Raw genomic sequence first — 64,342 nt, forward strand, 5'->3', positions numbered from 1 at the left:
GCTCTCACCTCCCACTTTCAGGACGATAGGGAGAGGTCAGACTGCTCTTCTGCTCTTCTTCAACTGCCTTTGCCTCAAAAGAATCCACATGCCAAGGTGGCGTCATTTGGGGCGACACATTCCGCTACCCTTCAGAGTCCAAAGTCCCTGAGTCCCCAGCCTGCCTGGCAGGTGAGGAGCAGCAAGGGGCCATGTGATGGGAGCAGGGTGGAAGGGCTGGTGGTGGCCCGACGTCTGAGAGGAGAAAGCAGGGTGGGCGCACCAGCCCTCGTGGGGCCTGGAGGGTCCTGCGTGGGGCCTGGTGGTGCTCTGAGGGGAGGTGTGATGCCACAGCAGCGGCCTGTGTTGGGGTGCGGGCTGGGGAGGCAGGCAGGGGGCCAGTTCTGGGAATATTCTCACGTAGAGCCAACAGGATCTGCTGATGATTACATGCAGCTGTGAGAGAAAGAGGATGATCCCCTCCTCCCCCCAAGGTGTTTGGCTGGAGCCCTAGAAGAGGATCCCATTAACTGCGGTGGGAGGCAAGGAAAAACGGGAATGGGGGAAGGGGCTCCAGAGTTCTGCTTTGGACAAGTTAGGTTTGCCCATCAGGTGTGCTGTGATGGGGACGGAAGGTGGGCAGGTGGGCGAAGGAGTCTCCTGTCTGCAGACGCACACTTGGGAGCTGTCTTGCACTAGCGGCGCATTGAAAATGTTGATACCCCCCGAGGCAGAAGACACGGAGAGGAAAAGACCAAGGACTGCGCCCTGGGACCCCGACTCTCGCTAGGAGGTCAGGAGAGCAGCCCGGTAGACCAAGGGGCAGCCCTGAGTGGGGAGAGGCCCGGAGGGGTGGGGTATCCTGGGTACAAGGAGTATTAGCTTCTCCCTGCTTCTGGAACACATTGTCACAAACCGAGTGGCCTAAAGCAACACCCTTGTGTTCTCTTACAGCCCTGGACGTCCGAAGTCTAAAATGAGTCAGCAGAACCACGCTCCTTCTGGAGGCTCCAGAGCAGGATCTGTCTCCTGGCCTCTCCCAGCTTCCCGGGGCGCCGACCTGCCTTAGCTCGCGGCCCCTTCCTCTGTCAAAGCCAGCAGTGCGGCACCCACCCACCTCTCTCTGCTCCCGTCACTACATGTCCCTTTCTCTGGCTGGGCCCCTCCCGCCTTGTTCTTACAAGGATCCTTGCGGCCACAAGGGGCCCACCCAGAGATGAGGGCCATCTCCCCGTCTCAACATCCTTGCCTTCACCACGTCTGCAAAGTCCCCTTCACCATGTAACCTATTTGCACAAGCGGAGGAAGTGCATGAGAGAAGCGTGACCGAGGTACCTGGGCAGCTCAGTCTATTAGGCGTGTGACTCTTGATTTTGGCTCAGGATCATGAGATCGAGCCCCACGTTGGGTTCTCTGCTGTGCGTGGAGTCTGCCAGAAATTCTCTCTCCCCCTCTCCACCTGCACCTCCACAATTCGTGCATGCACGCTCTGTAAAAAAAAAAGAAGAAGAAGAAGAAGGAGCAAGCAGCCAACAGTATCAAATGCCCCAAAAGGTCGAGTAAGGTGAGTCCTGGGAACTGAGCATGGATCCGTGAGTTTGGAGTCACCTTTGACCTCGGCAAGAGCAAGAATAGACCAGCTTCTGCGGAAAAGCAGGACATTCCCAAACCATCCTCAGCACTGGACAACATCGAGCATCATCCTTCTCAAGTTCTCGGCGTATCCTCTGGTTAGCATATAATTAGATGTGATCTAACTATGCCACCGAATCCATACCGTTCCCTAACGCTAACCCCATTTGAGAAATACAAAAATGTAAAATAATACCTCTTGACCTGTCCTGTGCCAGAAGATCAAGGGATGCCATTTTTTTTTTAAGGATGATTTAATTTTGGAGCCGGCAAAAGAAATCTAGAAAGCGAAATTCAGAAGATTTGTAGGATTTCAGTGATGCTAAATAATTCTATTCCAAGAAACAATTGCCATATACCTGCCTGCAAATAATAATAAAATAGTTAACATTTACTCTGCCCCTACTATATCCCAGGCAATGTGTTATTTTTAGGCACTTGACACGGATTATTGCATTTATTCTTCACAATAATAACATTAGGGAGGTACTATTACTAGGTTCAAATTACAGATGAGAAAATAAAAACTCACAGAGGGTGAGTGGCCCGCTGACGGCCACACAGCTGGGAAGGTGAAATCATTTTTCTGACCTGGCATGCTATCTCCTGCAGTCAAATGGCAGCTGCAAGCTCGGGAAGTAGGGACAAATGGAATACAGTCCATAAACCATCAGGATTTATCGTAAACACTTGATCCTCCAAGATTTTTTTCCCAACAACATAAAGATAGATCACCTTTCCTGTTGCACTAGCTATATGTACTACCGAAAGAAATTATGTAGAGCGATAGAAATCCTCCAAATTGGCTCCTTTGGCTCTCCAGCCCCCAAATGAACCACCATCAATAGGTTGGAGTACACAGACCCAGATTTCTCCCCCCAGATGCTTGTTTCCGGACTCCATTTAACCAGATGAACTGTAATAAAGCTTTTATTTATGATCTATTTATTTTCCAAATGCTTCTTCTTGTATAAGCAGGACAACGAAGACATTATAGTGATAAAATTCTCGAAAGTTCCAGAACACCTGGTCCACTTTTGCACAATAGTCAAATTCCCATGTGTGGACCCTGCCTCTTCCCTTCTCATAAATATTCCAAATGATTTTAAGAATACCCCCCTGTGCCTCCCATGTCCCCAGATGCCTCACCCCTGTGGCCAAGTCCATGAGCAATTCTGAATTGTTCATTCAATATAAGTACATACACTCTGTGTTCATACCAAAGTTCAAAGTATAATGATCTGTATAAAAAAAAATTGTTTGCCTAACAGACTAACTAGGCGCGTTTGAAAATGGACACTCCTTTGCAACCCATCGGTTGAAATCAGTGACAGCAATCATGCCTTAAGCAAAAAGAGCTGGCCTGTTTACATACTTTTTTGGAACAAGTTATCTTTATGACACTTGGGGAAGTCCAATTAATCATTAAGAGTGGATTAAATCTCAGTTTCTGTGCCGGTTGCTATCGTGCCCCGGAGCAATATAAATAAATAAATACAGAACAACCGGCCATGCAGAAGAAAAACCCGCTGCCTCCTCTCTGATCCTAACATTGGACAAAGTAGTGTTTAACTTTCGGCTCCGTTCCTTGGGATTGAGCTGATTACGGCAGCCCGGGTACTTGGGGCAGTACCACGGGGCCTTAGTACTACCCCGGTACCATAGAGCACTACCTAGTCTATGTTCCACTCTCTCTAACTCCGAGCAGGCCCAGTCCGTTTTGGGAAAGGCCACATCCAGTGCCCAAGCTGGAAATCCTGGGCACTGGATTACTTTTATTTTTTTTATAATCAATTTATTTTTTATTGGTGTTCAATTTGCCAACATGCAGAATAACAACACCCAGTGCTCATCCCGTCTTTAGAAAGGCCCTCTGAGCAACCTATTTTCCAACAGGGGAGACAACTGAGTTCGTTACAAATACGTACAGCATGAACAAACAATTTTTGCGTGAGTTAAAAAAGTTTCGGGAAGGTTTCTTGAAATGAAGAGGTCAAAGATACCGTTTGGGTAAATATCACTGTAGAGCAGCAGAGGAAAACACCATGACATTTACTTAAGACTCTAGGATATAAAAATCAACTTTACCCTTCCTGAATGCTACAGAGGCACTGAAAAAGAATAGTTAAAGGGCGCCTGGGTGGCTCACTCTGTTAAGCATCTGACTCTTGATTGCGGCTCAGGTCACGATCTCAGGGTCGTGAGATCGAGCTCTGCATTGGGCTCTGAGCTGAGCGTGGAGCCTGCTTAAGATTCTCTCTCTCTTCCTCTCCCTCTGCCCTTTCCCATTTTCTTCTCTCTCTCTCTCACTAAAAAAATTAAAAATGAAAAAGAATAGTTAAGGGCTATGGACTCCAACATCCAGTGAGGCCACAAAGAGCTGTCAAGGCCCCTCTCTGTCCAAGGCACTTGGGTACAACGGCCAGCAAAACAAAGATCTCCTGTCTTGAACATCATAGGTAGATAGGTAGACAGACAGATGGAAGACAGATCGATCAACCCTCATGTGGCAATAAATACACAGACGAAAGGAGCCAATTACACAGTATTTAAGGTAGAGATGCCCTGAATCACAGTTCCCATCACTTGAGCAAGTTTCTTAGCTCTTCTGTTTCTTTCTGTGAACAGGGGATTATGACACTGCCCCCCTCCCGAGGCTCTCTGGACGCTGCGAGAGAGAACTCACACCAAGTGCTTAGCAAGCTCAGCTCGCACCCGCTTCCTGATGCAGACTTGCTGACAATTCCGGCCTTCTCGCACCATTTCACTATTGAACTCTTTTCCCACTTGGGAGCTTCCAACACTGATGTGCTTACCACGTGCCTTGGAATGATTCTGCACTCAAGTTAGGGGGTCAGGGTACTATGAAGTGCTAAGGCTCGTGACACTTCACTCTGGAAGCACTGAGTAGTCAGAAGGATTTTTGAAAAGATGGCAGTAGCACCTGCTGGCCTACCTCGTTCCCTGCTGCCCTGCAAAACCCTCACCTATCTTTAAGTTTCAAACTAGTTTTATATTGGCCATGTATCTATCGCTGTTTAAATCTATTCCATTTCTCTTTTTTTTAAAGATTTTATTTATTTATTCATGAAGACACACAGAGAGAGGCAGAGACACAGGCAAAGGGAGAAGCAGGCTCCCTGCAGGGAGCCCTATGCAGGACTCGATCCCAGGACCCCGGGATCACACACTGGGCCAAAGCCAGATGCTCAACCAATGAGCCACCCAGGTGTTCCTAAATCCATCACATTTCTGAGTGGTATTATAGATCCTATCTGTCCCACACAAAACCTATGCCTATGTGGTCAAAACCATGCCCCAGAGCCCCAAGGGAAGGCTGATAGCCAAGTGGGCTGAGTAGAAGGTACTAGAACATCTGTTTTCAACAGCCAAGCACTAGAATGGCCTTCCCAGTCATTCCCTTTTGTGTGGTATGCACCATCCATATACATGGCCAGGGCCCTTCTCTACTTTGAGCCACTTTGGCTGATCAAAAGCTGGTGACATGGAAGCACCAAGGAACACCACACCGCCTTAAACGCTAAAATGACGATGCTAGAGGGTTGTGAGAACCTTCAAGGAACCCGCTGGGCAGGCAGCACTGCTGAAACGAAGCCCTGACTTTCCAGATTCTTCCAGAAACTGTCAGACATGCCAGCTGCCTTGGGATAGAGGCCAGCCTACATGAGGGCTCCAAATACTGCCACTCACCCAGATCTTTTAAAGTCATTCACAGGGACGCCTGGGTGGCTCAGCGGTTAAGCGTTAAGCCTTCAGCCCATAGACTGATCCTGGAGTCCCAGGATCGAGTCCCGCATCAGCTCCTGGCATGGAGCCTGCTTCTCCCTCTGCCTGTGTCTCTGCCTCTCTCTCTCTCTCTCTCTCTCTCTCTCTCTCTGTGTGTCTCTCATGAATATATAAATAAAATCTTAAAAAAAAAAAGCCATCCACAGGCACAACTAGGCTGGCAGCCTGGCCCTGGAATGCTGCTGCCACGTGGGCCGCCTCACAGCCCTGAGGATGGCTTTTCTTCATGATCCACTCATAAATGTTTTCCTTTCCCCAGTCAGTGGGGCTGCCTGGACACTCTCGAGGGAAGATGACCTTCTGGGGTGTCCCCACCACCCCCACCTGCTCAAACAGGGCCCCTCAGAGGGACACATCTTTCACGGGCAGGCCCCCTAGTGGGTCCCGAGATGGCTGCCTCCCAAAATCACTCCCAGGAACATCTGCCAAGAGTAAGCATAACAATCTTTAGTGCAACCTCCCACCTCAGGAGCAAAGTTTAGGAAATCTGCTTTTCCTCCTGCCAGTCTCCTTCATCCATGTCCCTTTCCCCCAACCCCTCATTCTGGGCACCTCCCCTCTCACATCCGCCTCTCTCCCCTTAAGCCCCTACCTTTCCCCTCATAGTGCACCTCGGTTCCCCTCTCCAGCCTCTCCCGTTGGCCTTATATCACCTTTAACACATTTGTTTTTAATCGGTAGTTCAAATTTCTAATCACAAATTTATAACATAAATAGCAGCAGAACTTTCCAGCTGCATGCGTGTTGGAGCAATAAATGCAAAATTACCAGAGAAGGCACTAAATAGGTGGTGATTGTTCAAGCAGAAAAACTCATTTAAATGATTTAAAAGAAGTTATTAGAACACACTATTTTCCCAGTGACCTTCAAATAGTTATCTTCTCCATATAGTACACAGATTGTAATAGAAACCCCAGACACAGATCCAACCATCTAGCTAACAAATGCATTACTGCGGGTACATGAGGCTCTTTTAAAAAGTGAATTTAGTTCTTTGTATCATTGAAAATGGAGAAAAAAAGAAAAAGGCATCCACACTCTGCACAAGGATGTGAATCCAGAGAGCTATATGAAGCAAACGTGAGGAAGAGAAGGCCTGGCAGGTGGAAAGCACTTTTGTGGACAGAGAGAATTCTCTGGCGGTGGACCCAGAGAGAAACCCATCCCAAGCTGCTGGGGTTCCTCCCCTCTCCCCCGCCATCATCCAAACAAATCTATTCACAATCATCAAACAAGAAAATTCTATTAAAATTACATTGCAATTTTGGGGGAAAAAAAGTAAAAACAGAATAGAGCGATTGCCTGGGATGTTGTAACACCGTACCTTAAAATAAAAAAAAAAAAATCAGTGACCTGCAAATGATTTGAATCCCCTCTTAGCTCTCTGAACTTATATTTATGTTGCATCTAGCTGGAAACACCAACCCAACTCCTCCCGGAGACCATCAGAATTATTAGTTTCCATGAAAAAGCATGAAAACTGTGTGGAGGTTCCTCAAAGAATTAAAAATAGACCTGCCCTACGACCCAGCAATTGCACTGTTAGGGATTTACCCCAAAGATTCAGATGCAATGAAACGCCGGGACACCTGCACCCTGATGTTTCTAGCAGCCATGTCCACAATAGCCAAACTGTGGAAGGAGCCTCGGTGCCCATCGAAAGATGAATGGATCAAGAAGATGTGGTCTATGTATACAATGGAATATTCCTCAGCCATTAGAAACGACAAATACCCACCATTTGCTTCAACGTGGATGGAACTGGAGGGTATTATGCTGAGTGAAGTAAGTCAATCGGAGAAGGACAAACAGTGTATGTTCTCACTCATTTGGGGAATATGAGTAATAGTGAAGGGGAATATAAGGGAAGGGAGAAGAAATGTGTGGGAAATATCAGAAAGGGAGACAGAACATAAAGACTTCTAACTCTGGGAAATGAACTAGGGGTGGTGGAGGGGGAGGAGGGCGGGGGGTGGGGGTGAATGGGTGACGGGCACTGAGGGGGACACTTGACGGGATGAGCACTGGGTGTTATTCTGTATGTTGGTAAACTGAACACCAATAAAAATTAATTTATTAAAAAAAAAAAAGAAAAGAAAAAGCATGCACAGAGGTGCAACCGGCACAAGAGTTAGGGCCTGTGACCAGTCCCGCGGTGTGCCCCCCCAACCCCTTTCTCCCTCCCGGCTGCGGATGTTTGGGGAAGTGCGTTGCAAGGGTGCTATTCTGTATGTTGGCAAATTGAACACCAATAAAAAAATAAATTTATTATTAAAAAAAAAAAGAAATAAAGAAAGACATCCAAATACTAAAAAATAAAAAATAAAGCTCTGGGAAAGACCAAAGCTGGACTGCAGCCCACCCCCACCCCACCCTCCTTGCCCTCCGTGCCCTGCTCCTCCCCTGCTCCACTCAGCCCTGCGCCCTTTCCGCCTCCCCACTTCTCCTCTCCACTCCCACCCCCACCCGTGTCCTGGGCTCCCTGCCATTCTCACGCCCACCGGCCTCTCCAGGGCTCCCTCCTCTCCACCCCCCTGCCCCTCCACCTCCCTGCCCCTCCACCCCTCCACCCTTCAAACTCCTTTGGCACTTCCCCCACCTTGTCTGCCCTCGCACGTGCCCCCTCTGCTTCCCCCTCCTCCATCTGCCCCCAGGGTCTCTGAGCGCCCCCTGCAGGTCCCCTCCGCATGCATCCCCCTCCATCTCAGCGCCCCCTGCGGGTGCCCCTACACTCCCTCCACATCCATCCCCTAGGTCCCTGTGCACCCCGCAGGGCCCCCCCCATTTCCCCTCCATAGCCATCCTCCTCAGGTCTCAGCTCCCCCTGAGGGTACCCACCCCCTTGACCTCCCCCATCGCCCATTACCCCCTCTCCCGGGCTCCGCCCCTTGCACGTGGACCCCCAGCTCTCCCACCCCGCGCCTGCGCACTGCTGCGCTTAACCCTCGCACCCAGGCGGCTCACAGGCGACAGGCAGCGGCGGGCAGCACGCGGCGCGAGGCGGAGGCCACCAAGACCGGGTGGGCTGGGCGCCCAGGCCACGCCTCCCGGGTGAGGGGCCGCCCCAGGGACTAGACTCCAGCCCCCTGCAGAACTCAGGCCGCTCCCCCTGGGCGTGGGCGGGCGGCTGGGGCGGGTGGGAGAGGCCCGGGCTTGGTGTGGAGGGGCGCGCCGGGGAGGGACCGGAGTGGGGGGCCCCGGGCTCTGAGGGTGCGCCATCCGGGTTGCAAGGGTGCTCAGCCAAGTTTCCGTGAGCTGGAGGCCGTGGGCCCAAGGCCGCGTGGCGCAGAGGGTGCAATCTAGAGTCACGTAATGGTGGGAAGCTTGCAGAGGCCCTACCATGCTAGTCCTACCCTAGTGCATGTGCTGCAAGCCCACTCAGGCCCGAGCTTTTTAGGCCTGGCACTGTGCACTGGCCCAGACCCTGCAGGGGCGCCCCCTTGCTAGTCCTAGTGCATTTGCTGAAAAACCCCTCAGGCCCCAGCTTTTTAGGCCTGGCCATGTGCACTGGCCCAGACCCTGCAGGGGTGCCCCCTTGCTAGTCCTAGTCCTGGTGCATTTGCTGAAAACCCCCTCAGGCCCCAGCTTTTTAGGCCTGGCCATGTGCACTGGCCCAGACCCTGCTGGGGCGCCCCCTTGCTAGTCCTGGTGCATTTGCTGAAAACCCTCCTAGGCCCCAGCTTTTTAGGCCTGGCAGTGTGCACTGGCCCAGATCCTGCAGGGGCGCCCCCTTGCTAGTCCTGGTACATTTGCTGAAAACCCCCTCAGGCCCCAGCTTTTCAGGCCTGGCAGTGTACACTGGCCCAGATCCTGCAGGGGCACCCCCTTGCTAGTCCTGGTCCTGGTACATTTGCTGCAAACCCACTCAGGCCCCAGCTTTTCAGGCCTGGCAGTGTGCACTGGCCCAGACCCTGCAGGGGTGCCCCCTTGCTAGTCCTGGTCCTAGTGCATTTGCTGAAAACCCCCTCAGGCCCCAGCTTTTTAGGTCTGGCCATGTGCACTGGCCCAGACCCTGTAGGGGCGCCCCCTTGCTAGTCCTAGTGCATTTGCTGAAAACCTTCCTAAGCCCCAGCTTTTTAGGCCTGGCCATGTGCACTGGCCCAGATCCTGCAGGGGCACCCCCTTGCTAGTCCTGGTGCATTTGCTGAAAACCCCCTCAGGCCCCAGCTTTTTAGGCCTGGCCATGTGCACTGGCCCAGACCCTGCAGGGGCGCCCCCTTGCTAGTCCTAGTCCTGGTGCATTTGCTGAAAACCCCCTCAGGCCCCAGCTTTGCAAGCCTGGCCATGTGCACTGGCCCAGACCCTGCAGGGGTGCCCCCTTGCTAGTCCTAGTGCATTTGCTGAAAACCCTCTTAGGCCCCAGCTTTTTAGGCCTGGCCATGTGCACTGGCCCAGACCCTGCAGGGGCGCCCCCTTGCTAGTCCTAGTGCCTTTGTTGAAAACCCCCTCAGGCCCCAGCTTTTCAGGCCTGGCAGTGTGCACTGGCCCAGATCCTGCAGGGGTGCCTCCTTGCTAGTCCTAGTCCTGGTGCATATGCTGAAAACCCCCTCAGGCCCCAGCTTTGCAAGCCTGGCCATGTGCACTGCCCCAGACCCTGCAGGGGTGCCCCCCTGCTAGTCCTAGTGCATTTGCTGAAAATCCTCCTAAGCCCCAGCTTTTTAGGCCTGGCCATGTGCACTGGCCCAGATCCTGCAGGGGTGCCTCCTTGCTAGTCCTAGTGCATTTGCTGCAAGCCCACTCAGGCCCCAGCTTTTCAGGCCTGGCAGTGTGCACTGGCCCAGACCCTGCAGGGGTGCCCCCTTGCTAGTCCTAGTGCATTTGCTGCAAGCCCCCACTCAGGCCCCAGCTTTTCAGACCTGGCAGTGTGCACTGGCCCAGACCCTGCTGGGGCCCCACCTTGCTAAGCCTAGAATGTGTATTTCCCAAAAGCTTACTCAGGCCCAAACCTATTATTTCTAGAATCTTCTGGACTAACTCCTGCTTTTGCCTAAACTCTACTTAGCCCCAGTCCCTCCTAAGCCTAGGTCGAATCAACTTACTCCTGACTCCTAGGAGGCCAGGACCTTGTCATGCCTTAACCAAATCACACTGTGGCCTACCAAGACTGCTCTCTTCTCTCTCAAACAGGCCACGTCACAATGGCGGGGACTGAGATCTCTGTCCTTCCTGAGCAGTTTACCCAAATCAAAGAACTGGAGCTGATACCAGAAAAAATCCTGTTAGAGGAGGAAGAAGGTGGAGTGTGCAGGGGGAGGGAGCACCTGAGCCCCAGAGATGGGGCCGTGGAAGCCCAGTGCCCCTACGGGCCCCTCCAGGCCAAGGTGCTGGAGGCCGAGCAGGAGCTGCCGGTCACCACGGAGGAGAGCGAGAAGCACATTCTGACCCTGCAAACGGTACACTTCTCTGAAGATGTGGAGCAGCAGGACATGAGCTGGCTGACCCCGCAGCACCAGGAAGGGGTGCAGGTGATGGTGCAGCAGGCCAGCGGTGGGCTGCAGTCTCTGCTGTGGCTGGGTGAGGGCTCCCAGCAGTGCGTGGCCTTTAGCATCCAGGAGGAGGTGTACTCCCTGCAGAAGATAGAGGTGATGAAGCTGCACCTTCTGGAGGGCAGTGTGGCCATGGCCAATGAAGAAAGTAAGCTTGTGGTGAACCCGGCTGAAAGCACCAGATTGGTCAAGGTATGGTGGGTTTTAATAAACAGACCCTTTCCATGGAGAAAAAAAGCTCAGACTGCTTTTGTTTTTTAGTTGCCTTTTGTGATATTAGGTATGAACAAGTGGTTTAAAAATGGCCTTTGAAATAAAAATAAAGAGTAAACAGTAAAGAGCAAAGAGACTGCCCTAGGAAAATCTTGGGAGACCTCATGTTCTTTTCCAAGAGTCTAAAAAGTTATACCAGTCAGAAGGCTGCAAGGTGCATTGCGTTTTTAAAAGAACAGTGTTAAGTTTCGTTCCCAAAACCCTGGCTACTTAATAATTATGGTGTTTGGGTGCAAGAGATGATCTTCTGTGCTTCCTTCATTCTTGTCTTTCTTTATGTATTCTATGATTTCGTCAAGGCAGAGTCTTGTCGATTGTCATTAATAGTAGAGGATTTGTCTGAATACTCACTTTTATCCATTAGCTCGAGAAAGGTCAGGAGGAGGACCAGCAGCCAGCTGAAGGAAGATTCAATGCACAAGCAGGAGAGCAGCTCTTTTTTGTGGAGGCGAAGCCGGGAGATGAAGGAAGAGACGAAATTGTTCTGACCATTTCAAACTTAAACGTGGAAGAAGAAGAAGAAAAACCAGCATCCAGTCAAGGACATGTTGAAAAAGCCAATTCTACAAAAATCCAAAAAAAGGCGAAGGGTAGGCCAGTTCGTTTAGCGTTAGGCAACCATGGGTATGAGGGGGCTGCTGTTTCCCTTTAGGGGAACGAGATGATGGTTGAAATTTTACGTGGTTGACTTTTAGTTGCTTTCAAAATGCCAGAAAATGGGAGAAATTTTAAAGTAGTGTCCTGTGTTGTGAGTCAAATCTGAAAGAGTTTGTGTCTCAGACACAAGGGGTTTTAAAACAGAGGAAAAACATTCCTACAAAGTGCTGTGTAGGAACGTGGAAGGTGGGCCCCTGATCTGCCCCGGGTTTGCAGCCCCTGGGGTGGAGGGATGGTGCGAGGCTGATGGAGGCCAGAGCAAGGCCTCGGGGCCAGGAGAAGGAGTGAAGTCCAGAAGGCAGCAGAGGCATCGTCCAGGGAGGCGATGCTTAGGTGAAGCCAGGGAAGAGGACTCAGAAGCCATTAAGCCTGGGGATCACCATTCCAGGCAGCAGGAAGTGGCTGTGGGGGCAGCCCCGGCAGTGTGTGGCTTCTCAGAGAGGGTGGGCAGCTCTCTGGCATCGGGAGAGCCCCGAGGATGGGTGCATAAAGAGGGAGATGAGGCCAGGTTTGGAAGGACCGTGAAGCTCAATTAAAGTCATATTAAAATTGAGATTGCATCACAGCAGCCACAGGGTGAAGGTGACCCTCAAAAATCACTTGTTTAGCTTCTTTAGAAATCTATTCACCCCCCGCCCCATGTCCGTTTCCAGCTCATGGTACAAAGTCCCACCCGGCAACACCCAGCTGTTTCCTCCCAGCAACAGGTAGCTGGGGCTGGAAGGTGACTCAGTTTCGAAAGTCACACCACCACTGACTGCTCTTACATGTGGTTCGAGTCATTAATTTAGGTTTATGGTGTCTGGCTTCAGGTGGCTGAGTTTGCAGTCTTTGCTCTAATATATATGCGTATATATGATGCTTCTCATATATTTAAATCAGAGAGAACATACCCCCCAAACTCCCAGTTCCTAGTTCATTTTATTTTTAATCTATTCACAGTTTTGTGCAACCATCCCCACTAATTCCAGGCTCCTTTCATCCCCCAAAGAAAAGTGTACCCATGGGGCGTCTGGAGGGCTCATCTGAGTCGCCCTCAGATGCTGGTGAAGCATCTGCCTTTGGCTCAGGTCATGATCCCAGGGTCCTGGGATCAAACCCTGACTAGGGCTTCCTGCTCAGGAGAGCTTGCTACTTCCTCTCCCTCTGCTGCACCCCCTGCTTGTGCTCATTCTCTCTCTCTCTCTCTCTCAAATAAGTAAAATCTAAAAAAAAAAAAAGAGAGAGAAAGAGAAGTGTACCCACGTAGCAGTCGTTTCTGGACACTTCATCTAAATGGACTCGTACACATAAAATGTGGCCTTCACATTTCTTCACTTAGCATTTATCAGAGCTTCATGCCTTCATCCCTGAGTGGTCAGTCGTCGTGTGGATATAGCAGGTTTTGTTTATGCTCCGAGCCATCCATCACCATTTGGGCTGTTTCTACATTTTACTCAGTGTGAGTAATGCTGCTGTGAGCCTTCACGTACAAGTTTTTGTTTGCACACTTCTTTTCTCTTCTTTTGAGTGTGTGCCTAGGAATGGACTGGAACTGCCGAGTCATGTGGTCAATCTATATTTGACTTTTTGAGGAACTCACGGTTTCCCCCAGCAGCTGCACCAACTTAAACTCCCACCAGCAATGTGGGAGGGTTCCAGTGTCCCCAAGCCCTTACAGCACTTATTTCCCATTAAAAAAATATTAGAGCCATCTCGGTGGCTATAAAGAGCTATCCCATTGCGATTTTGATTTGCATTTTTTCCCTGATGCTAATAATGATGTAGGAAGGTGGTGAAAAATTAACTGCAGGATGGTATATTTTCATGTGCTTATTGGCCATTTGTAAGTCTTTGGAGAAAGGTCTGTTGAAATCCTTTGCCTGTTTTTTTTTTTTTTAATGGGTACCTGTATTCATTTCCTGGCACCGCCCCCAACAAAATGCCACAAACTGGGTGGCTTAGACAACAGGAATATGTTCTTTCACAGTCCCGAAGGCTGGAAGTCTGAGATGCTGGTGTTGCAAGGCTCTAGGAAGGAATGAATTCTGGGCTTTTTCTTAGCTTCAGGCCTTGTCACAGTCATGGCATTTTTGGCTTACAGATGTATCTCTGGTCTCTGTCTCTGTTGTCACATAAAATTCTCCCTCCCTGTGTGTCTCTACCTGTGTTTCTTCTCCTCTTCTGAGGGCACCAGTCATACCCACTCTCATCCAATATGATCATCTGAACTTAATGACATCTGCAAAGACCCTATTTGCAAGTAAGGTCCCAATTACAGATACTTACCCTTAGGATTTCAGTGTATCTCTTTGGGAATCACAATTCAACCCATAAACCTTCCATTTCAAGTTTGTTGGGTGTGGCATTGTGAAGACTGCTGGATTTTGTGAATCGTTTTTTTTACTCTGTTGAGATGATGGTGCTTTTCCACCCCTTCCTTTGGCTAATAGGGTGTGTTGCACTGATTGGTTTTCGTATGTTGAACCACCCTCCCATTCCTGGGATAAGTTCTATTTGGTCTCGGTGCACAATCTTTTTAATAAGCTCCTGAGTTTGGTTTGCTAATATTCTAGTGGAGACTTTTCCATCTATAAGGGATCTTGAAAAAAAAAAGCAAAAAAAAAAAATATATATATATAAGGGATGTTGCTTCATAGTTTTCCTTTGGCTTTAGTATCTGAGTAATACCAGCCAATTAGGCCAGAATTAGGAAGTGTCCTACTTTTTCGTGTGTGAACTTTGAAAAGAATCGATGTTAGTTCTTTAAGCATTTGGAAGAATTCTCCAGTGAAGCCTTCTGGAGCTAGGGATTTATTTGTGAGTAGTTTCTGATTCATGACTCAATCTCTTGATTTACAATAGGGCTATTCAGATTTTCTATTTCTTCTTGAGCCAGTTTTGGTAGTTTAAGTGTTTCTAGAAATTTTCCATTTCATCTGGGTCATTTGGTTTATTGGCTTGTTCCAAGTTATTCAGAGGTTTCTCTTATAAGCTCCTTCACCCTTTATAGTTGGTAGTACTGTCCCCCACTTCCCTTCCCTTCCTGATTTTGTTCATCTGACTTTTCTCTTTTGTTTCTTGGTTACAAGTCTAGGTAAAGATTTGTCAATGGTGATCTTCTAAAAGAACCACTTTTGCTTTCATTGGTTCTCTTGTTTTTCTGTTTCAATCTTATTGATGTCCACTCCAGTCTTCATGATTTCCTTCCTTCTGCTAGCTTTGTGTTTAGATTTCTCTTATTTTCCTAGTTCCTCTAGATGTAAAGTTAGGTTATTGATCTGAAATGCTTTTTCTCTTTTATTTATTTATTTTTTTTATAAATTAATTTTTATTGGTGTTCAATTTACCAACATACAGAATAACACCCAGTGGCTTTTTCTCTTTTAATGTAGCTGTTTGCAGCTAAAAATTTCCCTCTGAGCACTACTTTAGCTACACTCAGTAAGCTTTGTTGTTTCACTTTCATTCAACTCGAGTATTCCACAATGTCTTTGTGATTTCTTCTTTGACCCATTGGTCATTTGTAAGTGTGTTGTTTAATTTCCATGTATTTATGAATTTTCCAAATTCCCTTCTGTTGTTGATTCTTGATTTCATGTCATGATGGTCAGAGAGCATATTATTCATATTTTTTATTCATCAACATTTTTTTAAAAGATTTTATACTTACTTATTTGAGAAAGAGAGATGAGGAGAGCATGAACAGGGGGCAGGGAGAGGGAGAAGCAGGGAGCCCAAAGGATCATGACCTGAGCCAAAGGCAGATGCTCAACTGACTGAGCCACGAAGCTGTCCCTAATTTATCAACATTTGTTTTGTGGCCTAACACATGGTTTTTCCTGAAGAAAAACATACTCACCTGTGAAGAATGTCCATTGTGCTGTTGTTCAGTGGAATGTTCTGTAGATGTCTGTTGTATCTGTTTGGCTTATAGTATTAAGTCTTATGTTTCCTTGCTGTCTAGTTGTCCTCTCCATTGTTAAAAGTAGAGTATTGAGGGGCACCTAGGTGGCTCAGTGGTTGAGCTTCGGCCTTTGGCTCAGATCATGATCCCAGGGTCCTAGTATCAAGTCCCGCATCAGGCTCCCCATGGGAAGCCTGCTTCTTCCTCTGCCTATGTCTCTGCCTCTTTCTGTGTGTGTCCCTCATGAAGGAATAAATCGATAAATCTTCTTAAAAAAATAGTAGAGTATTGAAGTCTCCTGCTGTTACTGAAGTGCCTCTTTCTACCTTCAGTTCTGTTTGCTTCAGGTATTTTGGAGCTCTGTTATTAGGCGCGTATATGTTTATAATTGTTCTCCTTTGTGATGGATTGAGTAACCATCCTGTGTCTCTTGTAACAATTATTGTCTTACATCTGTTTTATTATCTATTACTAGAGCTGCCCCAGCTTTTCCAGGTACCATTTGCATGGAATGTCTTTCATTGGGTTACCACATTACGCTAAAAAAGAAAGAAGTGCTGAGTTACTTTGATGTATCGAAGTGGAATTTAAACATCTCAAGGAAGCTTTTTATCAACATGTGAACTCTGTATTTTCTTCCTGCAGAAGTAAAACGAACCTTCCGCTGTGATATCTGCATGTACACCTCTTCTCGAATTTCAAGTTTTAATCGTCATATGAAAATTCACACGGCTGAAAAGCCCCATATGTGCCACCTTTGCCTGAAAGCTTTCCGCACCGTCACTCTACTGCGGAATCATGTCAATACCCACACAGGTAAGCCCAGCTGAGAAGGATATTTGCCATTAAGGATGAGTGTTAAAGTTTATACATAAATGTGAGTCCACCCCTTCGCACATCAAAATAATGTGTTTGGTTTAACGACTTTAGTTTTGTCTTCAATTTTGCCTAAAAACATCAAATGTTAAAAAGATTTTTCTTGTATATGTCTAGGATACTTATGCTCTAAAGGGCCTCTTAGTTTTTTAAAGTGTTCTGAAACTGAGGCTCATTTATAGGTTATAAATTCCTAGGAAAACTTGTGGTTAAGTCTCATTTAATAGGATAAATATGGGATTTTACAGGAACCAGGCCCTACAAGTGTGGTGACTGTGATATGGCGTTTGTCACCAGTGGAGAACTTGTCCGACACAGACGTTATAAACACACTCACGAGAAACCCTTTAAATGTTCCATGTGCAAGTATGCCAGTGTCGAAGTAAGTTCACTCTTGTACTTAAAGCTTCATGGTGTTATTAAGAAGTTGACATATAAGTTAAGTTGCATCATAGAATCTCTTACAAAGTGGGTTTTACTAAAGGTATTATTGGTACAAAAATCTATGCAGGAAATAAAACTCATTCTAGTTTCTGAATTTAACATAGAAAGTTGGAGGGGCACCTGGGTGGCTCCGTCAGTTAAACATCCGACTCTGGATTTCCGCTCAGGTCATGGTCTTGGGGTCATGAGATTGAGCCCCGTGTCAGGCTCTGTGCTGGGTGTGGAGTCTGCTTAAGATCCTCCCTCCCTCTTCTCCACCACCCACATACACACTCTCCCTTCTACTTTCTCTCTCTCTAAAAAAAAAAAAAAAAAAAAAAAAAAAAGGAAAAAGAAGAAAAGAAAATTGGATTTTTTCTTTGATTATCAATTAGCGAAAGCAACACTTAAAGGTGTACAAATTATAAATAAAATCGTTTCTACTTGAGAAATAACTCTCAAGTGTGTTAAAAAGTTCTGTATGGCGTTTTATGGAATGTACTCAGTTCTACAAAATCCAAAGGCATTTGCTCTAACGTAGAACCCAGATCCAATCTGAGTTTTTGCTGCAGGTTTGGATCTTACCTCAGCAGCACCTGGTCAGATACAAAGCTTGCTTGAAGGTTCAGACAGGGCCCATTTCCTCCTTAATTACAGAAAGACCACCTTTCTTAAATGTCAATGATGTGACACGGTCATTTCAACGTTTTATTTATACCTTCAGGCAAGCTCGGCCGCGCCCCAAATAAAATGACAGCTGAATGCGACACTTAACTTTACAAAGCCACTTGTCTACAATGAACAGCTCCGTCAGCACGCATGCTGGGTCCTGAGTCCGAGCCCAGTTGGGAAAGGAATCGCACACTCCCACAAACGGAGTTAAAGGGGAGGGTTGAAGTTTAAATTCAGTCATGATGCAACCATATTTCGCAAATGAGGAAAGCTCACGGACAGGGTCAGGATTGGGTTCCAAGAATTTTTTCCCACTCTTACTATTTTTAAAAATTGTCTTCGGAGTTAAAGGTGATGGCTCTGGATAGAAACACACAGTGAAGGTTTCAAAGTACAAAGCCACCTGAGAATCCTAGGCCCCAAGAGGCCCCCATGTTGGTGCCTGGCTTGCATGTTGGAGGAGACCCTCCTCGGGGGGTGGGCAGCTGGCACACAACCTAAGGGGTGGTCGGCCTCAGCGTAGGGACCCTCTGCCACTGCCGTCATCCTTTCTGTACAGTTTCCAAGCCCTGCCCTGTTGCTGTTTTAAGAGGGGGACATAGCCTAAGCTCCCCCTAAAAAAAAAGGAAAAGGGGGGGGGTGTGTAATAAAAAAAAAGAAAAAAAAAAAAGGGGGGGGGGAAAAATTTTTTTTTTTTTGGGGGGGGGGGGTTTTTTTTTTTTTGTTTTTTTGTTTTTTTTTTTTTTTTTTTTTTTTTTTTTTGGGGGGGGGTGTTTTTGTGTGGTTAAGAATATGGTGAGTTGAGTATTATGATATTATAGAAGTTAGGGGTATAAAATGGGAAAGGAGAAAGGATTAATATGATAGGATATAAAGGAGAGAAATAGAAGATGATAAGGGGAGGAGTTGGGGGTTTTAGGGGGTGGGGAGGAGATGTATATATTAGGAATGTGGAGAGTTTTAGTTGAGGTTGGGGAGGGGTAAAGATATAGAATGGAGTTGTAGAGGATGGGAGGTTGGGGAGAATGGAGGTATTAGGGAAAGTAGGGGGTGATTAGTTAGTAAGGAAGTTGAATGGATGGAGTAGATGAGGGAAGTAATCTGTCGCCCGAGTGTGGCTGATTGCCCTGTGTTCTGCTGCAGGCAGATAAGGGCCTGCTGTAAGTGTTTACAGAAGAAGAACAAGTTCTAGAAGGTGATCAGACAGGCAGGCAGAAAATGATCAAACGAGAGGGAATATGTGGTTTGCCTTTTAATTAATTGCCTGGGATATGTAATTAATCAAATTAGACTTTGCTTCCTTTTACTTTGAAGTTTCTTCTTCTAAGGAAACCCCTAACACCTAGAACTTGTCCTTAGTTGACGGCGAGGGCCTTCCTCCATTCATGGGCCATTTAGGGTCCACAGAACTCTGAAGCACCTCTTAAGGATGCTGGTCCATTAAAGACCCGCCGTTTCAAGGCCCCGGCTTTATTTATGAGAACAGAAGTCTGGCCTCCGCGTGCTGCTGCGTGATCCCAACTTTGCACTATCGAATGTATGTTGCCTTGGAAATGAAAATCAGCGCGTGTACGGCTCCGAGCGGCTAGACCTCAATTCTCCCTTTGTAAAGGGAAGATGAGTCTGAGAGTCTCTCGAAATTACTGCTCGTTATCCACAAAGGGCCTTATACGCGCACATCAAATGAAGAACAACATCCACCGCGGAAAATAAAAAGTAATGACGGGTTCCCAGTTTTCGGTGTGTGAAATCCGCCCTGACGTTAACATCTGACCAATTTCCAGATCTTTGATCACGCTGATTAATGGAAGGCTCTTAGGACTTTTAAGTGCCGATGGCCCTCAATGCCCTTCATTTGTCCGCCAGGCGAGTAAGCTGAAGCGCCACATCCGCTCGCACACCGGGGAGCGTCCCTTCCAGTGCCTCCTGTGCAGCTACGCCAGCAAGGACACCTACAAGCTGAAGCGCCACATGAGGACGCACTCAGGTAACGCACGCCCCAGGCCCTGCGACGGCAGCACAGGCTCCCCCAGGTTCAAGCGAGTCATGCAGAAGGTTCCTCGCAGCACAGTTAAAGCTCCGATGTCGAAGCGCGTTTCTCCATCATTTCCGAGGTGGGGATTTGGCTCTGCACCTTTGCATGTACTTAGCACTGGGGGAGCCCACGTGAATGCCGGGCTGTGACCCCACGGGGAGAGGTGGAACGCTGCCACGTGTTTGCCTCTGTAGGGTTGTCGGGGTTTTAAAAGTCACCTGCTTCACGGGACCTCCAATTGCAAGGCAAGACGTAAAGCGTGCTGCTTTCGTGATGCATTTACTTTACTTTTTATTTATTTTTAGTGGCCCTGAAGCTGACATAGACACTAGCTTCAGGGGTACCACATGGTGACGGTATTGTCACATACTTGACGCGATGCTCGCCGTGATAAGTCACCTTCTGCCACCATACGAGGTGACACCTAACCACACGATTACGGTACTATTGACCACATTCCCCGTGCTGTGCTGTTCATCCCCAGGACTTATTTGTTATAAGGTGTGTGTCTTGGTTCTTTATACCAGGGAACTGGGTAGCTAACAGAGCAGTAGCCATGAGATGTTCGGGGAGCTGCCTGTTTGGACGACTGTCCACACGGCTGTACCTGCTGTCACGGTGTCTGGGCTTGATGTAGGCATCTGGCACTAATTATGGAGCTAAGTGTACAGGGAAGGCACTGAGAAAGGACCCTGGGAATAAAAGAAAAGCTTTCGGCTCTCATGACCTTTGGAGAGGATCAGGGCTGGCTGGGCGCAGCCACCGTGCAGAGGGTCACTTTTGTTCATCCGTGTCACAGGGGAGAAGCCCTACGAATGCCACGTGTGCCACGCACGCTTCACCCAGAGTGGCACCATGAAAATACACATTCTACAGAAGCACAGCGAGAATGTCCCCAAATACCAGTGTCCGCACTGTGACACCATCATCGCCAGGAAGAGTGACCTGCGTGAGTGTCTGGCTTAATGAACTTCTTTTAATTACGGTATCTGTTGTCTCTCGGGGCGGGGCACAGCCTGGAAACCTGTGGATCCCGGGGCTGGTGACCAGGAAGCAGCTGGCCTGCGGGACCAGCAACAGGAAAGGGTGGGTTTTTCCAGAGGTCCTGTGGCCCCATCTAGTGGCCAGATTGCAGAAGTGCCGTCTCGTGCCTTGTTTTCGGAGCCGCTCAGTTCTGGGTGCACCTGCTGAGCAATCACACAGGTAGTTCAGCTCCTAAAACGCGTCCACAGATACTGGTTTATTCTGTACCAGGCCCATTTTTACTGATGATGAGGGGCTTAGAGACACAGAGTGAGCTGCCTCAAGGCAAGCTAGGAGGTGCCCGGGTGCCAGGTAGTAGTTCCGACACTAAGAATCTTCTCATCAGTTATCACTGCAAACCTTCCTTAGACTCTTGCTAAAGAGTTCAGGGAGCTGAGGTTACAAAAAAAAGAAGCACCAAAACAGCCCTCCCCTTAAGGAACTCACCTGAATAAAAGAGGCCAGCCTCTGGCCTGAAATCCTTGCAGTGACATCATACGCCCTCTTAATGGCACGCCACACCACAGAGCAAGAATGGAACTAACTGTGAGTGACTCTGAAGGGCAGATTTAGGAGTTTGGGGTTTTATCCTGCCCTCCAGGAAAGCCAGGCAGGATCTAGCAGTGGCAGCAACCATGAATGAATGAGCCTCTTGGTTTGGGGGTTTCCCGGACCTCCCATGTTCCATGATCTTATATCTCTTTCCAAAGTGTGGAACGCGTGATGCTCAGAATGCAGTGGCCCAAATACAAGTCACCAATTTGCCCGGAGAAAGCCTGGTGACAAGGTGCGTCATTTTGAGAACATTTCTGAAAGAGTGAGGGTGTTTGATGAAGCCTTAACATTTTTTTTAACCTGGAATGTTCTGTCAATGTTCCTGTAGTTGCCTGCATGCCAGAAAACATAGCCCAGTGGGACCTTGTAGGACCCAAGGGCCACAGGCCTGTTGCCCAAAAAGGAAACAAGACTTTGACAACAGGACAAAGTGATGGAGGTTACACCTCACCCTGGTAGGCAGCCCACTCCGCATACCCCGTATGATGCTTTGTGAACCAGCAAGGTCTTCTTTCCTGCCACAATGGGAGAAATCAGGCTCCTCTGTGACTGAGTCAGCATGTCTAGGGTGTACCTCCTCCAGTCATCCACTGGGGTGTGGCCTTTTACACAAAGGACCACAAACCACCATGCGTTAGACTCAGTTCGGCAGGAATTATTCTAGAGCATGTCCCATCAGACCTTACGACGGGTCCTAGGTCAGTTACAACACAGGAAAAACAAACAGGGCACTGACTTCTAACAGAACATCTGGAATTTTTTTCAAGTAAAAATAGAGACGTTATAGCTCTGTTATGCAAAATCACCTTAACATCATCCTAAAGACCTGCCCACACCGTGATAAAGCTCTCAGGGCACTTCATTAAATGAACACGTTAGGTCCAATATGCAACATGCCCCACCTTCAATGCCGTCTCACTCTGTAGTGAAAGGGGATTCGGTTGAGTTGTCAGCGTGAGGTACATTTTGAGCAGCACCCAGCAGGGAATGGTTTCATTCCCTAGGAGACAGTTGGCACTATCTGGAGGCATTCTGGTTGTCACAGCTGGGGAGGAAAGGATGCTGCTGGTATCTAGTGGGTGGAAGCCAGGGATGCCGCTACACTTCTCCAGGGCACAGGACAGCCCACCCCAGAAGAAATCAGCTCCAAGTGCTAATAGTGCTGAGATGGAGAAGCCTTGACACAGAGGGCCCGGGAGAGAAATAATACCGTCTCAGCGACTAACGTTCTATCACTGGTTTTAGGTGTCCACTTGAGCAACTTGCATACTTACAAAGCCATGGAGATGAAGTGCCACTACTGTTCTTCTGTCTTCCATGAACGCTATGCCCTCATTCAGCACCAGAAAACCCATAAAAATGAGAAAAGATTCAAATGTGAACACTGCAGTTATGCCTGCAAGCAGGTACTACATTTCAGGGGGTTTGGGAGATGGAGGAAGGCAGTGGTATACGGAAGCAGGGGTGGTTGGAAGGGGATTCTCTGTCACTTTGAAAATACTGAAAAAAAGGGGCGCCCGGATGGCTCAGTGGTTGAGTGTCTGCCTTTGGCTCAGGCGTGATCCCAGAGTCCCGGGATCAAGTCCTACATTAGGCTCCCCACAGGAGCCTGCTTCTCTCTCTGCCTGTGTCTCTGCCTCTCTCTGTGTGTCTCTCATGAATAAATAGAGAAAGGAAAGGAAAGGAAAGGAAAGGAAAGGAAAGGAAAGGAAAGGAAAGGAAAGGAAAGGAAAGGAAAGGAAAGGAAAGGAAAAAGGGAAGGGAAAAGGGAGGAAAGAGAAAGGAAAAGAAAGAAAGAAAGAAAGAAAGAAAGAAAGAAAGAAAGAAAGAAAAGAAAGAAAGAGAAAGAGAAAGAAAGAAAGAAAGAAAGAAAGAAAGAAAGAAAGAAAGAGAAGAAAGAAAGAAAGTACTGATAAAAGTCATGCTTTCCTGAAAGAGTGTATTCAGAATAACCAGAAAGCAGTCTGGGGCCAATATTTCAAAGCTACGGTTCCTAAAAGTGTAGTTTACAGGGGCACCTGGGTGGCTCAGTTGATTAAGCGTCTGACTTTTGGCTTAAGCTCAGGTCATGATCTTTTTTTTTTTTTAATTTATTTATTTATGATAGTCACAGAGAGAGAGAGAGAGAGGCAGAGACAGAGGCAGAGGGAGAAGCAGGCTTCATGCACCGGGAGCCCGACATGGGATTCGATCCTGGATCTCCAGGATCGCGCCCTGGGCCAAAGGCAGGCGCCAAACCGCTGCGCCACCCAGGGATCCCTCAGGTCATGATCTTAAGAGTCCTGAGGTCGAGCCCCGTGTCAGGCTCCATACTCAGCGAGGAGTTGGCTTCAGGATTTCCCCTCTCCCTCTGCCCCTCCATCCACATGTGCATCACACTCTCTCTCTTCCTCTCTAAAATAATTAAATAAAATATTTTTTAAAAGAAAGTATGGCTTACAGACCTCTGCATGTCCTTGAAACCAGTCAGGGCCCTAAGATCAAAGTTATCTTTAGCTAATGAATTAACACCAGGGCATTATTTGCCCTTTTCACTATGTTGACATGGGCCGTGATGGTGCCAAAGCAGCAGAGGCGCCTCAGAACAAAGCAGAGCAGAGACACCAGGCAGGACTAAGCTGTGTTCTTCTCGCCATCCTGTGCTGGACCAAAGATAAAAGGCAGTTTTATTTAAGAATGTCCTTGTTGGGCAGCCCCGGTGGCGCAGCGGTTTAGCGCCGCCTGCAGCCTGGGGTGTGATCCTGGAGACCCGGGATCAAGTTCCACATCGGGCTCCCTGCATGGAGCCTGCTTCTCCCTCTGCCTGTGTCTCTGCCTGTTCTCTCTCTCCGCCTCTGAATGGAAAAAAAAAAAAAAGAAAAAGAATGTCCTTGTTGAGGCAGGAACAATTACCAGCTACATTCAGTCTTGACCCTGAATACTTGTAACGATGAAGCGCTCCACCATCTTCCGGAGCGCAGCAGTTGTCTGGAGGGAAGCTCAAGTGGCGGAGTTGGAGTTGCCAGCTCAACTAGCCACTCTTTCACTAACCACTGTTTTCACTTGAAAATGCAAGTGATGGACTCCACTGCTTCAGTCTGAGACATTTGGCAGGACTCTGTGCCTTTTTCTTGAAAATAAATACAGCGAGTCCATCACTTCGAGGAAAATGTGTTGCCGAGGATATGATTTCAGCTGTCAAGAGAAAACTAACAATTAGAAATTTGTGTAGCCACCACCATGAGTTCAACAGCTTTTAACACTTTAAGGCTTTTTTAATGAGATTGGAGTGATTTTAAGAAAGCATGTTTTTTTTTTAATAGAGCGTTATGAAATGTGTCAGCATTTAGAAGCTCTCCATAACTCAGTAAACTGATGTTTGCCAAATGACTGATCAGTCTCTTATATCACAAAATCACGTGTGGGTAAAAGATTCATGCAAAGTATCAGATCAGGGGATTTTTAATGTGATGGAATACAGAAAGAACCTTCTTCCCCCCCACCACGCCTGTCCTCTCCCCCTCCTCCCAGGACAGTGTGGCTCATACCTCCCCGGTATGAGTTCATCACGGTCCCACGGGGCACCATGCTGTCCTGGAAGGAGGGAGAGAGAGGACAGGTGTTTGGGGAAGAGGGTGCCCTTGAGAGAGAGCCTTGGAGAATCACGGTCGGTTCCGCTGCGAACAGTGATGTCGACATGAGCGTGTGTCTCCCTTGTGTGATCATAACATTTAAGTAAAACAGATAAAATTAGTACTTTTGCTTGACTTTATGTATATATATCTGCACCTGGCTTTTTCTAAATTATTAACTCACGTAAATATTAGTTACAATTTCTGGTTATTTCTTCGCTAAGAACAGTGTTATCACTTTTAAGCTTTTAAAAAGATATTAAGATGCGTCCTAATATTTATCAGGAAGCAGGAGGTGAAATGTTTAAATGCTTAATATACTTCCAGCTCCAAATAGCCACTGAATTGAAACTCTGACATTGGATTTGTTTAAAAAGTTTTTAAAGATGTATTTATTCAAAAAAAAAGATGTATTTATTCAAGAAAGAGAGAGAGCGTGAGCAGGATGAGGGGCAGCAGGAGACTCCCCACTGAGCAGGGAGCCTAATGCAGGGCTGGATCCCACGACCCCGAGATCATGACCTGAGCTGAAACCAAGAGTCGGATGTTAACCAAGCCACCCCAGTGCCCCTCTGACATTAGATTTTAAGTGTGCAGGTTCTATCTGCCCTACGTAAACTCGGGTCGTTGCAAATAGTTATAGAAGTCGGGCTGCAAATCCATGAGCTCTCTTGGAGCGACAGAGGTTTATCATTTCACTCCCCAAGGAACATTCCACCACATGCCCCGAGGGGCTGCACGACCCGCTGGTGGCCTGATGGCAGGGACGGTGCGCAAGTCTGTGTCACAGCTGGCCAGACTGCTGTCACCGTAGCAGCCCCAGGCTGACAGTGTATGTGCTGTCATTTTTCTTAATCACATACTCGTCTTTGGAGAGGGAGGAAAGGCATATAATAGAAAATGTCAAGGACTAAAAAAAAATCCCCGTAAGTAGCTAAACTGCTTGTGTTCCCTCCCAGGAACGTCATATGACCGTCCACATACGTACCCACACCGGCGAGAAACCATTTACCTGCCTCTCCTGCAATAAATGTTTCCGACAGAAGCAACTTCTAAACGTGCACTTCAAGAAATACCATGATACAAATTTCATCCCGACCGTCTACGAATGCCCCAAGTGTGACAAAGGCTTCTCCCGCTGGGTAAGCTTACTTAAGTCACAGGAAATCCTCCTCCAAGAGGTTCCTCTGCTTCACAGGCGCTGACACACTCAGGGAGTTCAAACCCAATTATAGAAACTTGCCGGGGCCGAAGATGGCATCTACCCTGCCTCAGGGAAGTGCTTATTAGTTTTTTGGAGTCACAAAGCTCTTGAAAATCTTATGAAAGTGTGGTCTCTCCTTCCGTGAAAAAAAAAAAAAAAAAAAAAAGACGACTCTACAAACAAAACCTCGCAAACAGTTTTAGGGAATTCTCATATTCCCCAGAATCTGCAAGAACCCCTGCTCTGAGTGTAACATTTTAAAACATTGTTCCTGTGAATTAGATTTAGGCTGCTTCACAGAGAGAATGCAATTTTCGGAACATCTCAGAGATGTTCTTAGAACAGCGTTGTTGGAACTCTGCTAAGAAATACGTTTAGTCTTCTGTGTTATTTTTTTTTTTTTTAGGCGCCGTATTAGTTCTCTACTGCTATATAACAAAACGACCTCAAAACGTAGTAACTTAAACATTTATTAGCACACATTTTTTTTCTCGGGCAAGAATTTGGGAGGGACTTAGCTGAGTGAGTCTGGCCCGCTGTCTCACGAGGTTACAGTCCACATGTTGTCCACTGGGGGCTGCATCACCCCAGGCCTGGTGGGGGTGGGGGCTCCAGTCCCAAGATGACGCCCCCTCCCATGGCTGTTGGCCATATTCTCACCACATAGACTTCTCTGTTGGGCTGCTCCAGTGTCCTCATGAGCCAGAGCAAGTGAGACAGAGCGAGGGGGAAGCCGCTGTGCCTTTTGTCACCTGGTTTTAAAAGTGACCCCTTACTTCTATTCATTACGAACGAATCACTAGGTCCAGCCAACATTCAAGAGGCTGGGGATCGAGGTTCCTTTTTAAAGGAAGCGTGTGGAAGAACTTGTAGAAAAACCACCACAGATGATGAGCCAGGTCCCTAGACGATGTCCATGCTCCCCAGACGATGTCCATGCTCCTTGCTGGCTTTATGCAAGTTTTGAATTATCTGAAAGTGACACTTTTTCTGGGGGGAACGCTTTATCTTTCCTCTTTGTGGTTTTTCCGGGTCGCGTAGTGGGGTCATCCTGGAGCATCAATACTCTGAAGTTCACCATCTCAAATACAAGCAGTGGCAACACTCCAGACACGGTCGTGTTCCTACTGAGTTAACATTGCAAAGAGTCAACATGGCCAAGAACCTGCCCTTGGGTGTGAAGAGCCAGAAAACGGAGAAAAAGAATGAATCCACCTCAGAGAATCCCTCGGAACATCCAATCAGTAGTTTTGAAACTTTTTCCTGCGTTCACGAAAGTGTGTTTCGACTTGCATCTAGAATACAGGCATACCTTGGAAATACTTGCACCTTAGTTCTACCGTAAAGCACATGTTGCAATAAAGTGAGTCAGAGGAACGTTTTGGTTTCTCAGTGCATGTAAAAGTTACGTTTACACTATGCTCTAGTCTATTAAGTGTGCAGTCGCGTTATGTCTTAAAAACAAGTATATAATTTAAAATTACCTTATAACTAAAAAATGCTAAGCATCATTTGAGCTTTTAGGAAGTTGTAATCTCTGATCACAAATCACCGTAACAAATATAATAATAATGAAAAAGTTTGAAATATTGCAAGAATTATCAAAGTGTGATGCAGAGACATTGTGTAAGCTTTTCTGGAAACAGCATCAGTAGACTTGCTCGATGCAAGATTGCTATAGACCTTCAATTTGTAAAAAAAAAAAAAATGCAATACTTACAAAGTGCAGGAGAGCAGAGTACAGTAAAATGAGGTGAGCTATATATAAAACTTCTGACAACTTCATGATAAAAAGATAAATATCCAATGAAAAATGGGCAAAGGATCTAAATAGACATTTCTTCAAACAAGACATACAGATGGCCTGTAAACACATGAAAAGGTGCTTAGCATCCTTCATTGCTGAGGAGAAGATGCAAAATGGAATCATGGCAAGAACACCCAGGGCCGGGCAGCCCTGGTGGCGCAGCAGTTTGGTGCGGCCTGCAGCCTGGGGTGTGATCCTGGAGACCCGGGATCGAGTCCCACATCGGGCTCCCTGCATGGAGCCTGCTTCTCCCTCTGCCTGTGTCTCTGCCTCTCTCTCTCTGTCAATAAATAAATAAAATCTTTAAAAAAAAAATAACACCTAGGGCCAGCCATGAGGGTGGCTACAATCAAAGAAGACAGGTAACAAAATATGTGGAAAAATCGGAGCCCCCTAACATCGCCAGTTGGATTTTAAAATGGTGATGCCACCTTGGAAGACAGTCTGGCTGGTTTTCGGAAAGTGGCACATACCGTAGGCGTACGATCCAGCAATTCCTCTCCTAGGCATATAGTCAAAGAACTGAAAACACAGGACCACACGAAAACTTGTATGTAAGTTTTCATAGCAGCCTTATTCATAACAACACCAAAAAGTAGAAACTACCCGGATGTTCGTCAGCTGATAAACAGATAAAACATTGTGTGTCCATACAACGAAATGTCACTCTGCCATTAAAAGGAATGAGGTACAGGTACATTCAACAGCGTGGTGAACCTTAAAAGAAGTCATATATGATTCCCTTTCTAGGAAATGTCCAGAGTGTCCATAGAGGCAGAAAGTAGCTTAGCGGTTACCAGGGGCTGGGGGAGGAGAACACGGAGAGTGCCGTGAAATAGGATTGCCGCGAAAAGAAATAGGATTTCTTTTTGAAATGTTCGAAAATTGATTGTGGTGGTAGTTTTACGACTCTGTGAATAAACCACAGAATTATCCAGTTTACATGGACGCATTATATAGTTTTCAAATTCAGTCTCAATGAAGCTGTTAAAAAAAAAAAAGAACCCGTTTCCAGTTCCACTTGGAAGTCTCCAGTCTGTCCTAAGAGCAAGTAAAAACCTGAATAGATTGAGAAATCAACTCTTCTAGGATCTGTGGGAGAGGAGAGGACACAGGGCCAACCACTGCCCCTAAGAACGGAGACAGGTGGACACAGAGTCACGGCTGCCCAGGGCAGACACTCAGTGGGCGGAGGCCTCCAGGGGGCCAGCGCCGGGGCGGGAAACCTGAGCGGAATTGAGGACTTCCTGGAGGCTCAGGTGGACAAGTGTGAGAGTTAAAACGGGGCCCAGTCAGAGGGGCCCCCGCAGTACTGTGAGTTTTACCACCAGGAGCTCGACCAGGTTCCCAAGGTGTCTGAAGAAGGATCCCTCCTGCTTCCTTCCACCAGGGGACAGGGAGGAGGCCATCTGAAACAGCCCAGAACACTCCATTCTCCCCAACAAGGTCTCCCACTGGGGAAACCAGTTCACCTGAGTCTAACCCACTGGGGTGTCATCAGAGCCTAACAGACCTGGCGGAAGGAAGACACCCAACTCCAGCCCACGAGAGCCATCCAGTCCCACCCGAGGTGGGAAACACTTGTGAGGCTTGCAGTCCAGAGGCCCGGCTCACGGAAACAGTGAGACCAGGCCACGGCCCACAGATCACGCCCTCCCCGCGCCTCCCCTCCACTAACCAAAGCCTGGTTCACAGCAGCTTGCGTCTGGTCCAACTACCAGGAAAACGTGACCTGGCACACCAAAAGGCAAAATCACAATTGGAAGGGAGGGAACAGTAAAACCAGGTGTGGCAGGGACGCTGGGATCGTCCGACCAGGAATTTAAAACAACCCTGATTGGGGATCCCTGAGTGGCTCAGCGGTTTGCCACCTGCCTTCGGCCCAGGGTGTGATCCTGGATTCCCGGGATCGAGTCCCACATCAGGCTCCCAGCATGGGCCCTGCTTCTGCCTCTGCCTGTGTCTCTGCCTCTCTCTCAGTGTCTCTCATGAATAAATAAATAAAATCTTAAAATTAAAAAAAAAACTGATTAACGTGCTAAGGGTGCTAATGACTACAGCAGATGGCACGCGAGAACAGACATCAGCAGAGATGGAAATCCTGTGAAAGAACCACAAAAAAATTACTACAATGGAAATGAAAGATGCCCTGGTGAATGGAATCAAAGAAAACCTGGATAAATGGAGAAAAAGTCCATGTTTATGGGTAAGAAAATAATGTCGAGGTGTCACTCCTTTACAACTGGGTCTATAGATTCAGGGCGATTCCTATCAAAATCTCAGCACGTTGGGGGCGCCTGGGTGGCTCAGGCGGGGGAGTGACTGGGTCTTGATTTCTGCTCACGTCGTGATCTCAGGGTCATGGGAATCTGTGCTCAGCGGGAAGTCTGCTGGAGCAGCTCTCTCCCTCCCCCAACCCCTCCCATGCCCCCCCCATAAATCAATCTTTTAAAAAAATCTCAGCACACGATTTTGCCAATACCGAGAGAATGATTTTAGAGTTTACATGGAGACACAAAAAACCCAGCATAGCCAACAGAGTAGTGAGGGAGGAGAACAAAGTTCTATAGAAATCATTGACAAGCTGGCCTTCGCCAAAATGCACAGCTTCTGACCTGAGAAGGCAAGGTACAGACAGGGAGAAAAGACACACGGAGGTCCCCCCTGGTACAGGACGGTCGTCCAGAAGACACACCCTTACAAGGCAATCCTAAGAAAACACATACACGTAACCCGATGCCAAAATGGGCTCGGGACTTTTACAGACCCCGCACCAGAGAAGAGGTCCAGGCGGCCAATAAGCACACGAAAGGATGCCCCACATGGTACACCAGCAGGGAAATGCAAGTAAAACGAGACGCCACCACACACCTAGCAAAAATGGCCAAAATCCAGAGCGCTGATGACACCGGATGTTGGCCAGGATGCGGAGCAGCAGGAGCGCTCGTGATCGTGATGTGTTCACGTCGGTTCATCAAATGTGACAAAAGTGCTCCCTGTTCTGGTGGGGATGTGATGATGGGGGAGGCTGTGCGTGGCAGGGGCGGGAGGGGCGGGGGGCACAAGGGAAGTCCCTCCCTCCCTCCCGATTATGCTCTGAACCTGAAACTGCCCCAAAATACGAAGCCTTGAAAAATAGAGAAATACGTGCCCTTCTTCTGGATACTTGAATCCAATTTAAATTCTTAGAAAGCGCATCATTCACAAACTCCCATTCTTTAACACACAGTAGTCAAGTGCGTCTCCATACCAGGTCGTCGGGCCGTCCTTCCTCCCTGGTGAGGACTCCTGCTCGGGATTCCGAGTGCTGGGTCCCTCCTCTCTTGAGAAGCGTCCCTCCGACACACATGTCTGTCATACAGCTCTGCTCCTGCACCCCAAACAACCTAAATGTCGTATCAGTTACTTAAGATCTTAGCACACTTACTTTTTAAAGGCTGGATGTGTGTGTGGGCGGGGGGGGGGTGTTTGTTTATTAACCCAAAGCCGACGTCCGGAGTCATTAGCCATGAGCTCTGTGAATTTGGAGGGAGATTATGTGTCCGTGTGCACGAGTCTGTGGTTTGCTGGAAGGAGCCACTGCGATCATCCTATCCTCCAAGGAATTCTTGGCCCCGAAAGGTTTAGTTTGTGCATAATCAGGGGTTGGCAAATTTTCTTCCTTATAGGGCCAGGTAGTAATATTTTCAGCTTCACAGACCTGTTTCTGACCCAACTACTCAAGCATGATGTTGTAGCACAAAAGCAGGCATAGACAGTTCCTAAATGTACAGACACAGCAGCGTTCCAGAAGACTTGTTTCTCAAAATCATTGGCCGGCTGGATTTGACCCCTGGGCCATTGTTTGCCAACCCAAAATGGAACAAGTTTCAATAACTTACAACATCCTCCCCTCCACTTTCATGCGAATCCTTCCGCTTCTTCCCATGAACCAGGACAGGCCCACAGAGCATCACACTGGAGCCAGAGTGGAAGTTAGGTGGGAGACCTTCTATCTTCAGCAAATTGAATGACACATCACCACTTTCTCACTGTATCATCTGAATTTTCCAAATGGTGAAACATTTCTAGCTTCATTTAAATCATCCCAAGTGTTCCTATGTAAGAATGCGTTGTTAATAGGCTTGACCAGGGAACCTCTGACTTTGCTGTTAAATTCAGAATATTGAATATCCCGTCAGTAACCCCATGCATGGTAGGTCAGGAGAGAAGCTGGCAGGCTGGCAGGGCAGGAAAATTCATACGGTATATTATTGATTTTCTTAAAATTGACAATCTGTTGAATTTCTGGTTCAATATCAAGCCTCACTTTGGAAAGTAGATGCATTCTAGAAGAATAAATGTTGTCTTTTCGTTGACTTTTATGATAAAAAAAATAACATATATATATTCAAAATAAGCTCACTTTTGGCTAGACCTAAACACAACAGAGGGGCCCCCCTTTTTAAAAAGCTACCTTTTGGGGGCACCTGGGTGGCTCAGTGGTTGAGCATCTGCCTTTGGCTCTGGTCATGATCCCGGGGTCCTGGGTTCGAGCCCCGCGTTGGCCCACTCTTTCTGCTCAGCCCACTCTCTTTCTGCTCAGCCCCCTCTCTTTCTCTCTCAGATAAATTCAAAAATTTTTAAAAATAAAAAGCCATGTTTTTTGTATAAGAATATACCAGGCATGGGGCCCCTGGGGGTTCAGTCAGTTAAGTGTTCAACTCCTGACTTCAGGTCATGATCTCAGGGGCATGAGATTGAGCCCAGCATTGGGCTCCATACTCAGCGGGGAGCCTGCTTGTCCCTCTCTCTGCTCCTCTCCTCGCTGTCGGGAGCATTCTTCCTCTCTCTTTCTCTCTCGATCTAAAATAAATAAGAATCAAAAAGAAAGAAAAAGAAAGAATATACCAGGCCCACGTCCCCTGCTTTCCTGCGCCCGGGCCTTTCCCCGTGGGGTTCTAAATGACATTCCATCGGTGCTGCTGACTCCACCGCGTGCTCTGTGTCATTTCTCCGACAGAGTAATATGCAGAGACACTTGGCGAAGTGCAGTGCGGGGCCAGGGAAGCCGGCTGCCTCGGGGAAAACAGGAAGGATGAAGACCAAGCCGGCCGTCCCGAAAGAGGCGGCAGTAAAGAAAGACGGTAACTCATTTTAAACAAACTACATTTTAATTTGAGAGTGATTTTACCCGTGTCTCCCCCCGGGTGCTGAGTGTTACTGCGCAGGGCACCCACCCAGAAACCCGAAGTGCGGGGCCCCGACAGGTGCCTGGGCCTGGGCCCCGCTCTGTTGCTGCCCCCTGCCACCTCGGGGCACTGGCATGGCGGGGGCGATTGCTTCTGCACCTCCCAGAACTGCCGAGAGCCCCAGGGGGCGTCCACACCCCCCATCATGGGATGGGGGCGGTCCTGGTGGGAGGGTCTAGCAAGGCTGAAGGCTGCCCCCTCTGGAAGCCCATGGACTGTTGCCTGCGCCCGGTACCATGTGCGTGTCCTGGGGCTGCTGCAACAGTGGCCACTCCCTCTTAGTTCTGGGGCCCCGACGTCCTACATCAGGTGTCAAACCTCCCTCTGAAGGTTTTGGGGAGATGCCCTCCTGCCTCTTCCAGCTTCTGGTGGCTCCAAGCATCTCTTGGCTTGTGGACACATCACCCGAGCCTCCCTCCCTGTTCTGTCTCTCCTCTTCTTTCCAAGGACACTTGTCCCTGGACGTAGTGCCTGCAAGATCCAGGATGTCTCATCTTGAGATCCTTAACCTAATTATATGTATTCAAAGATCCTTATTCCACAGGAAGTTACGTTCACAGGTGTTACGGGGTTAGGATGTGGACATATCTCTTTGGGGGCCGCTATGGGCATCACAGTCTTTATCCTCGGCCTCGGGGGGGGGCAGATGTGGGTTCCCAGGTTAGAGCAAAAAGCCTGCATCCCCACTGCCCTGTGAAAGGTTCTGCGCCACGAGGGGACAGACCTAACTCTCAGGCAGGCATTGTGCTGTGTTTTCCATTCCTGTCATATGAGAGTCTCAGAACTGGAAAGCATGATTGGAGACCACCGACGTTACCTCGAAAACAAATGGAAAATGTGTGCATGACATCCTCATTCTTAAATCCCCTATATTTTGGAGTTCTCTTGAACGGGCCACTACGAGCTGTTCAGACCTTCCTCCACCAGCTCCCAGGCTTCCCCATCCCCAGGCACAGGTCGGCCTGCGGGGTGTGGGGTGAAACCAGAAGAGAAATGAACATGACAATACGCATATAAAAATGACGACTCCAGCCTGGACCCGATTTGTCTTTGCATTGACGATGTCATCAAATACCACTCTTCATAGTTTTATGGAGGAGCTCCCCCCCACCTTGCCATTCCTGTCTGAGGTCTGAGGCCCGTGGTGACGCTGCCTGGCACTGCCTTCCTGTCCCTAACCCCACGTTTCCCCTCCCTCTCCTGCTGCCTGTGGCCCGCACCCAGCCTCTCCTGCCCGCCAGCCTTATACACACTCAAGTGTCCTAAGAAAAGATGAACCCCTGCACGACGCCCACCTCACCTGGCCCATGAAACTGCCACCATGTTCGCGGCGGACTCAGTCCTGCCCCTGCCAGGCCCCTCCGTCTACTCTGCTCCATCACACCACTGAGCTCACCAGAAGCTCCCTGTTACGACGTTCCGCCGCCGTGGCACCCCGGACTGGTCACCCTCTTGACCCTCTGCCCTCTCACTTGCCCAGCATGCATCCAGCCTCCTGGTGTTTTCACTGGCTTCCCCAGCCACCTCACCTTGTCCTGTCCTACCCACAGCTGTTCTCACCTCACCTTGCATCCACAGCGGCACCACCTCCACACCTGTAACCACTGCCACACCTGACCCCGTGTCCACACCTGCACCCACTTCCATACCTGCCTGGGTGACCCTCACCTTCTCCGTGGCAGGTCCCTGGTGATCTGGGACTGCAGCCCCCAGGCATCCCCCACAGGCTGGGAGCGAGTGTCCCGCTGCCTGGTGAGTGTCCCCTCTCCGCTCTCTCAATCTCAGTCCATTTACAACTGAAGTCTTGACACCTCTCTCCTTCGCTCCAACCCTCAGCCTCATTCTCTCCCGCCACCCTGATCCATGCTGGTGTTTGAAGATGTGACACACTGGCAGCACCCTCGCCCACTTCTCAAGGCCACAGACATGGGACGGGATCCACCCTGTCTCCCCAAAGCCCAGGACCCCATCTCAGCACCTCTCCCCTCTGTCCCTGCTACCCACCACCTGAACACCTTCCCTGTGCACCCAGGGCTCTGAGGACTGGGACCTTGGACATGGCTAGCGGCATCCCACCCGTCCCAGCCAGGTGAGATTCACCCTTATCTTTGCCTGGAATTCCTGCTGACTCACCCACAGATCCCCAGGATCTCACCTCTGGATCCCAGAGATCTCAGCTCTGACCCCTGAACCGGTCAGCCCCATCTCACATACACCCTAAGGCTGTGCCTCTGCTTTGCACATCCCCACCTGGTGCTTGGCGTCACATTTATCTGATTCTTCAGTAAGTGCCAGCTCCGCCCACACTGAGCTCCCATCCAAGGTGGGCCTGGACCTCGAGTCCACACCAGGCCTGGCGTTAGCAGGGTTCATCATTCCCACTAAAACAAACAAGCAAATAATGAACACAGCCCTTTATTGGAGAAGATAATAAACAGGTGCGATCCACCTCAAATCTTCCAACCACCATAACGGGATCCAGAGGCCAGGCTACTGGGATCCATGCTCTAACTGGGACCCTATAATGTCCCTACAAATGTGTGACTTCCCGGCTAATTAGACACCTGATGGCTCTTGCTTGACATCTAAATGCAGTGTTTTCTTTTAATTATCTATTAAAGCCTCTAAAACCCTTGGGCCAAATTCTGTCTGAATAAGACTAGCCTTCACTAGGAGACCGAATGATAGGGGACGACGGAAAAGTTTTTGAAGATGTCGCCCTTGGTTGGTGACCTGCTTGCTGTGCAGCAGAGTTAAAGCATAGGGGCCTCCACGCTGGCCATGGGCCTCCGCGGCGGGGTGACGACTCCTCGGCCAAGCCAACCCTGAGCTTCCAAGACAGTGGCGCTGAAGTTAATGATGAACAAAATCAAAGGGATGAAAGTGGACCCACGTTTACACCCCCTCCCGCTGGACCTACACCAGTGTCTGAAACAGGAGCGTCGCTCGGACCAGGTCATGCAGAGCACGCAGGAGGCAGCCTGCCCTGCTGCTCACCTTCCAGAGGGCAGAGGTGGGCAAGCCTCGGAGGTTTAAAAACGGACAGCATGGATCCCTGGGTGGCGCAGCGGTTTGGCGCCTGCCTTTGGCCCAGGGTGCGATCCTGGAGACCCGGGATCGAATCCCACGTCGGGCTCCCCGGTGCATGGAGCCTGCTTTTCCCTCTGCCTGTGTCTCTGCTTCTCTCTCTCTCTCTCTCTCTGTGTGTGTGTGACTATCATAAATAAAAAAAAATAAAATAAAATAAAAAACGGACAGCAATCAGACTGGGTGCATTAAAGCATATCTTGCATGTGGGATGGTCAGCTGTCGCACCCCAGACAAAGCATGAACCAAAAGAGTACACCGCTTATGTTGGCAAAAAATACTTAATTTGCATTTCAAGGGTTTTTGACCTGTATTATCCAGATAATGGTCTGGCTTCTACTTTGCTGTGTCAGTGGCTCAGCCTTTGCATCCGTGAGACGCAGCTTAGTGCTCTCCCCGGACACCCCGCAGGATGCTTCAGGAAACCACCAGCAAACATATCTTCCAACCTTGCCCCAACAGGAGGTGGAGCTTTGGGGAGGGTGGGCTCCCGGGCAGGCGGTGAAGTCCCGTGGGTGTTCTTGGGGAGTAATTTGGGAAGTGGGTAGAGGGATGAATATCATCGGATTTACAGTGACCTATTTTTAAACTCCCAAAGTGAAGCTATTTTATAAGTCGCTGGAGGGTGGGCAGGGATGGTTCTGGATCTGGGCGTGGCTCGCGCTGGGTGCCTAGCACAACGCATGACCCCGAACTGACTCTGCATGTGTTCGCTGGCAGTAGGGACAAGTGCCCTGCAAGCAGCTGGCTTTTTTTCAGGCTGGTGGTGTCCTTCCGTGAGCACTGAAACAAGACGGGCAAGCAGCTCAGCGACCATATAGGTCCGCAGGATGCGCGGTCAGCCCGCTCAGCCGGGGGCGATCCTGCTTCCCAGCGAATATATGGCAGTGCCTGGAAACATTTTTTGGTTGTCACAAGCGAGGAGGAGCATTCTTCTGGCATCCACCCATCCCTGGTAGTGGCCGGGTGTGCTCCCAACACTGTGCAATGCACAGGACAGCCCCCAACGGATTATCCAACCCTAAAAGCTAGAGAACTGAGGTGCAAAATACCCTGAAGCACATAGGTGCCATCAGAATACTTATATGGATGTCTTATAAATGGAAAAAATCTTTTTCTAAGATGTTTGCTGTGTTTAAAAACCAAGTGATTATTTCCGAAATGTATATGCACTGATTCCTTGACTTTATTTTCAATTTGCCCAAACCCTGTTCCTTTTCTCCAAGAAGATGCCGCGAAGGAGGTGTCCGCTGTGAGAGTGCAACAGTACCCAGGAGAGGTGGCTCCTGTCAGCTGCAGGGGCGTCACGGCCGGAAACCAGGGCCTGAACAAAGTGACCTGTGACGGATAAGTGACAGAGATTCAGAGCCCGTGTTTATAGGGGTCAACTCTTCATCGAGTTAGAAGTTTCACAGAATCTCTTTGAAACACTTAAGTTCATGACAATGGATGGTCTCAGTTTTTTCCAAAGTTTGAGGTTAGTGCCAGGAATTGTTTGCATGTGTTTTTCACTGGATATTTCAAAAAAACATTGCAGGTATTTTATAAAAGGCCTGGATCTTAAATTGGAGGATAAAACCTCAAACCTATGAATTCATTCACTTGATACTGGCAAGGTGGCCTGCAATGAATGGGCAGTGATTTGGGGGGGATATTAGTTATTTCAGTTGTCGTACAGACTATTTAGTGCTTCAGTGCAAACAGCCAAAGCTGGGAGACTATATGTTAAATTGTACACACCGTTTCTATTCCAAATAGCATTTTTTAAACCTAAAAAACTGATATTATATCCTTTTTAATACAAATGAATTTTCCATAGAGTTTAAAGTTACTGTAATGCGTTTAATTAGTCCTAAATTCAACAAAAAGATCTTAGTAGTGTGTGTGGGGGGAAATGAGTAGAAGATGGAATCCTCTAGATTAGATGGTAATGCATAGTTATTTTACTTTGATGTATGGCAAGGCTCACTTTGACTTTGTATTCTTCCTAAATTATGTTTTCTGGCAGGTGTGAAATTTCTCTGGTGAGCTACTGTCACCTACTACTGTACAGTTCATCACTCTTTTGTTAAAACTACTTTGTTGATACTTTTTTAAATAATTAGCAGAGTGAGAAGAAACATAATGAAATGTGTACTGATAATGAAATGTGTGCTCGTGGAGAGTTTGTGCTTCGTGTGTCATGCCCTAGAATTGGTGAGTGTTTCTCCTTTGCCAGTGGAAGAGACTTTCCTCAGCGTCGAGAAGCCTGCGAAATGCCTCTTTGGTACTAATTAACTAGTGCCTAATTACCTAGTTAAGCAATTACCTAATTAACTAGTAACTAATTAACTAGTAACTAACTAGTACCCATGTTTATAATGATATCTTTTTCATACTTTTCTTCTTACCTCAGCAGTTGTTTTTGCTCTGAACTTTCCTCCTCCTGGTATAAAATCACCCATAGGTCCCACATTTCACTTTTTCAGCTTTATTGAAATCTGTTTGGCAAATAAAGTTGTGAGATATTAAAAGCATGCTTCACAATGATTTGCTACACAGGTACCTTGTGTAAGGACCCCCCCCCATCTCTCATATTCTTAAAATGCTGGCCTGCCAGTCTTCCAAGTCCAAAAGCCCTGTATAAAGTGAACACGTAGAAGCACTTTCCAGCTGAAAGGGCATTATATTTTTTTCATGACAGCATATTAATTGAGTTCACGTAATGAGGCTTAAATTCTATAGCCTATTGTAAGCTATTATTGTGACTATTTGAATTTTTATAACACCTTATTTGTTGTTTAAGGATACTTTGCATAACTTAATAAAATGAAATGACTTAAAGTTGCTCTTTGTTTTATAAGAATGATTGATGGTTCTAAAAAAAAAAAATCTGGGCAGCCCCGGTGGCGCAGCAGTTTAGCGCGGCCTGCAGCCCAGGGTGTGATCCTAGAGACCTGGGATCCAGTCCTGCTTCTGGATCTATCCAGAAGCAGGGAGCCTGCTTCTCCCTCTGCCTGTGTCTCTGCCTCCCTCTCTCTGTCTCTCATGAATAAATAGTCTTTTTAAAAAAATAATTAATTAATTAATAAAAAAATTAAAAATAAAAAATAAATCTTCACCTTTGCCTGGTGAGGATGTGGAGAAATTGGAGCCTTGTGCACTGGTGGTGGAAATGTAAACTGGTGCAGCCAAATGTAAACTGTGGAAAATAGTGTCATTGATCAAAAAATGAAAAATAGAATTACCGCGTGATCCAGCAATTTGGTTATATACCCAAAAGAATTGCAAGGAGGGTCTCAAGAGATACTTGCACACCCATGCATGTGGCAATAGCGCAATAGTCACAACAGCCAAAAGGTGGAAGGAACCCAAATGTCCGTCACTGGATGAATGGATAAATAAAATGTGCTCTCTCCATATGGGAGAGCATAATTCAGCCTTAAAAAGGAAGGAAGCAGGCAGCCCTGGTGGCTCAGCGGTTCAGCGCTGCCCTCGCCCCAGGGTGTGATCCTGGAGTCCTGGGATTGAGTCCCACATCAGGTTCCCTGCATGGAGCCTGCTTCTCCCTCTGCCTGTGTCTCTGCCTCTCTCTCTCTCTCTCTGTGTGTGTGTCTCTCATGAATAAATAAATAAAATCTTTTTAAAAAAAAAAAAAAAAGGAAGCTCTGATGAGGGATGAACCTTGAAGACATTATGCCCAATAAGATAAGCCAGGCCCAGAGGGCAAATACCACCATAGGACTCCACTTACCTGGGGTACTTGGAGTTCATCCGATTCAAAGCTACAGAAAGTAGCCCAGTGGTTACCAAGCGCTGAGGGGAGGGAATGGGGAGTCAGTGTTGAATGGGGGTAGAGTTTCAGTTTTGCAAGACAGTGAAAGCTCTGGAGACCAGTGGCACAACAATGTAATGGACTGTACGCACTGGACTGAATGCACAGAAATGGTGAAGAGAGCAAATATTTTTTACTGTGTATTTTACTACAATTAAATTCTTTTAATTTAAAAAGAAGCGTGTTTGAAAAATGCAAGCCCAGTGTGTATCTCCACTCCACCAAGAGCTCTGAATATTAGTGAATTAATATTAATTAATTAATATTAGTGAATATTAGTCATTGCTGTGCTTGTTAATTATTTTATAACCTTTTATTGATATGCAGGTATGTACTGAAATTATTTTATAACCTTTTGTGGATATTTAATTACTAGAAACTAAAAAGAGGGGTAAGTATTTTATAGGTAATTTACGGTGGGTTTTTTGTGGGGGGTTTTTTGCATGCGGCACCTGGAGGAGATATTACATAGGACCAAATGCACACGCTCAGCTTTGATGCAGTCGTGCCCAGGCTCCCACCAGACAGACACCCGGGGGGAAAGGGAGACTCATCTGTTCCTCCTCAAGTGCACGAGGCCTCAAGTGCTCCAGGAGTACGTGGGATTTCCGTGACAGGAGCCAGGACGACAGTCCCCACAAGAGGGCAGGCATTTCTTTCTTTTCCAACATCGGACAGCCCCGGCAGCTCCTGGAGACTGAGCAGAACACGGAGGTATCACAAAGTCTCGGCGGTTAGTTTGGTCAGTTCTGTGCGGTACAGAAAGATGAACAGAAAGTGATCCGTCTTCTAGAAGAGCAGGAAGGCTTCTCGCACCCGGGGCGGCGCAGAAAGGGGCCTTCACATCATCCCTCGGCTCTGCGTTTCAGAGCACCTCGAAACGGTTCTGAGATCCAGCAGGAAACCATTCTGGAATGTACATCCCTTGCACAATTTAACGTCTCTGTCTAGGGGGAAGGGTGCTTAGATTACAACATTGTTTGACAACAGCTTTACTGCCCAAAGGATGCTTTTTAAACAAACCTAAGGCCTGACAGGATGCCATTTATTGTTCAAAGTCAGTTACTGAAAGGCTTGGGGACGGGGCAGGGAGCGGTTCATATTATAAAGTGTCCACCTCCTGAAAATGCCAAGGGATGCTTATTTTCCAGGTGGTGTTTCCTTTAGAAATGTTAACACTGTTATTTGTTTTTTAAGATTTTATTTATTCATGAGAGACACACAGAGAAGCAGAGACACAGGCAGAGGGAGAAGCAGGCTCCATGCAGGGACCCCGATGCGGGACTCGATCCCGGGACCCCGGGATCATGAGCTGAGCCCAAGGCAGAGGCTCAACCACTGAGCCACCCAGGTGCCCCAGAAACGTTAACACTTCTTGATAACCACTGAGAAGCTCAGCAAACAACCCCTACGAACGTATTCTCTCTGTGACGATCCAGCGTTAATGGGCAGTGCTGCTAAGCACGTCCGGTCAAAGCCTCAAATAATCGACTGTTTCCACGTGCCCCCCATCTTCTTCTGGCAGTTGATTATTAATTGAGTGTATCAGACAAAACGCAGATTCAAAGTGGCTGCTCAGTTGATGATGCCACTGTGGTCACTTCGGTGTCACTTCCAAGGCATAGCTATGATTATGAGCCTCTTCTCATTAAATCCTTGTCCTCCAGTATACATGGTTTGGGATTTCAAAAGACCCATATAATGGTTTTTCCACGGGGTCGCAGGGAGAATCCTGCGTGGGACGCTCACTGCACTTGCGAGGATCAAAAATTTGGTAAAACAACAATAAAACCCCTCTTAACTGAGTCACCATGGCTGGAAGCCAGCCACAGGAGACCATATAGGGAGGCTGCAAATAGCTGTCATGGTGAAATATTCCCCAAAGGAGCAAGCAAATGAGCTGAAACAGCACGTGGCTGTCACTTCCTGCTAATGAAATATGACAGTTTGTATATGAGTCCAGAGGTCGCTGATTAAAAGACTCATCCTGATAGTGACTATAATTACATCCCGAGGCCTGGACTAGCAGAATTGGTCAAATAACAGCAGCAAACATCATGCTAGACAATGAATCACTTTAAGTCAATCAGCACCAGTCACTAAATTGGTAGAAAAGGCTGTTTAACCTTTCCCGAGGCAGCCCTGTCCCTTGCCAGCCACCCGAAGACGGGAAGCATGCACTCGTTTGCGGGGAGAAGCTCCACATGAGAACTTCTTTTCCCCCTGCCAAAATGAGAGCAACCTGCTGGCAGCGTTGAAATTATCCAGGAATACTGACAAAACCATTTTTAAAGACAGAACATAAAGACTTCTAACTCTGGGAAATGAACTAGGGGTGGTGGAAGGGGAGGAGGGCGGGGGGTGGGGGTGAATGGGTGACGGGCACGGAGGGGGACACTTGACGGGATGAGCACTGGGTGTTATTCTGTATGTTGGTAAATTGAACACCAATAAAAATTAATTTATAAAAAAAAAAAAGAGAGATTCTAGGATTTCTCTATTAGATAAAAACAACCATTTTGTCAGTTAAATAATTTGTCTTAAGCAGAAAAAGAAACCAGTTTCATTGCAGAGGCATGCTGCCCGGGTTTGCGGCTGGTACAGGAAGATTCAAATACAGCTGCCCTCAGGAGTTCAAAAATCGATTTTAAAGGAAATCCAAGGGGCACCTGGGTGGCTCGGTGGTCGAGTGTCTGCCTTCGGCCCAGGGCGTGATCCCAGGGTCCGGGGATCGAGTCCCGCATCAGGCTCTCCACAGGGAGTCTGCTTCTCCCTCTGCCTGTGTCTCTGTCTCTCTCTGTCTCTCATGCATAAATAAATAAAATCTTAAAAAAAAAAAAAAGAGGGAAATCCAAGAATAAACATGCTGGTTCTGTCCCAGCCATGGAGCAGCATTAAACCAGCCTCCAGTTCTGATGCCACCTCCTCCAAAAAGCTAGTATTTGAAAGTAGGACACTTTTGGAGGAGGTGGAGAAAATCAGACTTCACCAGCAGACACGTCCCACTTAGCAGTGAGACCCCTGGAACACTTGCCCACTGGGGCCAACACTGGAGGCCACGGGGTCAGCCCCGCATGACCTTCCCTGGAAGTGGCCACCACGGGTGACCTCCATCTTTTTTGACTTTGTCAGCCTGGAATTTAGAACATGATCCCCAAAATGTTGACCCACGATCCCGCACGAATGACCCCTGTTTTGACTGCTGAATGTCCAAACCAAATCTAAATGCAAGTAGTTTTTCAAGAAATTGCAAAGAGCCCTATTGTTCACAAGCTGCCAGGTTGCAGCCTGGTGCCTTTGCTGGAGGAGGTGGGAGCGTGGGGTAGAGAGGAAGGAGTCGCGGGGGCTGCTGTCTGTCCTGCTGTCTGTCGGGCAGCAGGAGCCAGGGGTGGCACGCCCACGTGATCTACAGGGGCTCCCCAGTCTGGTGGGGGGGCTTTCTGCGTGGGCGGCAGCCTGTACCGAGTGCCTGGGTCTTGCTCGCAGCAGCGTCACCTGGCACTTGGATATGTCCTTGTCATTGTGCCGGTCACCTGGTCACTCCATCTGCTTTGGCTTAGCAGGGCTCCTCCTTAAGTGCAGCTCTGCTTGTGTCTGGCCACACAACACACCTGACCTTCACCTGATCCCGTCACCTTGGGGGGAATTTCCAGCTGTCCCAAGGCCCTCAACTGACAGTAGTTCAGGAATCTCTGGGTGTGGGGGGGTTATCCAGGGAGCTTGTGAAAAGTACAGACTCCGGGACCAGACCCCTGAAGACCCACAGAATTAGAATCTTGCAAGGCTGTCACCTGAGAATGAGCATTTTCCATAACCAGTTCTGGTGCAAAGCCAGCCCTGGGGGGACATGGGGAGGCGGCCACCTGCTCTCCAGGCTGGTGTCTTCCCTGTCTGCACAAATGTTGGAAAAACTGAAGATGCTTTAAGGAGCCAGGCCCTAAGCATCGCATTCTAGGTGGTTCTACCCCAAAAGAGCGACTCAGCATCTCTCTGGTGACCTGTCAACTGGTTTTGTTCCAGAAGGAATGGAAGAAGGCAGAGCTCTGGAAGTGACATGTGACCCGTGTTGTGGAATTTGCTGGGCCTCCTCCATGGTTTAGCACTGAGATCACACACTCAGGTGACCTGAGAGTGTGACAGCTGTTTTACAGTGACAGAGCATAATCCGTGGGAAGGGGAGGGAGACGGCCAGAAGATTCAGGATCTGCCGTCGGCAACGAGTTACTCTTGCAGGCTGACAGGACATGTATCATGTAGAGCATGAACAAGACTAATTGACCGCTGGAAAATGCATTTGTCTGACCTGGCAAGCTTTCCTGTCCTGTGTCAGGGCAATGTTCCGCTCTGAGTCATACAGACCCATTTCAGAAAGAGACCAGCTGGGTCTTCTTAAAAATTATTCCTACCTTTCGCCTGGGTGGCTCAGTCGGTTAATCATCTGCCTGCAGTTCAGGTCGTGATCCCAGGGTCCTGGGATCGAGTACCCACCCACCCCCCCACCCCCCGCCCCTGGCCATCAGGCTCCCTGCTCAGCGACAAGTCTGCTTCTCCCTCACCCTCTTCCCCTCTCCTGGCCTCCCCGTTCATGCTCTCTGCTCTCTCTAGTGCTCCTTCATTCTCAAATAAATAAATAAAATCTTCTAAAAGAAATTATTCCTACTTTTTATTTAGCCAGGTAGGGTGATCCCAGCATGGATGGATGGATGGATGGATAGATGGATGGATGGATGGATGGATGGATGGATACTATAGATAGATACTTGCTCATAGTTTTCAAATTTTTTGTTTAAAAAAAATTCCATGAAAAATCAGAAATTAGTCATGGGAAGGTGGGGCCTTCAAATGTCGGCCAACTGCAAATTCGTTTACCAATCACACTTTTTATCTAAGTGAAACGGATACCAGATTTCTTAGTGCCATTGTCCAAGGACACTTTTTTTTCCTTTTTCTTACATATTTTTTTTGAGGTATAACTTACGTACAGTGTAATTCTCCTTTTGTGTACAATTCGATGAAGTTTTGACAAATCATCACGGTCAAGACTCAGAGCACGTCTGTCACTCCATCTGGCTTCGTAGCCAGCCATACCCTACTCCGCGCCCCTAGCAACTACTGGTTTCATTCCCCGCGTGTCACAGAGAAGGAGCGTACACTACGTATTTGGGTCTGGCTTCTCTTGTTCAACAGAATGCCTCTGAGAGTCAGCCCTGCTCCTGTGTGGATCACTGTTCCTTCCTTTTGATTTCTGAGTCACATTCCATTGTACGACACTCTGCAATTTCTTATCCGTGCACCAGCTCAAGGACATGCAAGCTGTTCCCAGTCCGGGAAGATTATGAATGAAGCCATTATAAACACTGGTGCATAAACACGTATTTTCATTGCTCTCAAGGTGAGAGTTCTGGGTCATAAGGTAGATGTATGTCTAACTTCCTCACAAACGGCCAAACTGTTTCCCCAAGTGAGTGTCCCATTCTGGCCTCCAGCCAGCCGGGGATGAGCATTCCAAGTGCTCCTCAGCCTCACCATCCCTTCGTTTTGTCAGAGTTTGCTCTGTTTTGTTTTTAGCCATCCTCGTGGGTGGGTATGCAGTGATAGCTCCTGGTGGTTTTAATTTGCATTTCACCAATAACTAGTGATTTTGAAAATGCTCCCATGGGCTTCTTTGTCATCTGCCTATCTTCTTGGGTAAAATGGTCAAACCTTTTAACTATTTTTAAAAATTGGGTTGTTGGAGAGTTATTTACGGACTCGGGACACAAGTTCTTTATCAGATATATGTTTTGCAGATACTTTCTCATGGTCTTGTCTTTTCATTCTCTTAATGGAATTTTCAAAAGAGCAGATTTTTAAAAAAACCTTTATCGTATTTAATCCAATTTATCCTATCTTTGATGGATCGTTCTGTGAGTGGCATGTGTAAGCTTTGCATAACTCAAGGCCACAGGATATTTTCCTAGGTTTATTTCTAGAAGTTGTGTAATTTTATGCTTTGCGTTCAAGACTGTGATCCATTTTGAGTCAAATTTGCAAGGTGTAGATCCAGGTTCATTTTTTTCACCGTGGATGCCCAATTGTCACAGTGCCACTTACTGAAAAAGCTATCCTTTGTCCATTGAATTCTCTTTGCAGCTGTGCCCAAAGCAAATTGGCCACACATGTGGGGATCTATTTCTGGACTCCATTCTGTTCCACTGATCCAGTTTTTCAACAGTACCAGGCTGCCTTGATTATTCTAACTTTAGCGTAAGCATCAAAACAGAAAATGTGAGTCCTCCAACACTGTTCTTCTTTTCCTAAATTTTGATCTTTTCCCTTTCCCTAGAAACCATCAAATACACTTGTTGATTTGTACAAGAAAATGTGGCTGAGACATTTGGTGGCGGGGGGGGGGGTATACATTTATAGATCCTTTTGGAAAGAATTTAACATTTTAACAATATGGTCTTTCAATCCACGAACACAGTATATCTCTCCATTTAGTGAGGTCTTTGGTTTCTTTCATCACTGTTTGTAGTCTTCAGCATATAAATCTTGCACAGATGTTGGATTTATACCAAAGTTCTTCATGGTTGTCTGGTTTGTTTTGGGTCTTGATTCTATTGTAAATTGTACCGTTTCTGAAATTCTGATTTCTCATCATTCATTGCTAGTATAGAAACGTGCAGCTGAGTTTTGCATATTGACCTTGTATCCCGCAACCTTGCTAAACTCACTTAGAATCAGTTCTGGTGTTCTGTTTGTAGACCCCTTTATGTTTTGTAGACAATCATGCCATCTGCAAATAGAGACAATTTTATTTCTCCCTCTCCAATCTGTCTGTTTTTTATTTTCCTGCCATATTACACTGGCTAGGACCTCCAGTATGACCCCAAACAGGAGTTGTGAGAATAGACATTTTTGCCTTGCTCCCAATTTGGGGGAAGAACATTGAGTTATATAGGCCATTATGTTAGCTATGAGTTTTTTGTAAATGCCCTTTATTGGGTTGAGGCCATTTCTTTCTGTTACCAATTGCCTGAGAATTTATCATGCATGAATGTTGAATTTTGTCAAGTGCTTCTTCTGCATCAATTAAGATGATTATATGCTTTCTCTGTGTCTACTATATGATGGATCGCATTGGCTGGTTTTCTACTATTGACTCAGCTTTGCCTTTCAGGATAAACCTGCCTTGGTCATGATGTATTATCTTTTTTAAGTTTTGCCAGAGTTGATAATATTTTGTTGAGCATTATTTCATTTATGTTCACAAGCAATATTGGTCTATAGTTTTCTTGTAATATGTTTGGTATTAGGGTAATGCTAGCCTCATAAAATGAATTAGGAAGTGTTCCCTCCTTTCCTGTTTTCTAGAAGAGTTTGTGTGAAATTAAGATTATTTCCTCCTTGTATGGTAGTATTTATCAGTGAAGACACCTGGCCTGGGGTTTTCTTTTTTTTTTAAGATTTTATTTTATTTTCTTGAGAGACACAGATAGAGACAGAGAGGCAGAGAGACACAGACAGAGGAGAAGCAGGCTCCACGCAGGAAGCCCAATGTGGGACTCGATCCCAGGACTCCAGGATCATGCCCTAGGCTGAAGGCAGGTGCCAAACCGCTGAGCCACCCAGGGATCCCCAGTTTTCTTAATTAGAACATTGTAACTGTGATTTCCATTTCTTTGATAACCATGGGATTATTCCGGTTTCTATTCTTTCTTTTTCTTTCTTTTTTCCTACCCATCCCCCCACTCACATCCCTTCTGGCAACAGAGTTTGTTCTCTGTATTTATTTAAGAGTCTGGTGCTTGTTTGTCTCTTTTTTTTCTTTGTTCATTTGTTTTGTATCTTAAATTTCACATATAAGTAAAATCACATGGCATTTATCTTTCTAACTTATTTCGCTTAGCATTATACCCTCCAGATCCATCCATGCCATCACAAATGGCAAAATATCATTCTTTTTTATGGCTGAGTATTTTTGCATGAGTAGCTTTGGTAGTTTCATGTCTTTCAGGCATTTGCCCATTTCATCTCACCTGTCAGATTCTAGGGAATAAAGTTGTTTGCGATATTCCTTTATTATCTTTGTCATGTCTGGAGAGTCTATAGCAATTCCTTCCTTCCTTCCTAACACTGCACATTTTGTCTTCTCTCTGCCATGGTCAGTCTGGCTGGAGGTTTATCAATTTTGTTCATCTTTTCAAAGAAGCATCTTTTTGCTTCATTAATTTTCTCTCTCGTTTTCCTGATTTAATTCTATTGATTTCTGTTCTTATCCTTATCATTTCATTCCTGCAGATTAAACTTGCAACTCTTTTTTCCAGTTTCTTTTTTTTAATATATTTTTTAAAGATTTTATTAATTTATTCATGAGAGACACAGAGTGAGAGGTAGAGACATAGGCAGAGGGAGAAGCAGACTCGCTGTAGGGAGCCTGATGAGGGACTCGATCCCAGGTCCCCAGGATCATGCCCTGGGCCAAAGGCAGGTGCTCAATAGCTGAGCCACCCAGGAATCCCTCTTCTTCCAATTTCTTAAGGTGGAAGATTGGGTAATTCACTCGAAACTACTTTTTATTTTCTAACCTAAGCACTTGATGTTATAAAATTCTCTCTCAGGACTGCTTTATTTGCATCTTATAAATCTTGATATGTTGTGTTTTTTATTTTTAGTCAGTTCAAAATATTTTCTACTTTCCCTTGAGATTCCCACTTGGATCCATGGGTTATTTAGAAGTATGTTTAACTTTCAAATCTTTGGGAATTTCCCAGATAACCTTTCCATTAGTGATTTCCAGATTTATTACATTATGAGCAGAGAATACTTTGATGTCATTCTCTTCAATTTGTTAGGATTTGTTATTATCCGGAGGAAGGTCTACCTGGTTCAAGGTTCAGTGTGCCCTTGGGAAAAATGCGTGTCTGGCTGTTGGGTGGAATGTCCTAAAGCGTCAGTTAAGGCAACTTACTCATGTTATCTGGGTCTTTTATATCCCTACTGGTTTTCTTTTTGTTCTTTCAACAGCTTAGAGAAGAGAGTGCTGAGGTCCTCAACTATAATTGTGGATTTGTCTATTTGTCCTTTTGGTTTCTGCTGCATGTATTTTGAAAAGCCACGCTCCCCCCTCTACCTTGGGACTCCGTGTTATTACATGCTGTGCCCAGGAACTTGCTGAAATCACCTTGCAAAGTTGCAAGCTGCCAAGACGTGAGCGCTGGAAACAGAGGCCTTGAACATCAGGACCCCTGGGAGGAGCAGACTGTCCTCCGTGGCTGGCGGCAGAGCATTTTGGCCAAGCCACCCCGTGTGGGCTCTTCAGTCAGGGAGGTGTCGGAGAGCACTGCACGAAAGATCCCAAGATGGGGCTCAGGATCCTGAGTAGCTGTGCCCAGGGCCTTACCCCACTCCGGTGACCTCGGGCGAAGCCCTTGACTTCTCGGATCCTCATTTCCTCAAGTCAATCATCACACATAAATCAAATGTCTCTGCTAGATGCTGAGAAAACAAAATGAGATAAAGCATGGTTCTCGCCCTGAAGATGCTTACGCTCTTGCTCTCTCTCCTTCCTATTACTCGGGGTTCCTGAAGAACAGACGAGCCCCTGCTGTGTTGCCTGGCCTCCTCTCAGCTGGTAATTGTTTTGGGAGCTTTGGGTGGGAGAACCGTGCTGGTTCTCCCTCTATGGCAGGTTCCAAGCCACCAGCGAGGCTCCCTGGGCGTGGAGTTGGGAAGAGACCCCCACCAGGTGCACATCACCACGTGGCATTTCTACTATAGAGAGACAACAGAGGTAAATAACCCCAAGGGCATAGATAACCGACGGTGTCTCAAAATAAGCCAAGGAGGGATATGTTCTGAGTATTTACTACCTTTGGCTTTAATATAACTCATTTAATTATAAACTTCTATTATTTAACTTTAACATTGGCCATGTCTAACAACCGACAAGCAGCACTCCTGAGCGTTTGGCCATCAGCCATGTGGGTTCGTGGGTGCACTGCCTCCTTTGCTCACAGAGGCCCAATCCCAACTCAGACAAGCCTCAGACAAGCTCTGCCAACAGGGAATGAATTGGTTCGTGGGATGGGAGCTTCCACAGTAACTCTGCAGCAAAGGTTTTTGGGTCTTCTGTTTCCAGCAACATCTGCAGTTATCTCCCTGCAAGGGGCCAGGCCCAGCCCCAGGGAGCCAGAGACAGGCCGTGCTCTGATTGGCCAGCCCTGGCCATGCCCCCTTCTGGGGCCTGGTGGGGGGGCGTGGGGGGTGGAGTAAGCCCCAGGGGACCAGAGCCCAGAGCCAGAGCCTCCCAGGAACATCTGGGCGACCAGGAAAGAGCTGGGGTGCGGGCAGGGGTGCAGGTGTCAGAATCACCGAGGGTCCTCCGCTGGGAAGCCTGGGAAGCAATGAGCTGAAATTCCTTAGGAGCGTTCAAGTTGAGGCTTTTCAGCCTTGGGATGTTTTTAGACTTTTGATGCTCGGGGTTTTCCCATTTCAGAAGTAACACATACTTGTTTTTACAAAGGAACCAGGACATATAAACCGTTGATAAGAGCACAGTTCCTCCTCTCCCCAGCCCCCAGCGCCACCCCCTACCCCACTCTACCCCCATTCCCGTGGTTAGCAGCCTGTGCAGAGGGGGGCTGCCTCCCCCACTTCTCTCCTGGTTCTACAGCCCAGACACAGTCGCACGTGGGGGGTTTTGTTGTGCTTTTGCGGAAGTACACCCAGACCACACACGTGACCCTGCAGCTCGCTTTCTGTCACTGCCGGGTAAATCTTGGGGCTTCCCTACCAGTCAACAGAGAGAGCCCTGCAAACGTGAGGGTTGGCTCTAGCCAGACTGGCAGCTGGAGGCCTTTTCATTCATTGCTCCTACTGAGGGCGTGGAAGTGGAAAGACCTCTTGAGATTTCTAAATTTGGTCAGAGTGTAGGAGGCTGTGCAGGGTGCCTGTGTGCTAAAAATACCAGCCCCGGTCTGGGGTGGAGGCTGCCCTGCGTGGCAGCACATCCAAGATCCCGGACAGGTTTGTTCAGTCTCCTCCGACGACCTTTGGCCTTTCCGCCAACCCGGCGCCCCTGGGCCGCGCAGAGGGCAGCCTGGCACTGGCCTCCAGGTGACCGGGGGCGATTACAAAAGCTGCCCCAAACTGAGTTACTTCCCCTGTGGTCTTGTTACCCCATCGCTCAATACCACTGCAGGACTTGGACCACTCCACTGATATTTACTTATTTTCAACTCACTTTTTAAAACCAAATACTGGGACTCCTGGGGGGCTCAGCGGTTGAGCATCTGCCTTCAGCTTGGGTCGTGATCCCGGGGTCCCGGGATCAAGTCCCACATCGGGCCCCCCCTCATAGAGCCTGCTTCTCCCTCTGCCTGTGTCTCTGCCTCTGTGTGTGTGTGTGTGTGTCTCTGTCTCTCATGAATAAATAAATAAAATCTTTAAATAATAAAATAAAAAAATAAAAGCCAAATAGTTCATTTTTAAATAAAACCTCACAACACTACAGTAAATGGAAAACCAACACCACCTGCCATAAATAAAAATCACACGTAGACAGATAATAGATATCATGATAATAACTCACGTTACTGTTATTGAGATTTTTGAGCATTTGTTCTGCGCCAGGAGAGGCTCCGGACTCTAGAGTATTAACTCACATAATGAGTTGCAATAGTGTGGTTCCCTTCCTGTATCATCCCATTTTGTACGTGAGGGAAGAGGCTCAGAGCAGCGGCCCTGAAAACAGACACATCATCACTGAAACCCAAGGCAAGGATCACCGCGAGCACCCTTGCGCCCGTGGGTGGGCACCGCAGCTCTGCCGGACTTTGACCTGCTCTCTGCTTTTGCTTCCTTCACTCATCTACTCAACAAGTGTTCCCTGAGCACCCACCACGTGCCCTGGCTGGGGAGAGGGGGCGGTGGGACTCTGTCCCTGCCCTGGAGGAGCCGGCCTGCACTCAAGGACAAGGGTGCATATGCACAGGCCCCCATGGGTGCCTCTGAGCTACAGAGCTGGGAGGGCCGAGGGCATTCTCCAGCCCGGGCTGCAGGTGGAGGGGTGATGCTGGGCGACGTTTCTCAACTCTGAAGGATGATAGAAGCTAGTTGAGTTGAAGTCAGGGTCGAGGAGAAGGGAACATGGCAATTCAGGTCCATTAAAAAGGTGGATTGAAGTAGGTTGCATGTCTTCATTGACACCCCTGTTGGATCGATTGGACCTCAGTGAATCATCTGTAAAATGGGAATAATGGAGCCAGCCTCGCAGGGTAACATCCACGAGGAGGAACACGTCACACAGTCTGGAAAGCATTCCGGCACTTCCTGCCACAGAGTAAATGCTCAAAATGTCCCAGCTAATTACGACAACGATGATTATTGCTTCTGGCAAGTAACAGTGTTTTCTATTTACCCTAGCAGCGTGCTAGAGATTTTTTTTTTTTAACGTCATTGGATTTTCAAAGTGAGTTAAGAAGTGGCACGTGCGCGGCAAGTTGAAGCTAATATCCGCATCCCCGAGTTTGTTCTCATTTGCACACACCCTGGAATTTTACAAGCACACAACAAAATTAACCTGTAACGTCCACATGTCCCTTTTCTCTTCCTGAGGCTTTATTTAGAAAGAAAAAAAAAAAGTGGAAATCCGAGGCTATTCTTTTAAACTAAGAGCAATTCATTTACTTGATGGGGGATTTCAATTTCTTACCAAATGGTAAAAGCAAGCTAATAATGAGCAATATTTCTAAGTAGCACAACTCTCAGCGTGGGGCTTTCTAAATCTGATCTAGACGGGCACAACATTCATCTTTTACAACCGATGCTTCTCTTTGCAAAGCGATGTGGCTTTGCAAGGACATCTATCAGAACAAGCAACCCTCGACTAGGAGGCAGTGACTTTTCGCCTTGTCTTCCCACGTCCAAATGTGCTCAGCACGGTGTCACGGAGGAAGATGGCATTTCGGGGGAAATTAAAAAACTGGAATTATTGTTTAATCAGGCGACAGAAGAAAGAGTGCAGGCTGAGACCAGCCTGATGTTGGGATTCCTGCTACCTCCTCCCATTTGTAAGGGATGCTGAGCTAGTTCCCTCTCTGCAGGACAGGCTACCTCTTGGATTCTTTTTTTTTTTTTTTTTAAGAATTTATTTATTTATTCCTGAGAGACACACAGAGACAGAGGCAGAGACACACGCAGAGGGAGAAGCAGACTCCCTGCAGGGAGCCCAATGCGGGACTTGATCCCAGGACCCCAGGGTCACGCCCTGGGCTGAAGGCAGACGCTCAATTGCTGAGGCGTCCTACCCAGGTGCACCTTCCTCTTGGATTCTTGAGATCATACTTGGCACGGACCCTGGTCCCCAGGAAGTGCTAAGCGAGGATCTCCTGTTATTATTACTGTCTATATAGACTGTGGGTAATCCCCCCTTTACTGCAAGGGACATTGAGGATCACACGGGATAGCCCTGGACGGCACCTGCCCTTTAGAAACAGCCTTAGAGGGACGTCTGGGTGGCTCACTGGTTAAGCACCAGCCTTTGGCTCAGGTCATGATCCCGGGGTCCCGGGATCAAGTCCCACGTCAAGCTCCCTGCAGGGAGCCTGCTTCTCCCTCTGCCTGTGTCTCTGCCTCTCTCTGTGTCTCTCATGAATAAATAAATAAAATCTTTTTAAAAAAGAGAAAGAAAGAAAGAAAGAAAGAAAGAGAAGAAAAAGAAAGAAAGAAAGAAGAAAGAAGAAAGAAAGAAAAAAGAAAGGAAGGAAGAAAAGAAAGAAAGAAGAAGAAAGAAAGAAAGAAAGAAAGAAGAAAGAAAGAAAGAAAGAAAGAAAGAAAGAAAGAAAGAAAAAAATGAGCCTTAGAAATTTGGGCAGAGCTGAGCCTAGACACCCCTGGTGCTGAGTGGGGTGAGATCCAAGGTCAAAGCCGCCTCACACCAACTATAAAAGTGTAACAGAATCCAGAGTAAAAAGGGTGAATTGCTGCTTTTAGAACTTTGCAGGAAGCACAAACCTGGGAGGACCCCGTGGCAGCTCCCTGCCCGCCCCCACCAGCACCCCAGGCCCCTGCACGCACGATGCCCAGACAGAGCCTCAGCTGATAGGGGTTGCCCATCGAGCCCACAGCTGGAGCAGGTGCTGCCCCCACGGCAGTAATAGCAGTGGGATTACCAACCCAGGCTCTCCCCAGAGCAAGCAGTTGGCACTGATTATCTCACTTAATCCACCATCCCTTGAGGGAAATGCCATCATTATTCACCTTTCATAAGAGAGGAAAGCAAGGCACAGAGAAGTTAAGAAACACGCTCCAGGCTCCACAGCTCACAGGTAGAGCCTGGATCTGAACCCGGGCAGTGGGACTCCGTAGCCCAGGCGCTCAAGCACCACCCCCTCCCCGGCCTGCCTCCCCAGCCCCTGCCAGAGCTGGGTGCTGATGTGAGCACCCCACAATCTGGGCCTCAATGAAACGACCACCTGTGGCCACTCGGTCCTTAACCTCTCCGAAGGGGAGCTGTCCCCTGGTGGAGCCGGGCCGTGGATGGTGACGGGAGAGACCCTCTGCCTCGGGCCCAGCATTTCAGGAGGTATCGTTGGATGGGGCAGCGTGTGCCCGAAAGAGTGAGCTGTGAGCTGGCCTCCCGAGCTGTGCGTGGGGGCAGGAGCTGGCCGGGGAGGCAGGAAACCCCCGGGGCCAGAAATAACAAACACTTGTCCAGGACAGCTCAGAAGCGGGGGAAATGACACCGTGGCCTGTGGCTTGGCCAGGGCCTCCCAGCCACCCTGCCCACACCTGGCCTCCACCTGACTGGCTGCTGACAGCCCTCAGACCGAACGCAACCCTCATTGCTAAGTGACAGTTCGGTTTCTGGAAACGCACCCATTTGTTACGCACCACTCTCGGACACCCAGGACTTCATTCCTGTGGTAGGCAGACTGTTGCCTTCCAAAGGCGTCAGGCCTCCAGCCACGTGGCTCTGGACTCTGCCCGCAACCCAGATGAGCAGGAAACAGGTTCTCCCGGTCCCCTGGAGCCTCCAGAAGGAACACAGCCCCTCAGGCCCGTGTGGAACTTCTGGCCTCTAGATCTGTAGGAGAAGAAATCTGTGCTGCTCGAGCCTCCACGTGCATGGTCACTTGTTACAGCAGCAAGAGGAAACAGGCACAGTTCTTACCTTATTCCTGTTAAAATGGTCATCGCTGCAGGGGGCGTCCCGGTGGCTGGGTGGCTGACGCATCTGCCTCCAGCTCTGATCATGATCCCGGGGGTCCTGGGATGGAGCCCCACGCCGGGCTCCCTACTCGGTGGGGAGTCTGCTTCTCTCCCTGCCTCTGCTCCTCCTCCCTGCTCGTGCTCTCTCTTGCTCACTCTCTCTCTCAAATAAAAATAAATAAAATCTTTAAAACAAACAAAATGTTAATCGGCCGGTAGAGCCGGTGTTGGTGTGTGGTTTGCTGCGTACTTTGCAGTCCTTCGGTCCAAAACCTGCATCTGAGTCTGGCCAGGAAGAGGGGGGCCAGTGGGGGGCGTGAAGCCAGGAAGGCCAGGAGAGGAGGCCTGGGCGGCCGGACACCAAAGACACACCACACATGCCTTATCCTCATTTTATTTGTGTATCATGATACATCCTGTGCCTAAAAAGGAGACGATTCTTAGCCTCGTAGACAAGGATTCTGCCGAAAGACAAGCTCAACACCATGCTATTCCACTTCAGTTATTTTGAAGATGAGCAAAAGAGGCCCAGAGGGGTCCTGGGCTTGTCTAAGGCCACACGGCCAATCAACTTAAATGGAGCAACACTGTGACGTCAAACTCCCCCCCATCCTCGGATGGTCCTCCTGAACAGATCTGATTTGGGAAGAACACAGCAGAGAGGGTGGGTTGTCCGTGGTACCTGTGCTCCTCTCTCACCCCAGCTGTAATTTCAGCTGGTCACAGCACCACCCACGAGAAAGACATGTTTCCCTTGCAGTGAGATGTGGCCATGTGACACAGCAAGTGTTCTTAAAAGGAGCAGAGGGAAAAAAAAAAAAAAAAGGAGCAGAGGACACCCTTCTCTGCTCCTTTCTCCTCCCCCTCCCCCCACACACCCCAGCTGGAAAGAACATCGATGGCTGGAGCTCAAGCAACGATTTTGGCGCACGAGGATGGCAGAGTTGCAAGCTCAAAAAATCTAAGACCCCAAAAACTTTGTGAAGCCTCTCTAGCCAAAGTTAAGTCAACTGATAAGGGGGGGGGTTCAATTAGCAGATTTTCTGGGAGATGAAAACATGATCTTTCACAGAGATCTTTTTAGTAAAGGCCTCTGGTGCCCTCCACGCCTACTGCTGACCCTTCCAAATTCCCGCCCTGGGGAGAAGACTCTGGGTCCCTTTCCTAAGGCGACACCCTGTCTGCTTGGTCCAGGATGGCTCAGCTCGGTGTATCTCTCGCCTCTAAGAGTGCCTCCCACTGGCCTATGCCAGTCACATGACCATGGCTAGCCCCAGGGAGGCTGGGAAGCGTGGGGCATATTGGGGCAGCCTCTGCTCACAGTCAGGGGTCCGTTACTATGGGGGGAAAGGATGTTAGGGTTACTGAGGTCCTTGCCACACGGGGGTTTGAAAGCTATTGAGGAAAATGTTTGTGGGAGAAGAAGTCCCTGCTTGTCCTGCAGACAGAGCTGGGTTGTCCCAAACTCGATCTCTTATGCAGAGACAAATACTGAAATCAGGGCTGTCGCAGGAAATCCAGGCTCTGGGGTTGAGTCCATGCTTTCTGAGGCCGCAGAGTCAGGCTGCCTGGGTTCAGAGCGCGGCACCGCCACCCCTTGCTCAGCTGGCACGAGGTTCCTACGGCTGCTATAACAAAGCGCCACAACTTCGGTGACTTAACACAGCCCACAATTGTCCCCTCCCAGTTCTCGGGGTCAGACATCTGGAACAGGTCTCACTGGGCTAAAGTCAAGGTGTCAACAGGGCTGCGTTCCTCCCGGAGGCTCTAGGGAAAAATCTGTTTTCTTGCCTTTCCTGGCATCTAGAGGGCACCCAGACCCCCTGATGCATGGCCTCTTCTCCCATCTTCAAAAGCAGGAGAGGCCTGTCTTATCTTCCTCACTCCGACATTGGCCCTCCTGCCTCTCCCTTCCACATTTAAAAGACCCTTGTGATGACTCTGGGCTCATCCAAATAATCCGGAACAATCTCCCCAACCCCCTAACTCCCATGGATACTGCAGTGAAGAAAGGCACCAACCCCGCCACCTGCTGGCTCCATCCAACCTCTGGACACGACTGGACCTCCCCACCCTCTTTGATCTGAAGCAGTCGCTGACATACTTCCGCATGAAAATTCACAGTTCCTGTTTCTTTCGACTCAACAGAAGCTCCTGCACACTGGCTCTGCTCCCTAGGACGCTGACGTGGGCTGCACTGAGCCACAGCGCTCCACAGGCCCCACCATTCCCTAGCGCCTGTCACCCAGTCTGCTGCTTCCATCGCCAGGGCTCCCTGCAGGGTCTGCAGTTCATAACATTAAAAAAAAAGGGGGGGGCATGGGTGGCTTAGTCGGATAAGCCTCTGCCTTCAGCTCAGGTTGTGATCCCAGGGTCCCGGGATTGAGCCCCACATCGGGCTCCCTGCTCAGCGGGGAGCCTGCTTCTCCACCTTCCTCGGCCTGCTGCTCCCCCTGCTTGTGCTCACTCTTTATCTCTCCCTCAAATAAATAAATAAAATCTTAAAACAAAAATCTAGTATGCAGAAGATGCCCAATAAAGGGCAGTTAATATTACCCCGATTGGCAAAGATGCATTAACATGCTGCCTCTCTGTTTGGATGTGCATCAGAATTCCCGAGGGAATTTTTTAAATTCTTCGAGTCCAGACCAATTGCACCAGAACCTCTGGGGTGGGACCCAGCTCAGTATTGCTACAGCTCCCCAGGGACTCCAGCCAGCAGCCGGGTCAGAAAACCAGGCCATTTTCAGACCTACCCTGGCTGTCACAGCTCAGGCGACCTCCAGTGGTCCCCGGTGCTGCCACGGAGCAGACCTCTCTCCCCAGCTGTCCCTCTCAGAGAGAAAAAGAGGGCAAATGTGAGCATTGCGAAACCATTCATGAAATGCCTAGCTCTAACAATGAGCCTTTGCTGCCTGAGCATTGACTTCCTGCTACAGATACCTGAAGGCTGGCTGGAAGCTTCTGGAAGCTTCCAGCACTCAGGCACGCAGCCCTTCAAAGTGACTGGGGTGGACTCCTCAGACCAGTGAGGGGTGGACTCCAGACCCTGTAGCTCCTTTCTGTCCTAATCACCGACCCCTGGATGTTAGAGCCTGGGCGTGGGCCCCTGACACCCCCAGAGGCCCGTTCTGGCTGCTTTCCCAGTGATTACAGGTCCTTTCTGCTCCTCCTTCTGGGGGTGGGAAACCCCGGGGCTGCTGCTTCCTTGCCCGCTCTGGGGAGATGCCGATATCTCAAAGCCCCACAGGCAAGATCAGAGGGTGTTTTCGTCATTAGCAACGACAAAGAAGCACACCATTTATCCGGTGGGGCAATTGTGTCCACAGACATTTATGGAGCACCTACTGCATGCAGTCTGGGGACAAGACAGGCTGAGATCTGACCCCGCGGCAGAGCTTACAGCCTAATGGCAGGAACAGACCCCAAAGAAAGAAGCCAGGGGCCTGCCCGGTGGGGCGGGTGGTGGTCGTGGCGTGGGAAGAAATAAAGCATGCATGGGCCGGTGGGGAGAAGCGGCCAGATGGAATTTTTTTTTTTCACTTTCCAAAAAACATTCTAACATTAGTTCCACGGAGAAAAAGACTTGAGAGACAGAGTCCATTTGAAGGAGAGGCGTATGAACAGGAGGGAGAGCTCTCAGCGGGGCTGCGGCGGGGCTTGTCATCCGGCTACGACGAGGGCCTCCCCCTGGACAGCCCGGGATCGAGCCCTCCCGGGGCCACAGTTCACATACCTTCCAGGCCGGGAGGCAACCAGGATGCGCAGCAGAGAGCGGCAGGCCGCGTTGTCATGTCAACATCGCCCAGGAGCCTCACACGCTGGCCGCTAATTTGCAGTTTTTAGAAACATCCCTGTTTGCTAGAAGCGTCATGTGCACTAGCTCTGCCTGTAGACCTTCGTCCTCCCCTCTCGGCTGGCTGCTCTGGGTGCCCTCTTGGTCCTCCTCAGAACACGGTGTCTCCCCGAGGCTTCCCATGACCCAAAAGAGCCACAGGCAGGCTATTTTTTCCAGGACTCTGACAGCACAGATCTGATGGGCCCAGGAGCCAGGCCGGGGCCAGGGCAGGAATCCTTTATTATCCACTTTCATCCAGCACTGCGGGGACTCAGGGTTGGGGTGCTGGAGTCATTCAAGGAGCCCAGGAATGGTCCCACTCGTGACTGCTGGGGTGGGGGGTCCAGGCAGCCTTTGGTGGCTATAACGAGGACACCCCACACGGGCGGAGCCCAGCAGGTCCCTGCTCCACGTCCACTCAATCTGATCCTCTCCCGGGGCCCAAGGGAGACATTTCCCTAACCATTTGCATGGCAGTTGCCTGGGTCCTCAGTCAAAATGCATGCAAATCCAAGTGCTGTGCCCCAAAGTTAATCCTTGACGGGCATTGTCTCTGAGATGCCCTGAACTGAACGCTCCAGGGAGAGGGAGCTGGTGTTCTTTCAACCCCTCAAAGCAAACTAAACCCCGGCTTTGTGCAGGCGACGGGGGCGGCCGTGCTGGATGACCAGAGAGGGCAGGACGGCCCGGGCCCCCACGCCCATGGGAGACGGCCATACAGAGCAGTCAGTGCCCCTCGCAGTAACTGGTGATGTCTGTCAAGTGTCAGGGTAAAATCCAAAGCAGGATCGTGCCAGAATATTCTGTGCAGCTTTATTCATAAGACCCTCAGACTAGAAATGCCCATCAGCCCGGGAGGGGGAAACAAAGGGTGCCCTATCGTGATGGAATATTCTAGATCGCTGAGAACAGATGAGGCACCCGGCCACAGGGATGCGGCTCGGGACGTGGTGTCAAGAGAAAGAAGCCAGGCCTCGAGAGCATACTATGTGCTTCCTCACACCGATCCCCCAAAGCAGTTCGGGCCATGTATGGGGCTGGGAATAAAGACGGTGCTTAGCTCTGGGGGGGGGGGTGCGAGGCCCGGAGGGGCACGGGGGTCATCCGGGGTCACATCCCATCTCTAGATCTGGGTGCTGGCTACCCGGGGTGCACGCTTTGTGAAATCCTATGCATCCGGTCGGTTAAGATTTGCGCCCCTTTCTGTCCGTGTATTTCACGCCTCGATAAAACCTTTACACGAAATAATAAAGTGGGGGGCGGGGGGGGGTCCAGGAAGTAGCGCTGAGATAAGACACAGGACATTTGAATTTCAGGTAAACGAGGGATCACTTCTCAGCATAAGGATGTCCCAAGTGTCGCCAGACCCGGCAGGCCTGTGCGTGGGCGGGGAGTGTGTCCCCAAACCGGGCCCCTCCAGTCCATCTCGCAGCCTCTGGGCGGAGGTTTGCAAACAGCTCGCCTGTTCCCCAGAGGGGCCACCTGGGGTGCTGCGCATGCACCCCAGGGCTTCCGAGGGCCCCGGGGCAGCCCGGCTCTGCGCAGACACCTAGAGCTTAGGGACAGGGAGCAGAAAAGCCCAGCCCAGTGCTGCCCCCGAGGACCTTGCTGCCACCCGAGGAAATGTCAAACGGGGACGACACACGGTGTCGTGGGACGGCCAGGAGAGGGCCTGAGTGCTCCGCAGGGTCGCGGGCCTCGGCTGTGGTCAGCAGCGGCCCTCGGGGGGCGGCTGGGTGCCAGCGCGAGCCGAGGGGATCCCAGCACTGACCCAGAGAGGACGTTTGGAGAGTGTCAGTCAATGGGACGAGCTGGTGGTCTGTTACCATCACCGTCGCGGGGCTGTCACAGGTGCCACATACCACATGGGCCCAGCTGCAGCAGCCTCCCCTCAGCCTTGTTCCTTCTCTGCACAACAGGTGATGACCAGGCAGGTGTCTCAGCCTCGCTAACAGCGCCTTGGGTTGACTGACTCTGCTTGTGGGGCCGCCCCGCGCTGGACGGGGTGCAGCCGCGGCCTCCCTGGCCTCCACCCACAGAGGCCAGCAGCACGCCCCTCCCAGATGCAACAGCCAACCGTCTCCAGACATCACCAAGCGCCCTGGGGGGGACAGAAGGCCGGTTTGAGGGCCCCTGGGTTGTAATGAAGACTAAGGGGATGGGCTGATGTCCGTGAAGGACTCGGCAGGAGCCCCAGCACTTAACAATCGCTGTCAAACTGAGCAGGCAAGAATGCTGGGGTGAGGATTCGAACTCAGGGCCATCCGACCTCACGCCAGGACTTGCTTCAAAGCCTCACTGCATGCTCGGAAGCCCGGGGCCTGTCGGAGTGCAGGTTCTGAGGGGCGCATCGGGGGTGGGGGGACTGCACCCCTGCACCTGGGGTTCCCTCCCACCCCTGCAGTGCCTGAGTCCTTGAGGTGCTTCTGGTCCAGAGGGAGAGATAAAAAAAAGGCACAGGCCACACAGGTTTTCACTGCATTAAGTTCTTTCACCTTTTCTGCGTGTTGGGAAATTTACATAATAAAAACTGGCAGGTGGAGTCAGAAGCAGCACGTCCCAGAACCTTCTCTCTGTAAATTCAAATCCATGAACTATAGCCCGCCGGCTGCCTTCTGTTTGTGCTAAGGACGTTTACTGGCACCGTCGGGTTTAGGGCACCGTGGGTGAGGCAGCACTGGGCCAGGGCACATCTGTAGCCTGGCTTTGTTTTATGTCTTCCTTTTTTCTACATCGTGGGAAGAAAGTAGAGCTTGGTTTTTGTGGGGTTTTTAAATTTTTTTTTGCACTTTGATTTTTTTTAAATTGCATTAGAATAGTATTTGTCTCCATGAGTATTTTCTGTGCCCGAGGGAGTGCGTCCCTGGCCTCACCCTAGTCTCAGCCCTGCTGGAAGGGCCCCAGATGGGCTCCGTGTGGCCACATGTAAAAAGCATGAGTCCAGAAATGACACTGCCCTGAGTCTACACCCCACTTCTGTTTCCTCCTGGCTCCGTGGCTTTGGGCAGCAGCCTGAGCTCTGTGGCGCCTCAGTCTCCCCACTGCAAAATGGGGCTGATGGTTCTCATACTGCCAGCCGGCAGGGGTATTGTGGGAATTAAGTGAGATGATATACACAGAAGCTTTAGGGAGGGTTGGTAAATAATGGTTATGGTCAACTAGAAAGCAAAGTTATATTCAGATCCGTGGTGCGGAGGCCGAGCAGACGAGGGGACAGCCGGGGACGGACCAGGTGGGGTTGTTGCCTGTGACTCTGCAGTGCGTCTGGAGAATAGGGATGGGCTGAGAAAATCCATGACGCTCAGGTGCAGGAGCCCCTGGAGGGCAAGGCTTGGAGGAAGGAGGAAGGAGCTCTGGAAGCAGACAGCCCACGCAGTGTGGCTGAGAGTGCAGAGGCCCTGGCTGGGGAGGCTGCGCACCTGCACCCCAGCACGGAGCTCCCCTCTCACCCACCACTCCAGTGAGAGAGAAGCCCCAGCCCGGCAGGGAGAGCAGCCTAGAGCAGTCACCCCGCCAGCAGCCCCCTCCCCAGGCTGCCCAGCACCCCTTCCTCTGTCACTCACACCACACGCTGTTTTGGAGGTGACAATCTGCATGTAGGGTGGTCCAGGCCTGGTGGGGAGGCAGGTACTGACTGCAGGGTGGCCTGGACGCAGGAAACCGAATTGAAAATAGAAATCATAGGATTTGGTGATGGGCATTGCCGGGGGGGTGGCGGGGGGATAAGCAGCCAGCGGCGAGCAACCTCAGAGATTTCAGCTTCGGACATGCTGAGATTCCAGATCCATGGGGACCCCATGAAGGTCCTGGTCAGCAGCAGGACGGAGCCGGGAATGGCCAAGTCGTTCTCTGGCCTGGACAGCAGCAGATTCCTCCAGGAGAAGCAGAGTCTGGTCCAGGTGATTATGCCCCAAAGGTCCCCAGAGGGGTCCCCTATACCATAGCAAGTCACCCCAGCTCACAGGCATCACCTTCGCCCACATTCCTTTGGTGTCTGGAGCCATACGGCGCACAGCCACTGAGGCAGCAACCTGTGGCATCCGTAGAATGTCGGCTTCCCACCTTGATCTGTGCCGTCAGCGCCAGGATTAGCCCCTCTGGCAGGTGAGTAGGGTAGGGGTGGGAGAGGTGACAGGTGGCGCAACCTGCGCATTGGTCACCAGCCATACACGGTAGAGGGGCGCCGACAGCCAGCTCTGGCCCATTCCAGAACAAACGGCTCCCTCCCCACTGGCCTCTTCCCCAGAGGACTCATTTTTGGCCAAATTCCTCTCAAAAGATGCTCCTCCAAAGGTCTGTGAGAGCTGGAGGCTGTCGTGAGGGAAGACCCAGGCCTCAGGGCTCCTTGGAATCGGAAGAAATTGCTTCCCCCGGGACAACACACCTCCACCCACCAACAGCCTTCTGCCCATCGGTCCACCCGAACCCACGGGCTTTCCAAAGAGCCCACGGCGGGGAGGCGCGGCCTCCGGGAAGTCGGCGGCCCGCGCTTCAGTGTTGTGATGAGGTCTGATTTCAGCAAGGAAATTGGCCAAGTCAGATTGCAGGATGTCCGGGAAAGTTCCTCAAAAATCATGTAGCAAGGGAGGTGGGGAGGAGGGTGCGCCATACCTCCCACACTTGTGGTTGAAATATGCCTCTGCGTATCTCTGCAGATACATCTCCTACGGCCGACATGCAGTCTGGACAATTCTTCCAGCATTTTACTTGAATGTACAAGCAATGCCACATGGAGATCATGTGACAAGACCACCTCACCTCTATGGTCTTTTTCCAAAACCCCAAAGCCCTGGTCCAGCCATGAAAAACCTTCAGGCAGACCCTGATTGGACAACGTGTCACCAAATTCCCGAGCCGTGCTCCCCCCAAAACGTCCAGATCACCAAAAACAAGGAATAACGGAGAAAGTGTCAGGACCCAGAGGAACAAGGACTCGGGGGCTTAGATGCACTGCATCCTGGACCAGGCCCCGGAGCAGAAAAGCAGGGACAGGCCGCTGAGCTGCAAACAAAGCCTAGAATTTAGTGGATAATAATGTGCCAGTGTCAGGTTCTTAGCTGGGACAAATGTCCTCTGGTCATGGAGGATGATAACACTACGGGAAATCCAAACCAACTGAGGAATAGATGGGAACTCTCTGTACTGTCTTTGCAACTTTTCTTCAAAGTTCAAGGGCATCCTTGAAGTGCACAGAGAGCCCCGGGGAGCTTGGATATACAGAAATGTGCAAAACAAAAAATTCTAACGTCCT

At 49.0% G+C, this 64,342-nt stretch overlaps 1 protein-coding gene across 2 annotated transcripts; it reads left to right on the forward strand.

The window, feature by feature from the left end:
- Window positions 1–10,556: 10,556 nt before the first annotated feature.
- On the forward strand, window positions 10,557–33,797 carry CTCFL (CCCTC-binding factor like). 2 transcript variants are annotated; one of them, XM_055342826.1, is made up of 9 exons: window positions 10,557–11,096; window positions 11,542–11,767; window positions 16,366–16,536; window positions 16,845–16,978; window positions 19,558–19,678; window positions 20,526–20,675; window positions 22,550–22,710; window positions 25,875–26,057; window positions 32,929–33,797. In XM_055342826.1, the coding sequence occupies exons 1-9, from the start codon at window positions 10,557–10,559 to the stop codon at window positions 33,064–33,066; spliced, it is 1,824 nt and encodes a 607-aa protein (XP_055198801.1). In that variant the 3' UTR covers window positions 33,067–33,797. The 2 variants fall into 2 exon arrangements, with proteins under 2 accessions (XP_055198801.1, XP_055198810.1); XM_055342835.1 differs by having other exon boundaries at window positions 11,557–11,767.
- The last annotated feature ends 30,545 nt before the right edge of the window (window positions 33,798–64,342 follow it).

The sequence above is a fragment of the Nyctereutes procyonoides genome, unplaced genomic scaffold (genome assembly GCF_905146905.1).
Source record: "Nyctereutes procyonoides isolate TBG_1078 unplaced genomic scaffold, NYPRO_anot_genome, whole genome shotgun sequence".
NCBI classification, from domain to species: Eukaryota; Metazoa; Chordata; class Mammalia; order Carnivora; family Canidae; genus Nyctereutes; species Nyctereutes procyonoides.

Coding starts and splice junctions, on each gene's coding strand:
- CTCFL (XM_055342826.1), top strand. CDS start 10,557: ATGGCGGGGACTGAGATCTCTGTCCTTCCTGAGCAGTTTACCCAAATC. Junction 19,679..20,525: donor CCACATGAGGACGCACTCAG/GTAACGCACGCC, acceptor TCCGTGTCACAG/GGGAGAAGCCCTACGAATGC. Junction 26,058..32,928: donor ACAAAGGCTTCTCCCGCTGG/GTAAGCTTACTT, acceptor TTTCTCCGACAG/AGTAATATGCAGAGACACTT.